Source organism: Trachinotus anak, unplaced genomic scaffold (assembly GCF_046630095.1).
Source record: "Trachinotus anak isolate AG129_WGS33_773 ecotype Australia unplaced genomic scaffold, CSIRO_AGI_Tana_v1 ptg000021l, whole genome shotgun sequence".
NCBI lineage: Eukaryota > Metazoa > Chordata > Actinopteri > Carangiformes > Carangidae > Trachinotus > Trachinotus anak.
The window spans coordinates 19,105,500-19,177,588 of record NW_027273872.1 but is presented as its reverse complement, the minus strand read 5'-3'; the positions used below and the strand labels follow the sequence as shown (position 1 = coordinate 19,177,588).

The 72,089-nt window shown below is 40.2% G+C and overlaps 3 protein-coding genes across 3 annotated transcripts; 1 reads left to right on the top strand and 2 right to left on the bottom strand.

The window, feature by feature from the left end:
* Positions 1-7,275: 7,275 nt before the first annotated feature.
* mchr2b (melanin concentrating hormone receptor 2b) lies at positions 7,276-11,341 on the top strand. The gene is made up of 2 exons (XM_071458275.1): positions 7,276-7,937; positions 9,613-11,341. Exons 1-2 carry the CDS (start codon positions 7,534-7,536, stop codon positions 10,250-10,252), a joined length of 1,044 nt encoding a protein of 347 aa, XP_071314376.1. The 5' UTR covers positions 7,276-7,533; the 3' UTR covers positions 10,253-11,341.
* Positions 11,342-32,757: 21,416 nt separating this feature from the next.
* tspan17 (tetraspanin 17) lies at positions 32,758-52,810 on the bottom strand. The gene is made up of 8 exons (XM_071458273.1): positions 52,264-52,810; positions 43,483-43,533; positions 41,504-41,650; positions 40,510-40,680; positions 39,889-40,014; positions 39,572-39,619; positions 37,734-37,850; positions 32,758-37,491 (listed from the first exon to the last, which is right to left on the bottom strand). Exons 1-8 carry the CDS (start codon positions 52,348-52,350, stop codon positions 37,426-37,428), a joined length of 813 nt encoding a protein of 270 aa, XP_071314374.1. The 5' UTR covers positions 52,351-52,810; the 3' UTR covers positions 32,758-37,425.
* A 1,805-nt stretch (positions 52,811-54,615) lies between these two features.
* On the bottom strand, positions 54,616-71,820 carry LOC139606222 (synaptopodin). Its single transcript, XM_071458271.1, has 4 exons — positions 71,662-71,820; positions 66,534-67,931; positions 60,039-62,122; positions 54,616-57,932 (listed from the first exon to the last, which is right to left on the bottom strand). The coding sequence occupies exons 2-4, from the start codon at positions 66,700-66,702 to the stop codon at positions 56,748-56,750; spliced, it is 3,438 nt and encodes a 1,145-aa protein (XP_071314372.1). The 5' UTR covers positions 66,703-67,931; positions 71,662-71,820; the 3' UTR covers positions 54,616-56,747.
* Positions 71,821-72,089: the final 269 nt, after the last annotated feature.

Genomic DNA, 72,089 nt, shown 5'->3' with positions numbered 1-72,089 from the left:
ATTACACATTAAAGAAGATCAGCACCAGTCTGCTGTCTCATCTGGCCATGTTGAAGGCAAGCAGAGACACACTGAATGTCTGCATTCCTGACCATGTTCAGCAAGGATGAAGCTTCATCTCCAGAAAGCACACAGTCTGAGTAATTTAGCTGTAATCCTGTGGTTGCTACTTTTTTACTGATGTAATGAAACAGAAAGGCTGTGCAGTAGCTGAAAAGAATATTCTTCTTGACTGTATGAACATGTTTATAATTTTTTGTTGTAAAACCAGAGGCTATTTACATAAACTTAAATGCCAACAAAATGCCAGCAAATCTGAACTTTGTGTAACGCCTGTAGGAGAATATAAATTTGTTATGACCGTTAATGGTTAGAGAATGAGTCCCTGGCAAAGTGAGACATTTGTATGTGAGTCCCTCCATCAGACTAGATGTGTGGTTACTTTATAACGGAATGGGTTCACCGTATTATGTAAATTCGCCTTGCTTGATTCCCTGGAGGAGCTGCAGAAGGAGATCATATGATTGTCCAAAGATCCTCCACAAGATCTGTGTCATCCAGCAGCCAGTGGAAAAGAAAACAAGCATATCAGTATGAATGCTGCGGTCAGATCCATTTGAGAGAATCGCCTGTCAAAGCTCATTTGGTTTTCGATTGAAAGAAGCATCAAGTAATCTAAGTTGAACTGAGCGCAAGTTGTGTAACTCTACAAACTGATGATATGCATCACTGGATGAAGAGTTTTTTCTGACATGTGTTGACCTATTGCTCATTCGTATTGACAGAACTGCCCCACTGGGAGTGAGTCATAATGTGATCGACCATTTAATCAGAATACATTGGGAATCATAAGTACAACTTGTGTAGGAAGGCACTTACATGTCTATGTGTTATGACAGAAGTAAACAACATCAAAGCAATGGTGTTGTTCAAGACCAACACTTTGCCATAGTTTCAAGATTGTGTTTTATTTTGATTCACATCTATCATTTATGTATGAAATTTTCACGAGGTGTAATCTAAGTGGAAATAGCTTCCTCTGAACTGCTCATGCAGTGCATGTTCTTTACATGTGAAGAGCTGAACACAGATTTGTAAACGAGACTTCACACCAATGGGAAAACATAACAACGCTGCAGGCGTGTATCACAACACTGACCTCTAGCTCAGCTCACTTGACCTTTCCCATTGTGTTCATCACATCTTAACACAAGTGTTAAATATAAACTAAACACTGACCAGAGCATGCAATTAATATTAGCAAAGGCCTGGAGCATTTATTGAGATGTTTGTCTTATCAAAAAATCATATGACATCTGAGCCATGTGATACTATTAACTTTGAACCAGACAGGGAAGGCTACTGTTTCATTTATGAAGCTCCGTGTTTTTTCTCTTGATTTGTGCTCGGCTGTAACAACAACAGACACTTGAAGACTGACTCAGATGAATGTGTAGCAAAGGCAAATGTTTATCCGTGACCCACAAATGACAATATCTGCACAATAAATGACAACATGTCTGGTCTGACATCTGCGAGAAATCAGACAAATATTCATTATATACTTGTACATATGCTCACTTTATGTAAATGGATCTGTACTGCACATAGACACTGAGGCAACTATGGCATTTCAGTTCACATTCTCATTATGTAATTATAAGCCTCAGGCACACCAGCATCTTTTCAATTAAAGATGTTTTAGAAAAGTTTAACTACTCATCCAAGGCAGTGCTCATCACTCACTGTTTTCAGTCACATGTCTATAGAGGCTATTTAAGGGTGAGGAGAGGGCTGGTCTCAGGTCAGTGTTTCTTGATGTGATTGAAAAGGATTTGCCATGGCAAGTCACTGATCAGTGTTCATGTATGTCCATAATTGCAGCCGCCACTTTACATAAATCACATACACAGTGAGGTAGATAATAACAAACAATGCAATTAAAGGCTGAATACATAAATCTATACAAGTAAATAACTTACAGTATAAAAATAAAAAAATAAATATAAATAATAGGAAAAAGGGACACCTAAGATAGACCCAAACCTTTACTGTGTGCTGCACAGTATATACACTGAACAACAGTGGTAAAGAATTAAAAACAAAAGTACAAAATTGTGCTTACATACCCAGAGAGAAAGAGCATTACCACTGATATACTTTTAAATACATGCTACCTCCCACAGACAGAACAGTGCACACATAAAGCATGAAACGGCTCTGACTCTCCTTTCTCCCTCTCTACCTGAGGTGATGATCCCACTTGAAATTGTTGCAAACTCCTTAACACTCCCGTTTATACTCTTCACTTTAATGAATCCTCATCACGACTAAGAGGAGGATGTTCAGTCGCCATAGTGGGATCAGAGTACGCCAAAGCCTTTTGACCTGTAGTAGAGAGAGTCAGTGTGGTCTTGACGCGATCATCTTTTTCTACATTTTTTGACATTTATGCATCATTGAATCAATTCTGGATCATTTACTGGGCAAATCACTGCGTGCCTTCAGTGTTTCCTGGGAGAAATTAGATTAAGAAATGGTCGGGCACATAACCTTCCTATAAAGCTGCAAATTGTTGTGGAGCTAAGCTAGCTGTTTCCCCATCTTTTCAGTCTTTGTGCTAAGCTAAGCTAAGCTAACCAGCTGCTAACTGTGGCTACACGTTTACTGTACTAGCATGAGAGTGATATCAGTCCTCTCATCTATTACTGGGGAAAAAGGTGAATGAACAGGTTTCACAAAATGTCAAAGTATTCATTTAAGTAAATGAATATGCACCATTTAAACTCAATAGAAATTAGAGACCCCAAGTCAAGTAACAGTTTCTCTTGTCTTCATTACATGTAGTTTCCCATCTCTCAATCTCTGTCTCTCTCTCTCTCTCTCCACTGTCGGAGTCAAACAAAGGCATAACTATCATAACCATCTTGAAGAAACCACTTCAGAATAATGCTGTTTATCACATGGATGGCACGTGCAGGACTTGGTCTATTTCAGCAGAGAAGTTTTGTATTGACAGAAATGACCCACACAATTATTATTTTTCTGAAATTATTTTCCTGGACATCAATTCTCCGCTTGAGCCTGGGCGTGCATCATTATCACAAAGAATAAAAGCAATATTCCCTCTCCATGAGCTGATCACTTCAAAGCTTTTGTGTTTGTCACTGTATACTTTTCTGCTTCTGTTGTTATATCTGTTTTTACTCCTCTGATGCCCCCATATTGTGATCTGTTCCAGCTTTTATGAGTTGCCTTAGGCCAGTGCAGTCTCATCAATGAACACTAACATATTGAGGGTGGTTACAACTACGCAGTCCTGGCCTCTGTTGTCCAAAAGTAAATAATTCATATATAAGATGTCTTTTAAAACTATATTTTTTAAACTAGGATGAACTAGTCACTATTTAGACTTACTTTGGTTTTAATTTATACCCTGAGACGGGCCATAAATGTCCATACACTTTAACTCATTTATTCATGTTTATTCCTCACTTGATGCAGGTTAGAGTTGTATTGAATGCTCATGCTCTTTTTCCTGCTTTACATTCACACAGGTGCACACCTTCTTACTCAGGAGCTGACCAGGGCAAGCACCGTCCTCCACTGTCGGCCACAGAGCAGATGGGAGGTACGACCCCACTAACCCTGTCTCGCCTCAAGCTGGCAGCTGTTGAGGGAAGGAAACAAGTACTGCTCAGGTTTGAAGATTTGTAGCAGACATGAGCCAAAATTTTTGAATAACTATGGCCCACTACTATTTACATTAATACCAACAGTATTGTCTGATGAAGACAGTTCAACTTTGTCTTTGCAGTAGCAGGCTACACAAATGGCATGTATGACTAACACGCTTTCATAAGCTTGTTTTGTCTACTCACTGTAGCTTTAAATAACTGATGTTATATGAGTTCCCTTTAGGAAACAGGCAATCACATGAAGCATGGAGAAGTTGAGAGGACCGTATTTCTCCGAAGAAGAATAAAGTATAAAACAAACAATGCAACGGTAATAAACATGGGAGCGAAAGGGAACCTTTTGAAGGAATTATTACAAGCACAAAGACATTTTCACTCTGCGGAGAACGTTTCAGCTTCAACTTGATTTTAGCATCCGACTGCAATTACGCTGCATTTTCCAGACAACTGGCTGTTGAAGATGAAAGGTTTTAATATGTGTGAATCTGACAAACCAAACATAATGTGCATCAGAGAAGGACTTATCTGCTGTCAGTCGATTTTAACACTTTATGACTTTGGCAGCCCTTTGAGTCCCTTCGTGGTAGAGATTTGTATCATTATTCCTTCACCACCACAGCTCTCCTTCACTGAGAAATCAGCATGAACTAGTCCCAGGCATGATTGGATGAACACACCACTCACTAAGCTGTCATTGGTCCTGACTTTCAAACTGACAAAACATGTAGTTGCTCAGGAAAAGTATTCAAATTCCTCCTTAATTTATTCTTCAAAATCAGTTTCTCTTTTCACAGCAGCATCATCCATATCAGGTTCACAAAGGTGACCACTGCCAGGGAGACCGTTTTCATTGCCCGATTATTTGTCAGCAGAATTACATAAAATGTACTGTACCAATTTGTACCAAACCTGGTGGACGGTTGGGGCATGGGTCAGGAAGGAACCTGTTCATTTTTGGGGCAGATCCGGCTCATTTACTGTGAATTTGAATTTTGTTCTCTGAAGTTTGTTTGACATTGGCATGGCAGAGTTCTGCGCTTTCTGAGTGCCCTTCTAGTTTGATGATGGTACCACCTTCAAGTAGCAGCTAGCCATGCTAGCAGCTCTGATGCTTTACTTACACACAGTCATGCTTGAAGCTAAATGCTCAGCATGCTAACATGCTGATGTTAAGCAGTTGTAGTGTGTATTATGTTCATCATTTTGGTTGAGGATGTTAGCATGCTAGCATGACCAAATTAGCACTAAACAAAAACTACGGCAGAGGCTGATGGTAATGTCACTAGTTTTGCAGGTATTGGTCATTAACCAAGTGTAGACAAATTGAATTTTGTCCAGATAAGAGCACTAGATGAAAAGTCAGGAACCATCAAGGTTATTACAATTCATCCTGAGAGGACTTGAATGTTTGTACCAAATTCAATTCAATTCAATTCTATTTTATTTGTATAGCGCTAAATCATAATATACATTATCTCAAGACACTTTACAGGGTAAGGCCGAGACCTTATGGCAATTTGTCCAACTGCTGAGGGCATCATGCAAATATAGATACAAACAAAAATTGGATTGGCCCTTGGTTTCACTTTAGCAAAGCCTTAACTCATGTCAAAAATTCAAACAAACAAAAAATATATGAAGATGTGATTGAGATGTATCTAGGATGTTATTGGAGTCAACCTGTGGCAGAGGCACACACCTATTTATATAAGGTCTCAGAGCCCATCAATCACTCTAAAAGAGCTTCAGAAGTCCTCTGTAGAGATCGTATAACTAGGCATAAGGACGACCATCTCAACAACACTAAGCCTTGAACAAGTTTGCCAAACGGCATTTAAGGGATTCTGAGTGCATGCGGAAAAAGATTGTCTGGTCTGATAAGAAAACAGAAATTGAACTCTGTGGCCAGAAATCAAAGACCCATGCACTATACACTGCTCATCACCTGGCGAGTACCATCCCTGCCGTGAAGCACTATGGTGGGAGCATAACGCCACTGAGACCTCAGACTGGGGCAACGGTTCACCTTTCAGCACGTCGGTGACCTGAAGTAAACAGCCAAGACAACCAGGCAACTGGGCTGGAGTGGCTTTGGGACATGTCTCTTCCTGTTCTTGAGTGGGCCAGCCAAAGCCCAGACTTTGGGCACTTGTGGTCATCTTCAGGTCTCTCCTCACAGAACATCTGTGGAAAGACCTGAAGTTGGCAGTTCACAGCCCAAAGTCATGAGACAGGACAGGCCCTGAATTTATAAGAGATCTGATAATACGACTGTGTCTCTGTAGTCATTTTTTTGTGTTTCTATCGCAGACATACTCCAGACATTTTCCAGGCCTGTGTGTGGTAGGCTGTTCAGTAATGGTCAAAACCCACTGGACTTGCTGTTTTAGTCTTGCAGATGTTTTGCTACTCAACATGTTTTAACTTAGATACAATCCTCACAGACACTCTTGATGACACCAATTACACTCTTGTTTCTATCTCTGGGAAAGAGGGGTTTGTGTTCACAGATCTAAATTGAAGAGATCAAAATGATAAAATATAAATAAAAAATGTGAATTTAATTCAGGGTGGAATTTTCTTTTTTGTCAATAGCTGACAGAGCTGAGTTTAAAGACCCCATTAAGCAGGTCTGCTGTGTGCTCTGGAACAGCGACAAAAGTCACAAAAGTCACAAAGTGTATCCTATTCTCTATGAAGACTGGTGTGAAAATAATTATATTATTGTGCACTTTGAAAAGTAGTTGAAACAGGGAGGAACCATCACAGGGAATGAACAAACAGTACCTGAAGCCAGCATGAGGAAAGCTTAAATATATTCCCGCTGACCCGTGGTCAGATCCCAGCAGAGCCCTCTCTGCTGAGCTGCTGCAAACCCTGGATCAAAGCCACCCATGGTGATGTCAGAACAAAGCTCCAATAAGAGAAAATCACATCTTTGGTGTAAGGTTTATGGATCCCCCCCCCGAGGCCTTGTTCAGTATTAAAACATAATTGGTAGTGATAAGTTCAATGTCTTAAAGCTGAATCTAATCATCATTTGGAGAAAGAAAAAGGGAGATGTTTAAAAGCCCGCTGGAAATGTGTGTTTTAATTGAAATGAAAAAAGGACACAAATCTCTTTTTGTGTAAAAGTAATTGAACCATGTGTCTCAATTGTACAGATGTTTCTGTCCCTTGGAGTTGTTTCTATTTCGTCTTTGCAGAGCCTAAAACCTTTTAAAGTAACCTTAAGGAGGTAATTGTTATATTTAGTCTTACTGATGATATTGTATTGACTTTGTCATCTTCAAGTTTGTACATGAAAGTCTTTGTCATCTGTGTATTTATCACACTACAGTATGAGCATTATACTTTTCAAAGTACTACATGTACATACATTGGACTACCTCAAAATTCATCGCTAAAGTAGTTTGTTTGTCCTCCTTCTTAATTTCAAGTTATCAGGATGTGGAGCAGACTTTCAGGCTCAGCTAGGAGTGCCTTTTTGATTTGCTTTTCTTATTATGACACAGCAAATGATCTTTGAAGGGAGGGAACTGCTGTCCGCTGAGGCGCACACTGTTTGGTAAAGCGCACAGCAGAGGCGCGCGTTAAATAGTCAAATCATAGTTTGCTTCCAGAGATAAACGTGTTTCAGAGACTCTCTTTGCTCTGTGGTGATTAGAATTCAAGTTTTGTTGTTTTATATCGCTTAATGTTTGTAAGGGGAAAACACGCCCTGACGAACTCCAGGCAAGGGGACGCGCTCTTGGAGAGCAGACGCCGGCAGGAGAGCGCCCGCTGCGCGCTGTCATCACAACCACAACCCGGCGACTGTTGACAGGACGTGAAGATGAACGCCACGGACATACTGTGCAAAAACAACCAAACAGTCAACTTGACTGATCCGTCATGTCTGAGCTCAACTCCGCCATCGTACAGCCACATCGACATCACCACGTTCATGCACATATTCCCCTCCATTTACGGCATCCTGTGCGCGGTGGGAGTTATAGCCAATGGACTGGTCATCTACGCGGTGGCAGCCTGCAAGAAGAAAATGGTCTCAGACATCTACGTGCTGAACTTGGCAATAGCAGACATGCTCTTCCTGCTGGTGATGCCCTTCAACATCCACCAGCTGGTCAGAGACAGGCAGTGGGTCTTCGGGAACTTTATGTGTAAAGCAGTTGTGGTGGTGGATGTGAGCAACCAGTTTACCACAGTGGGGATTGTTACTGTGTTGTGCATTGATAGGTAAGTGTCACATCCATTAATATTACAGATTTGATGCTGCCCAGTCAGTCAGTGTTTTGTTATTATTCTTTTAGAAGGTCGTGAAAACTTACAATATTTATCTTGAATTTAAAACTACCACTTCTACAAATCAAATCAACAATAATAAAAACAACAATAATACCCTAATAGCAAAAATAAGGACAAAGGTAAGGGTTAGGTAGCCTATTTAATGTAACAGGCGACATGACACTTAAAGAGGTAACCACCAGTCCATCTAAAAAGATACCATTAGAGTGGGGTAATCATCTGCAACAACCCATAAATACATCATGTTCCCGGCATAAATGATCTATGTGTCATGTTTACCATCTGAGCACACTCAGGACATGTAAGTGAGTCTTTAAGCCAAGTATCTGACTGATAAACATCTCCTTTTGCAGGTAATCACGGCAGCAGGAGGCGTTTTCAGAGCTTTAATGTCTTCAGAATAATATACATAATGTATTTCTGTAGGGCTACCAACCCAGATATTTGCATTCTGATGAGCAGCATCTGTACTGAAAAATATCCTTTATGGCATTTAGAAAGGGATTTATAACTTATATTTTTATCATTACAGTTGTATCAATATGGATTTAGACTATACAGGCTTGTCATCACAATATACAACTATATTCTTTCAAATTAATTTCACATTTCAAATATAGCCTTGTGGAAAAAAGATTAAACTTCTCAACGCCTTCAAAGCAAGTCATTTCAGCTGTAATCTCTGTAATCTTTGAAAATAGAAAAAGCTACAAATAATATTAACATAATTTTAGTGTTGAGCACTTTTTTATGGGGCTGATTAAACGTTTTAGTTGCCTTCCAACTTACTAATCACAGTGAAGACGTTTTAACTTCTAATATTTCCAAGTACCATCTTTTAAAAACAGCAGCAACAACAATAAAACTTCTTTTTTCCCCCTGGTAGTGCCAACAAAGACAGCGTTTGTTTTACTGGATACAGGAAAGAGTTGTGTCTCCTTTATCTCAGTGCGCTGTATAATTTTCATTTTGTGGCAGTTTTGTGGTTGTCAACATCTTGTTTCCAAATTTTACTGTAAAATCAGAGTGTAAAACATTAATTGAATGTTAGTTGTGTTAATATAAACGGTATATAGGGTTTTCATTTTAATCTAGGCAAATAAAAGTGTCAACAAGAAATATTTAAAGCCTATGAGATATCCTGGAGAAAATTGCAATATCAGCATTTTAATGGTTTACTCGCTAGTTAAATCTCCCCAGACAGGTCAGGGGAGTCAGAGTAACTTGAAACATGTAGTGTGGGACCCGAATATACATCATTTGCCCCACTTCAGAAACACTTGCTGTAAGTAATTTTAAGTAAAATTTATTACCTCTCCTAAAGCCTGAGATCAATTGCAACTAAACTGAAATGAAACCAAATGCAAAATCCAAATAGAAATGTGTTTATTTTCTTCTGCTAAATAACCCTGTCTAAATTACTATATACTCATTTATCCCTGCACTCATCACTTTACTGAGCACGTAATACATTGAGAGTGAATCTTTTTCATGGTACTTGGTTTCATCATTGTTCGCCAAGGATGATAATGACCTCTTAAGTTACTTTTATCGTCTGTGTTTGAGAATGCGGTCCAGCTCTAAAGAAGTATCTCTTTCCTCCTAGGTACATAGCTATTGTCCACCCCACCTCGGAGAAGAGGACCATCCACTGGACCATCATGATTAACATGCTTGTGTGGCTGGGCAGCTTCCTCCTCACCGTCCCGGTCATGATGTATGCCAAGGTTGAGCGGCGGCAGCATTTGGAGGTCTGCATGATGTACCTGGACGGGCCTGAGGACATGTACTGGTACACTTTCTACCAGTCCATCCTGGGCTACATCATCCCTCTTATCATCATCAGCACCTTCTACTCGCTCACCCTCTACCACGTTTTCAGCTCCATCCGCCGGGTGAAACGTAAGCAGTCTGTTTGGGCTAAAAGAGCCACCAAGATGGTCCTGATGGTTATCGCACTGTTCCTGATCTGCTGGTCGCCCTACCACGTCATCCAGGTGATCAACCTGAGCAACAAAACACCAACTATTGCCTTTATCTATGCCTACCACATCAGCATCTGTCTCAGCTACTCCCACAGCTGCATCAACCCGCTCATGCTGCTCATCTTCGCCCAGAACTACCGTGAGCGTCTTTGCCGCAGAAACGTGCTGCACAGCTCCCAGCACTCGTCCAAGCTCACGGTGGTCAAAACAGACGGTTCCAGTACAATCAATGAGCCCAACTTCCGCTCTACTGTCGTCTAGTCAGACAAATGTGTCCTTTTGTAGATACACATGTAAATATTTTGCCACTCACCTCGAAAGGTAGTAGCTTGATAAATGGTGTTGCCCGTGAAGTAATATTTCTGAACTTTTTCATAGTCAGAAATTGATACCAAACAAAAAAGCGGGCATAAAGCATGAGCAGCCGTTTCAGCCATGACTGAAAAAAGTAAAACACAGGTCGTTCAAAAGAAATGCAAAGAAAAAGAAACAAATCGTTGGCTCAGAGGAGAGCATGCACGCTAAAAAAGGAAAGTGTCTGTCTCCGAGCCAAAACTAGAGGGAATTTCAGCACTGACTTCAAGGATGCAAAGGATACAAACCTTCATCAACAACAGGCTACATACAGCGTAATGCTGGTCAGTCACAACAGGTTTTGAGATCTGTCACTGGCAAACATTAACATGTTCAAGTCTGAAATATTGCGATATTTGCTAGTCTTTCACCAGGAGTATTAGCCAGCTTCCCAAGGGCTCATGATGAAATAATTCCAGTTAATAGCTGTAAAGGTTGTTTGACGGAAAATTTCAGTTGCACACATTGTGATGCCTTCACTGTGAACAGACTTAAAATAATTACCGGAGCCACTTTCTAATAAGGAATCCTGTGAAGTTGTAACACATGGCTTTATTATAGTTAATAAACAATGTAGTAATCCTTTATAGATCAGCTATAAGCAATTCATAATAATAAATTAGGGCATTTTAAATGGTTTACAATATAATTGGCAGGTGTTTATCCTCTCTGCTTTGTAATAATGTCGTTATAAATGTTAGTAATCTATTATAACCAGTTTGCAGTCAAAAAGGGTCATTAGGTTTACTTTTAAAGGTTTAGTCTACTGTTGTAAGTGGTAATAAGTTGTCAATAAACTGATTTTGGTCCAGCTCGAGTACCAAACAACTGAGGTATAGTTTTCACAACTCAGCAACCCAAAATGTGTTTTTCTTATTATTAAATTATTAGAATGTGATCAAGTTAACTATCAATAAAGCCATTAATTCCAACTCACTTATTAGAAAGTGTTACACAATACCAAACATAAAATTATTGAATAGTTGGAAAAAAAAATAGAAAGCATTTATGAAACATGACAATTTCTTGCTGATCATTAGAGAAACATTTCACAGCATATCCAAACAACAGCAAATGTGTTAGTTTTACTTGATGACAAAAGTCTGTTATTAATTTTACTACAAATTGCTGACTGTTGCCAGTGTAGGCACTGTATCTCATGAGTATTTGCTAATGACTGACACGTTCTTCACCTTGACCGAGCTGAACGGATGAACGGAAATACTGGTTGTTCTTCATGAACACAGGTTCAAAGTCCAGGCTGAGCAGAATTCCCTGAATCTGTTTTCATTTTAGGCTCTAATTGCTGGAAAATGCAGCGTAAAACACCAGTGACTGCCTTACAGTCAGTGTCTCACCAAAATAAAGACAAGCAAGAATCTTTCAGATTGTCAACACAGGCCTACAGCGGTGCAGTTGATCCCAGTGGATGTTTTACAGCCTTTGTGGTCACAAAATAATATATATCATCCCATCAATAGTGGGGTCAACGAAAGAAAGGCGACAAAAAGCCATGAATACACACAGCAATGGACAACTACATGCTGGGAGTTTGTTACTTAGGAGGAAAGTTGGTGAAACTAATAATAAAACTGATACTCTATATATATATATATATATATATATATATATATATATATATATATATATATATATATATATATATATATATTTTGAGTTAGATGGTGTTGATTTTTGCAGAATACCGTGGTGATCTTCTCCTCCTGTTCTGTTTAATGTACAATCTTCAGACTGTCACTGTTTCGCTTGTCTGTTATTTTCAATCTGTATTCACTGAAATTGCTCAGGAGCTGCTTTTAAATGCATTTTTTGTGACCAGGAGCTTTTTTCTTAGTGGATTCAGAAGACAAATACAGTGAAGGACAAGCAATGCTCTTGCATTGATATCATGTCATTTGTCTGATTGTGCATTTGCATAATGAAAAGTGAGAGGCAATGTACAGGAAAATTATATTTTCATTATCTTTTGTCATCATGGTTATTAAGTATGTTTACGATGACACTGGATTACTAAGTGTGATGTACCATGTGTCCTGTAGACAAATCACATGTCCATATACTTAAGCAGCTGTGCATCACACTTATATTGGTTCTTCTCTGTGCTGTGCGCAAAGATTGTAGGCATTGTTTTACTTTGGTTAAGGCTGGAAAACCAGCAGGGTAAAGTGGACAGCTGGGCCCTGTTGCTATAAGGTCACTTGATGGAAATTGGCAAGTGCTAATTTGATAATAAGCAAATTTGCTTGGTAATATTTGCCACTAATCCACAATATAAACTGAACTGCTAAGGGCCTTAAAGTGACAGAGTACATTTTTACCTGATCACAAGGCCCCTGTACTCTAAAAGGGACCCCTGTCATAATCTAATTTTAACACATTCAAAGGGGGACTCCAGTGATTCAGAAGTAAACTTCCACTGGGACTCACATGAGACAAAACAATGGTCAAAGTCAAAGCCAAGCTTGAGATATCCAGGCCTTTATAGGTCAAGCTCAAAAACCACAATATCTACATTTCCCATAATGCAAACCAAAAACATTCCTTTATTAGGTGCTCCATACCTAGTAGATTCCTACATATTTCAAACTCCACACCTTCAATTTGCAATGCAGGGTTTCTGTTGTAAATTGCCAACTCAAGCCGAGTTAACTCCTGACGACATCACGACGACATAATCAGGGTTATTTTCTCAATCTTGAATAAACTTTGACTGTTGGTAGGTTACAGGAAAGGAACAGCTTCTCGTAGTAAATTTTGTTGACCCACCGCTCCACTCTGACCTCCTCCCTCGGCTGAATTTGCGATCTTTAACAAAGTCGCGCTACTTCATATTTTGCTGCCACTGAAAAAGAGCCATAATTCCTATAGTTGCTAGAGGGCTTTGTCACAACATAAACACACGTTGTTGTCGGGACTTTTCTGAAATGACTGATGCTATTATTTTCTTGGATTTTCTTCTTTTCACAGATTGAGTGGAAATCACAGTAAACTGACTTTTATATGTAAAATTGGTGGAATTCACCTTTGATATTCCAGCTGATATTATGCTTACACAATAAATGTTCTGAACTAAAGTTGAGTGTAATCAAAGTATCACAAACTAACCTGAGAACGGCTCATTTTCACTCTTGGGCTGCACAGATGGTTAATCCAGCCTGGACTCTCTGGTCCTTCTCAGTGTTTGGTATTGTTGAGTAGTTGTCATCCTTTTTTGTGTGTTTATATGTTTTGAATGTTACTGTGTCAGCTGACCAACCCTTTAAAGCTTGTGTGGTTGCTGTACTCTGTGGTATAACTTACTTCCCATAATTAACCAATATATGAGTTATATGTGAACACTGTAAAGATTCAGAGTGATATTATAAAGTATAATTGTATACTTTCAATTGTTTTCTAGTCGTTGCCAATGGAGAGACTGCAGCCTGTACTTTGATAGTCACACAAATTGTCTCATTTTTGTTTAATTCATCACTGCCTTTTTTTTTTTTTTGGTTTATTTTAATAACTGTAAATACCCAAATGAGATTTTAAATCAGTGATTAGTGAAGTGGTAATGAGATTTATATTTGCTTTCCATCCTACCCATGTCAAACAAAAACACTTGATTTTGGTATTTATGATGATTCTCATAAGATCTTAGGTTATTTGTGACTGCAGCAGGCTGCTTGGGGATATCAAGTGAAGCAATAGGCCTGTATAAAAATAACAAGTACTGTCATTTAAGGAGTCGGAGTCTGTTTGCCTCGTGTTTGTCTGATGTTGTTGACAGCAGAAAGAGTTTCAGAGTTGATGCCTGTAAAGATTCTCAGTCATCCAGCTCATGGTTATTCGTATTTAAGTTCAACCGAGGGCAATCGTTTGACCGCTCATCCAACAGGCTGAACTGAACTGAACTGAACCCGAAAAGCCTCTTGGATGAGCAGTAAAACATCTTAAAGTATCTACACACAAGTCCAGTTGCCTTCAGTTCAAATTTTCCTGGTGTTTCAGAGTCACCTTGGTTGAAACGTCAACCTTAACCTTGGTTTTTGTTTGGTTCTCATGTTAACGACTGCAGGTTCAGGCTGTAGGGGATTTTAAAAACTGAATTAAATACCCTCTTGTCACAGCAGTTTTATGAATGATCAATTTTTTTTCTCCTTGTCATGAAGCCAACATTCTTTATGATCCTTGGTGTAATTTTATTTCAAAGTTGTGGATGCAGCTGAACAAAATGATCGTGGCGGCATAAAATATAGGTTTGGATTTGTTTTTTTTCCTGTTTCAGGAAATCTTGTGAGTAAACCTTTGACAGGAATTCCTAGACTACAGAGGGAGTGTACTGCAGTGTAATGACATATATAACACATACATACACATATATACAGGAGGTGTGACTTAAAAGAATACTCATGGAGGTGGTTGGTTAGCTTAGCTTAGCATAAAGACTGGAAATGGGAATGGGAAACAGTTGTCCATAGTCTGACAAGATTAGGCTAGATATAACAGAATAATAGAATTAAATATTTGCATCTCCTTTGTTCAACGTGTGGTCAACCAGCAGAGAAGTAAGAGATGACAGGTAGTAGAAAGTCATTCACTATAAATGTGTACATTCCTTTTTGAATGGAAACTACTTTTATTCCAAAATAAAAGTGAGAAACGAGCCCTGTTCTTGTTCAGTCTTCTCCTGTGCGTGGGAATTTTCCTCTTTCAACCTTTTCAAATGTGATTTTCTGTTCGAAGTGAGATCTCCCAGCTTGTGTGTTGACAGTTCATTTTTAAAGGTAAAAGACTTATACATGTCATTTATCCTCCTCTTCATATCCGCTGATACAAGCAGCACCTGCTCTGCATCAAAAATACATTCCAGTCCTGATTCAATAAATGCTTGGACAGTAGTCCTTTTATGATCTGGGCAAACACATAAATCACATGATTTTCTCTTCACGTCTCCTTTGCACTGACTTCTCTTTCCCATCTCAGTGAAGCAGATCCCTCCGAGTCCCAAGGGAGACAACATAAATCAAATTATGGATTCTTTACACTCATGTCTCAGGCCTGGAGAAAAGAAGCTAAACTTTTTTTTTCCTGTGTTACAGGAATAGCTATCATCATGACATCATAAAAGATGTACACCTAACAAATTGTGTCCTCCACTGCTGAAACATAAAAAAAAAAATTATCACAGCATGTAGAGCAAGCAGGCAGGTTTTACAGGTGCTTGAGAGGAGAGTTATTGCTGGTGAACCAACGCTGAGTGTAAAAACTCAGTGGAAGCAGGGTGGTCCCCTCTGAAGTTTGGAGAGTTAAACTACAAATGAACAGCATATACATTTCAGTTCATCCAACATCCAAACTTCATACAAATATCATCCGTCGCAGCACTGCTATTTCTATGTCGTCTGACTGTCTGAAAGATAACTCACAGGCTGTGATAACTATTGGGTTTTATTAGTCCCACATGAAACAACAAAAGTGGATTAATCCACAGCTGAAATTAGGCCTTCAAAAATGCACAGTTTACTCCTGTGTGAGCAATATTTGCTAAAAACCACAGTGTGCTGCTGTTTCTCGAAACTATAGTGAAATTATATATCTGTAACCCATTTTTAAAGATTTACTGCTTCAGTAGGAACTAATGGGCTCTGGGCTGATTCCCACAGACAGGGCAGAGAAATCAGGAAGTACTGAGAGAAAACACTAACACAGGCGGTTTTAGTCTTTTCATTGGATTTGTCGAGAATCTGAAAAATATGTATAAGACAGCGGCCTCATCCTTTAAGCAAACCCACACTGTTAATGGGATTAGTTACCACCTACCTTCACCGAAACAATGCTCTTTCCCTACTCCTCCCACCCTGGTCGTGTACAGAGAAAGTCACAAAGCATAAAAGTGAAATCCGCAGGGGACAACTCAATTCAGCAGAAGAATGAAGAACAAAAACTTTTGCATTTCAGTCAGACAAGTCAAGTATGAATAGATTGCCATGTGAATGTAGAATATGTACAGTGTGGATGTGACAATGCTAACTTGACCCCCATGGACAAGACAGACTCAGAGTATGCAGGTGGATGCTGGGGTGGGGTTTTTGAAGTGCTCTATGAACAACAGCAGCAGCAAGTGTCAGCATAGCTTTCAGCGTGGCAGCAGTTTGGCAGCAGAAGAGTGAGGAGGGAGATTAAAGGCAGGTGTTATATATGTTGCAGAGAGACAAGTGTGCCCTGAAAGTGTGTCAGCAGACTTCAGCTTGATGTCTGAACTGCCTCACAGACCTGTGATTTCTGCGGCTGCAGGTGCAAAGTGAAAGTTTTCCAGAGATTGCAAGGTGCAACACTGATACTGATCTTCCGCAACTCATGTACGAAAACCATAACGCCTGAAGTACATTAACTTGAAACACTCAGGCTTCCTCTAAGATGCTGCTAAAGATTGAACCACTGCAAAAAAAAAAAAAAGATTACTCGTGTTGGTGACTGTTTATTTATGTGTACACAAAAAAAAAAAAGATGACTGTATGAAATTAGCTTAAAAACTTGGATAAAGCATTGGCGCGTATCCCAAAAGTCTCATTATTCTGCATCATGAAATTATTTGAAAATGTTCCTTAAATCCTAGTGTTTTCACATTGTTAATAAAAAGCAAGCTTTCCATATTTACACAACAGGGGTATGATTAAGTGTCTCCTGCTTCCTTCTTCTTCAGTTGGAAAACAAAGAAATTGCAGCCATCATCTGTCGATGAGTGTGGTAAAATCAATGGACAATTTTGACAAACATGTCCACACTGAATGTGCATTCAGTCACCTCCTGTTTTGTGCAATCACTTATTTCAAGTGTTTCTCTTTATCTACTGCTTTATGATTTTGTCGTTACACAACTGCAGGACTGAGGAACAGTGAGTTTCTCAGGATTTATATTGCTCCCTTAGCACAGCTAACAGTAACACATGGGGTTCTGAGTCTGCTTTATACTCATGTGATATACTATTGCAAAAACATAAAATGTGAACACCTCTATTGTGTGATCATCTATAGGGGAGTAAAAACTGAATGGTCGCAGACAAAGCTGTTTGTTTCTTCATTTTGCTGCTATACAAAAGTACCCAACATGTCTGTGAAGGTCATCTATGTTTTCCTTGCCTTGAGCATAATGAGAGAAAGTGTGTTGTCTGAGTCATCTGCTGTTGTGAGTGTTTTAAGAGTTTTCAAGTGCGTAAAGCAGGTTGGGTGTGGACAGAAGGAAAAAAAAAAGAGAGAAAAAAAATGTGTTTACAGGTTTATCTCCATCAGTGTGGACACAGCCTATAACCCCCCCCCAGATTACATACAGTTGGTCACTAAACAGATCTCTCCTCTAAACCTCGTCACCACATCTGGGTCTTTAAAAACATCTCAGAAATCTTAGGTTTGCCTTTATCAGAGCTTCATACACAGACATTTTTTTTCCTCGTAACTCTTCAGCATCTGAAAATCCACATTCCAGCTATCTTTCAGAGCATCCCAGAGACTGTCTTGTGATGCTGCTTGATTTTTTCCTTCACAAATGCTCCCAAAGATGTTCAGTGGGGGTGAGGTCTTGTGACTTGCTGAGAGAAAGCAACGCGGAGGACCACTTGTTGCTATTCCTTGGACTTTAAATAGGGCCGGAGGAGCGCTGATGCATATTTGCGGTTATTATTTTGCCCAAAAACAAGTCCTCTGCAGCTGTTTTTGTAAGTCAGGAGGGATTTTATTGCATGCCTCTGCAGGAGAAAGAGGCACTTCTCTTTGATTGGTGAGGAGATGATCCTTTGCAAGTCATTGATGGAATACCAACAGTGTTTTTTCTGTAGCTCATAAACACTGTTACACAACATGATATGTGGCTATGCAATGATGACACAATGGTTCAAAATTTGTTTCATCTATAAACAAAGACATTCTTTCCAGGAGTTCAATTATGGTCCATTTGGTCTCATTAGTTTTGCTTTCATTGCTTCATCACTGATTTGGAAAATGCTGCTCTTCAACCGGCACTAAAAGGACAAGGGTGTTTTTATTGTCGGCCGGCTTCACTTCTGTTTATATCTTGGATGTAGATGTCGTTCCAGCTCATAAAGACGTAACAGTGACATTATTCTATAGCTATTAGCTCTTCTTGTCTGTCTTTGGGTAAAACAGGCTTGATTAGTTAAAAATACCAGGCCATAAAAAAATTCCAGTGCTTTTTTTTTAATACTCTAGAGACCAACTTCAACTCCAAATTATCAAGTTCTCATGACAATGTTACAAACGGTATAGTTGCAATGGAAATCCCTGATCAAGTATCATGGGTAGGAACAATAAAGTGGATTAGATTAAATAACTATTCATTCTCTGAGGCAAAACTAGTTTTGTCACACAGGTCCCAGCAGACAATATGAAAGACACAGTGCCACTACAGTCAAACTACCACATATTCCATGAAGACAGTAGAGTAGCTCAGGAGCCTGCCAGCTGCTAAATTCAATTAAAATTGATCAATCAATAAAAGGTCAATCACAATGGATGCCCCTAAAAACAAGACACATAAAACTAAATCTTTAAAATCAACAACACTCTTTTTGACAAATGGCAAATGGTGCCTTCAACTTGAAGACTGGTTTGAACTCTTGTCTTTTACGCTAAAAACATTCTTAAGGAATCCGGGGGGTCAAATAGATCCTTCCTTAAATAAATTACTGAATGAATCAATAATAATCAATCACTCAGCAAGTCCACAGTGATTGGCAAAACAGACCAGATCTTGGTCTTGAGGAAATGATGTTTCATTGTCAAGTTGGAATAACAGATCAAGCATCGAGACACAGCAGCAACAGAGGAACAACATGAAAGTAGAGAGGTAAAGGAAGCATATAGACTTGTTGCACAAAGCAGTTAATTTCTTATTTTTGGCACAAAAGACATCAGATAAACATTCTTAATGTACAATTAAAGGCTCACAGTCAAAGTGTGACCATTAAAGAAATAAAAAACTCTTTTGTGGTGTCCTGAAGTAAAAATGTTCTCTGAGAAAATGTATGATCTCGTCTTTGTAGTTACTGGAAAACATCATTCAGGGATTGCCAGAAAGCTGCCGGTATGTGGTTAATTGTGTGCATCAATAATCCACAGTGGCAGCCATTTGTACTCACAAACTTGAAAGTGTAAATCGTGCCCTCTGTTCATTCAGGCATAATGACTGGTCTTGTACTGATGAACACCTTCCTGCAGGCCTTGCCCAACATGAATCTACTGTTACAAAGACATGCCTGTATTTCCAGGCTTCATGAGCTCTGACATAAAAAAATAGAAGTCTTTGTTGAAAGAATGTTTTGTGTAATTCCTGCATGACTTAAGGATCAATAAAGTGTACTGTGGTCTCATGAAGGCTCTTAGGAGAAGCATGCTCGCTTGTGTAAGTCCTCACTCTCTGTGTCTTTCACAGCACACAGCGAGCGAGCCAAAGTCAACAGTGAGCCGCTCAGCAGTGTTTTCAGCCAAGGTCAAGTAAACAGTGATATTAGATATATCATGACCCAACAATATAAACAAAGAGTAAATATAACATGTCGGTATCATGTTTATCTCTCTAGGAAGCTGAATGTTAACGGCATCAATCACTTTATAAAGCTCTTGGAATTTACTCTGTGACCCTGAGTGCAGTGTTGTTTCCTGTGCTTTTTGCTTCAGTGCAACATTTCTAAAGATAGCTTTGAGTTTTTTGATTATATACTTTGTACACAGTACACTGTAAATCATTTTAAGTTCACTGAACTTAGAAAATTAAGTTACCCTGCTGCCATAAAAAGTAAGTTAACTGAACTTAGGTTACATAGTTGTCTGGATGCCAAGCAGCAAGTCTGTGTATACATCACTGACATTATCTTCATCTTCTTTTTATTGTTCTACCATGTGAGTCTCTGGAAGCCCCTAGAACCATTAAGTTAACAGTTTTGAAACAGCCCCGTGATGCTTTCCATCAAGTTGAATTTCTGTGCCTCAAGCACTCTAGCGCCACCAACAAGTCAAATTTGGAGATGCTTTCATGCATCTAACTTTTGAACCCTATGCCCAAATTCAAAATAACATTTTTTTTTAAAAAAGGTAGCATTGGGCTCTTTGGATCGAGCCGCGTTCAATGCACCCTATGATGTCAATTTCGTCATATTGGTTCTTATGTAAAGGAATTTTTTCGTTACTCTGTGCTGTGGACAAACCTTGTCCAATCTTCATTAAAATTGGCACAAATAATCTTCAGGCCAAGCCTAACAAAAGTTCTCACATGGACTTTTGATTTTCAAAAGCATTTGTCCGTCATAGCCAATTGAAAATGGTGGCAAAGCTGCCAAACAGGAAGTGAGGTCATATCTCAACAATGCTTTTATGTATGAAAAGTAAACAGGGTACATTAACTTAGGCCCCTATCAAAGGGAGGCTCAACAAATCTGGTACCGTTTGACTGCCAGGGGCTGGTGCAACAGAAAAATTGCAGGAAGTGAGCTCACATCTCAGCCAGTTATCACATGGACTTTTGATTTTTGATTTGCAAAAGCGTTCAACCATAACAACCAATTGTAATTGGTGGTGAAGGTGGCAAACAAGAAATCAAGTCATATCTCAGCCAATCTCAACTGACATAAACCTTGCTGTGGGTGCTTACAACCATGCCCTTGACATCATGTTTCCATGGCAACTCTGACCTGCTGGTCTACTTGCAGCTATATGTCAACATTGTTTTATGACTTTTGAATCAAGTTGAACGGAGTCAAGTTAACTGAGAACACAAGTTATTAAATTAAATAACAGCTTAGTCACATGAGCTGTTATTACAGGGAGATTTGCTTTCCTTTTACATTTTCTCAGTCTATTGGCTGCAGCTGCTTAAACATTTTCTGCCAGAAGCAGTACAAGGGACTAAGTTTGATAACCTTTTAACAAACATGTTTTCTTCCAACAGATAAAGAGGGGAGTCTCTGGAAAGTTTTAATTCTAAAACTATGCATGCTGTGGAGTCTTTTTGTCTCTTTTAAAAACTTCATTTAATGAGTTGAGTGACCTTTAAGCAGTTAATTCATTGAACTCATCGTGATTAGAATTAACTTACAAATCAACAAAACTTTTACAAAAATATTTACATTAACATTAAATTAAAATTAATTGATTCCACTAAATTCCTGTATGATGTTTTGCAGTGATCAGGCTCCTAGATCACTGCTGCTTGATTGAGTTTAACGCTGTGAATCAGATGATAATAATCTGGTGTTTTTGCTTACAAAATAACTATTTAAATGGAAAAATTTGAGATTCCAATCGGTATTCAGACTAATGTTTGTGCCACAGGCGGGATGGTCAGGTGAGCCAATCAGAGGGCTGATCAGTGGAACTGCAAGCGCGCACAAGGCAACAATTGTGTCTAGCAAAGATGACTGGGACATGCTAGGAAAATGCTGGGATTGATAGCAGAGAGGTGGATTATGTTGGAGGGGTGGTGTGACAGGTTTCTGAGGGTGTTTTAAAATCAATTTTTCCTTATTGAAATCTATTGTAACTGAAGTGACTCAGAGCTGCCGTTTTCCCTCCATCTGTTATACTACTTTTAAGGGTGTTTCATAGCTATCTAACATAACTTGGACATTTCAGTCACTGATCATAAAATTAGTTTCACTTAAACATGTGTCAGACACATTTATCATTAGATTTAAGAAGACAGCATTGGTCTCCTTCCTCGCTTACCAGCTCAAGTACTGTGCTCAGTGCTGCCTTTGGTTAGAAGATTTCCTACGATCCAGAAAATTGTGTTTTCAATATAGTTCCAGTAATAAGTTTTATTAAGAGATCAGTGACTGAAATGTCCAATATCTTCGAGATAGTTATGCAGGAGCTCAATATTAAAGTTATTGTTCTCCATAAAGGAGCAGAGTAGAAACTGTCCCCAGACTCCCTCTGTATGTACATTCAGTCAAAAAAAAAAATCAATGTCAAATTAAATTTTTTTTTTTGGTTTGTTTTGTTTTTTGCTTGTGCTTGTCTGGTATCCATTTATTACATAAAGTTAGCCACAACACAAACTGACTTCTAACTCATATATCTCATATCTACGCCAGTAAACACTCACTGGCAAAACTACTGAAAATTATTTGTCTCGTATCCTGAGGGTGTTGGAAGAATCCTCCTCAATTTGTCATACTGCATCAAAGGCTCGCCAGAATATCTCCACCTGTTTTAAACACATTAACTAACATGCGTTTATTGATGCCTCTGAATCTAGTTACTTTGTCGGATTAAGTCATCCTCAGTCTCAACGAGCAGTGACGGGCCTTCCAGTCATCGAGCGGCCTTGTGTGGGATGGTAATGTGGGATGAAATAACTGAGATTGACTATTGATCAGGTGTCTGTGTACAGCCCCGAGGCACCTCAATATAATCACTTCCGCACTCTGTGATGACAGAGGATGCGACCACACTGTGCGAGGTGTGATTTATCATAATTCAATGCGCACCAACACACGTGCATACTCACAGAAACCAGTTATGACAGTGAGAACAGGTTACAGGAGCTGATCCAAATGCATTATAACATAATTGTTTTGATCATCTATATTAAGGAAGGTGTGAGTTGCAGATTAAAGATGGGGAAATGCTTGAGTGTACTGAAATTGAAACGAAACTCAGTTCCATTCACTGAATGCAGCCTTTTTTCTGCAGCACAAGTTTAATTGAACTGTGTCAGCAGTGTTAAAAAAAGTGTTGCTCTGGCTGAAAAAGAGAGTGTCTGAGAGGCATATTGATTAGCTGCTCCTGGAGGAAAGGATCCTCCTCATCACACTTCCCGGCAACACCTCCCACAGGGCATTCATCTTAATGTGATATGACAACCCTCAGCCATATCAAAACTAACTCTGGACATTGATTTCAGCATTCAATGTCAGCGCTGAAAAAACACTTTTCCACTCTCATACGCACAGCTAGATGCAGGGGTGTTTGTCTTGCTGAGAGGGCCTCCTGCTGAGGCCTTACACAGCGTGGCCAGGAAGCCGTAGCCTGCTGCCAATACACACACATTTCTCAAAGTTTCTTGCCCTTGTTTGTATCGTACTTTCTATTAAACTGCCTGACCACCACACAGAGCAGATTCAAAGAGAGAGGCTTTTCAGAGTACAACAATGAAAAGGTCAACTTCTGTTTGTCCTCAATAGCAACCGAGGACTCTGTGATTAGCATTTTTCATTTCTAATTTTAGAAAGGTCCTCTTCAGACAGCAAATGAATCTGCTTAAAGAATCCCAGGGTAGTCCTAGTGTTGCAGTGTACTTGTTGGAGTACGGACAGATTTGTGATTGTGAAAGAAGAGGGAATGGTTTCAGCTACTGGCTCTGATCTGAGGAGGCACCAAAAGGCCAGAAGATGAGACTTTGGCAGCAAAAACCAGTAAACCAGTTTAATAGACGCTGGCACAAATCTACTCTGAACAAATAAAACAGCCAACTGTACTGACACAACCAAGGCTGATGCACAGTACAGTACATCATTTGGTAAGTGCACCTCATTCAAACGCTCTTGGGAAGCTGATTGTATATATGTGTTGGTTCAGTTGTGTTGAATGTATACTGTAGTTCATGTAGGTGTCTGTAGTTCTGTTATTCTTATGGTGTTTCTGTGGCTGAAAGGCACATTTGAACCTTATATCTCTGAAATGTCAAGGTTTTAGAGAAGTATTGTAAAAGTGCAGATAAAAAAGTGTGCATCTTTGTTATTATTGATTAGATTACAATAGAGTTTAACAAGGTCATCCATTCAGAGAGTTTTGTCAGTCTTCAGAATAGCGTGTAACGCTTCTCAACTGAAAATGCAAAAGTTTGTCAAAGCGTGTGATTTGTCATAAGGTTTACACATGACAGCAGAGATATGTAAAGGGTTTAGGGCTTACAAAGAACATGGTGTTGTTTTTTCTTCTTTTCTTTTTTCTTTCTTCTTTTTTCTTTTCTTTTCTTTTTTCTATTTTATGTCTTGCATGTGCCTCGTGTAACACATTTTGTGGCGTCTGCTTTTGAAAGGTTTTACAGCATATAAATAAACTGTGAAGGATGCACAGATGTAAAGGCTTTAGTTGTCACATACACAAACAATATGTGCTGGTATAATCATGAGGCTGTGCTTAAAAAAATCAAGTGTGCAATAAATAATAATTATTAGAATAAAAAGTGAGGATCAGAAAGAAATATAGTGGATTCAGAAGGAGAAATTTATGTATTAAAATGCATTAACTTGTTCCTGGTGTGTGGGTGGGCTTTGCAATTTTTCAGTGTAGGAAAATGTAAAATATACATACGTCACTGTCATATGGCAAACTATGTAATTAAATAAGATGTTATTTTACTTAATGCATACATTCAAACAAACAATGCAGGCTCATCCTTGACCTTGGTTGACAATTGGTTGAAAGCTCCAGAGAACCCACTAATTGGACCTTGAGGTGACATCATTTTCTCAAATGACGAATGAGACTTTAACTAGAATTCTGGTTAATTTTCCTCAATAACGTGCAGTGTCAGGTCTGTTGTTGTCTGGTTGAGTGGCTGTGTGTTCACGTTCACGCGAGCGTCTCTCTGCAGTGCTACATGTGCTTCTTCATCCTCCTCTACCGTTCCTGACAACTACAAAGGTCCCTTTCAGCAAAGCTGCCACAGTGTTTGGGCGTCCATCCCACACACAAAAAGAGTGACTCAGTTTCCTCCTAGCTACAGTAGCTTTCAGTCTATGACTTCACTAAACCAACTCAAAAGGAGTGCGGGTAAATTGCCTTGTGGTAACACATATTAAGGCAGGGGATAAACAAATGTGCAGCACTAAAGAGGGTGAGGAAGAAGTCAGTGGTATTGAAGAACCTGTTTCTCACTAATATGATTAACCAAGACTTGTTGGCAGTTGCATATATTATGTAAGCTTGCCTTGATGACATATAGAGGAATGATGTGATTATGAGCATACGGTTATGTAGATAGGATTCCATATTTCATGCCAAATAAAGCTTAAACTCTTTGGTATATGAAATATGTAAGGAACTCTTATTGCACTTCACTTTTAGCTGTTTTTAGGGTGCCATTAGCTGATCCCTTCATGCTGGAGTTGGACATGATTAATACTCTAGAAACATGGCCATTAACTTGTTAATTACAGCAATTCAAGGCCCTTTAAAAAGCTTTACTTTTACAGTTAAATTCTTCAGTATTTCTGGATTGTAATAAGACTTTTTTGGGGCACTCACATCTTAATATGTGTGTGTTTAGGGGAATAACAGCACTGACAGAAACCTACAGTAAAAGCTCTGAATGAAAGAGGAGGAGGTCTGTGGTTGTACACACCAGGCAGTGTGTTACAACTTCCTTGAGCTCTGAGATCACGCGCAGGACATCTACACAAACACATGGTGGATTATAATACTTTTAGGGATGCACCCAATGACTTTTTCCCTCCCAATGTCATCATGACACCTTGCATGTAGTGATAAGCAAGGCAATATTATGTAACAAGGATTGTTGTGGCACTAAAACTGTGGAGCTTTGCTGATTGAAAAAATAGCAGAAACATAGTTTTCTAATGACATTGATGAAAAGACTTTAATTCGATTGGATCCGACTCATTGAAAGGGCTCGTTGTCTCCCGCCAGGCTAGCAGCTCTGTGAGGTTGTACTCATTCACAGTGGTGCTTTGAGCTAAAGAACGTCAGCATGCTAACGTGCTCATGCTAACATGCTCACAATGAGAATGCCAACCTGCTAGCTGTTCAGCAGGTCTAATGTTTACCATCTTAGTTTAGTGCGTTAGCATGCTATCATTTGCTAATTAGCAATTAACACGAACTGAGACTGATGGGGATGTTAATATTGCAGGTATTTCTTTACATATTGCACAGTTGACCAGACGGTGGACTTCAATACAAGGTTAAGAGATCAGCAAAGGTATTTCAATTCATCCTGAGGGAACCATCTGTACAAATATTCATTGCAATCCATCCAGCTGCTGACTGACCAACCAACAGACCACTAAAATGGCCAAAAATCCACCAAGCAGCACCTCTAATCCTTCCTAGTAAGTATATTTCCCAAAATATCACTCTCCTCATTTAATGACTATTCATTCGCTTACCCAGCTTCTCTGGAGGCTAACCTTAACCATAAGTAATACATGTCCAATTACGACCATTCCCCTAGCCTTAACCTTCGTCTAATGAAAACATAAACCAGTTTACATTGTAATAAATGTATCTGGAGTGAAGCCAATTTGCTAACACCACCTTATCCCCAGTTAGGCACAATATCCCCTATTAACCTGGTTTAAATGTAGAAATGTGTCCCCGTAAGTATCCAAATTCTCTCTCTCTCTCTCTCTCTATCCCTCTCACTCACACACACACACACACACACACACACAGCCTGCTCCTCTTGTCACACACCTTGAAAGCACTATAAATATATATAGCACAGATAAATATTCCAGCTAAAAATGGGTGACATGCAATTAGCTCTTGTGTGATTCTGTCTTTAAAGCAGAGCCACTTGGGTGAAATATGGTTGGCCTGAGAAGCTCTCTCCGTTAACTTAACCCTGTGGCATGCTGCTGTGACTGAGGTGCCAGCAGATTAAGAGCAGTGCCGTGAGATTTGTGCTTTGGCTGTAATCCTTCTTGCCATTAATTAAATTGGGCTCTGATTCAATAACTGTTTTTCAGGTAATTGCAGAAACTCATTCAATTACACCATCAACCAATTGGGTCTGTTAGACTACAGCAAACTCCACAATGCTTAGACATCATGACATAATTTAATCTTTGTGTCTGTCTTGTCTATTGCCTGCTAACACAGACTTGTGGATCATGTGGGGACAAAACTTGAGGATTAAAGATAAAAATCATACAGTTTCATTCGCCCAAACTAGATAAGGAAACAAATAAGATGCTGTCCTTTTCATTAAATGAAAAAAAGGAAGGAGCACATCACTTAAAAGATCAACTGTATCAAGTGTTCATGTTTTCCCTAAATACTTCAAAGATTTATATTTCTAGCAATTGCAGTACTTGTCAATAACTCCCTGATGCCCTCACTGCTCTGGAAGATTTCCTTTAATACACCACATGAAGAGGCGAGGAGCTGAGTACTGTCATGTGATGTCTGTTCCTCCAAGTTAGTTGACGCAGATGTGACGTCACTTGCTAATGAATGGGTGCCTTTGACAGTTCACTCCGCAGAACACATCAATAAAACCAATTGCTGGCCATGCAAGTGGGACTAACAGCCCTATCTAGAGGCTGACATGGTTCTTCCCCTCGTGGAGAACCACAGGGTCTTTTTCCCACTGCCTCTTAATGTGTTTGTGTTTCTTGATGATTGATGCCTGTTCAGATCACTCAGTGTGTCTGTCTAGTTTACTACAGAATTGTGGGTTTCATTCCTGTGTGAAAGAATTCCTATGCTTACTGAGTTGCCGTAACCATATTTGTGTAATGATTTGTCTGATTAATTTGTGTTGTGTTGATAAATAGAGTAGGAGGGCTTTACTTGTTGCACATGCGATTAGCTATGTCCAGCATGGGTTGGGTTTATATAGCACAAACTTCAATTTAGCATGACTAGACTGAATGTGCTGAACACAATTTGAAATAAATGTTTTGAAAGTGAAAACAATAGTTGGTTAATTTACTTTGGTTTTTCCCACTTAAAATCTGTAAATTCAGTTTGAGCTCAGGGTAAATTCACCTTCAGGAAGAAGAGGCCTTTCTGCCCTGAGTGTCAAAAAGCGATCGGTCGGCTTCTTTAAGATTGCCAACGGTGGCCCCACCATGCTCTTTAGTTGGCTAATTACAAACTGTGTGGATCGAACTCAGCTGCTCAGCCAAGGATTACAACAACTTGGTGAAATCCTGACCACAAATGTGTGGGGTGTTTGGGCTATTGGCTGAGCGTCAGACACTGCTGGGCTGCAAGGATGTAACTGGGGCCTATATCCCCTGCTGTCATTGGCTCGATAATATCTATAGTGAAGTGAAGTGTGGGAATTCTCACAAATAAAACCTGCAGAGTAGAGAACTCAGCAGAGTTTATGAATGTTGAAAGGGGACAAGCCTTAAGCTCTCCTTGGCAGAGCAACACAAAGTCTGCAGGCCAGCAAAACCCCAGAATCATAAATTGAACAAAACAGCCAAAGAAAGTGTTGTAATTCCACTGGACAGCAAAATAAAGTTACTCTCTATTTTGACAACACTGTTTGTAACCACAGGCTGGAAGAACATTAAATGAACTAGAATTACTGCCTCACAGTTGGATGCCTCCGCCACTCAGACTAGTTTCAAATTTGATATGCTTGTTTATCCAGAGTCATATAAAATATTAACCATTTGTGTGTGATTTTGTCCTAATTGCTTTGTGAAGTCTTAAGTTATGGCTAAGAAGTATTTTGTGTGGTAACACTGACCTTTACCTTTGACCTTTGACCACCAAAATCTGTTTATCCTTGCCTCCCAGTGGGCAGTTGTGTGAAATGTGAAAGGCTAGCGAGCTATCACCCTTCCCTTGAAGGGTTAGCGAGCTATCACGTTCACAAGGCCAAAACTGCGTTTTATGTGGTCACCTTGACCTTGACCTTTAACCACTGATTACCAAAATCTAATCAGTCATCGCCGACACGGACGCATGAAAATCACCCTAAATGTAAAGCACCTCATGAAAATGAGTTGTAAGACACTCTCTTATTCACCTTCAACAGACCAGCTCTACATGTTAACCTGTCACATCAAGAGAAGCAAAGGCATCATTTTAAGATGTCAGTCAAAGCTACTGCAAATTTAATACTCATGCCACCTGCAGGCAATGAGTGCTGCAGGTTGATTCTTTTATCTCATAGCCGCTTTTTCTGATGTATCACCAAATATCAGTTTAAAATTTTTAGAAAAAACTGTATAATTTATTTCCATCTGAACCAGGCTTAAAAATGACATTTTTTATTAACAATCTATCTATTTTGGTAACGAACAATAAAAAAATGGGTCTATAATTCATTATTGACACCAGCAAGAGTTTGTACTTGCAAATATGAGGCGAAAAAGAGAGAGGATACATAAAAGCACTCCAAACATAATAAACTCTGTATTCTTCTATTGTTAATACCAATTAACAAATCTTATTTCTGATGGTTTAAAATGTAAAACATGACACAGACACACACACACACACTCACTTTTTTTTAAATGCAAAATTACTGCTGTTGTTATTCCCCTTGCCTATAAGTGGCCCCGGATGGAGGTTAAAGTCCTGCTGCTACAGCTGTGTAATCTGATTTTACAGGCTGGGACTGTTTTTAGGTGCTTTGAACTGTTTCAATGACAGTGTGTGTGTGTGTGTGTCCTTGTTTCAAATGTAAAAGTTGAGAAACATTCGCCACAACCTGCAGTTAGCAGCTATGAGGATCAGTCCTTGATATATATAATTTTAGCTTTATTTATAGAATGAATGACGCCCATTCACACACAACAAAAGACTGATTTACAATTGTTCCTGGGGAGAAGTCTTCCTGAGTGCCTGAGGAGGTCATCCAGACATGGTTTCACGTGGTTCAGAGACTGTAAGGCAATAATGTCTGACCTATATCTCTGCTGAGTCTCGCACTCAGTTCATTCATATTTTAAATTCTGCCAACAGACAGAAATGTGTAACAGTATCTCATGTGAACAAGGTGGAGATCAGACAGAGGGAAATATTTTAGTACTTTGTTCTGAAGAAGCAGCCTTGCAGGAGGTGAGTGCCTCCTGGTTTACTTTCATGGAATAAAAGTCAAGGAACTAAACCTGGAATAAGAAACCCTGAATTTGTTCAGAGAGAGCACACAGAGTATGTTTTATAGGTCCTGCCATGTATGAATAATGTGTAGTATTTGCATTTCTCATACAGTATATAGCAATTTTCTACATGTATAAAGGGCACTGAATTCAACAAAAATAACTGAAGCCTTAGCAACACTGACCACTGAATGTCTTTTTACCTTCTCCATCGCACCTCACTGGATCATACCACCTGCTCAGGTAAGTATGGGGGTGCGCTACACAAATAGGCTTTTCAAGCATCAGAACACCACACAAATTTAAACACTGGATTTGTTACTTTTACTGCCTGCAAATCTCAACAAGTACACCAATTATACATAGGTACACAAAGTTCAACCAAATGTCATTTCCTATCTATCAGTTTCACCTATCTTCCCACAGCCTAACAATGCCCAGTCCCTCACCACTGAGAGGACCCAGTGATGCAAACCTGTTTCTACTCTTCCAGATGGAGCAGCTGATCTAACCCCAATCCGGACAGACCACATTAGTATCATACATGTTTGTAACTGTGGATATAATGTAGCCTACATATTTATGTTTCTTACACACAATTACATAGATTTGACCGCTTGACCACTTTTCAGCCTATATGCATCTCATTTTTGGCTCTATTTTCACATTATTTATTTAATTCGTTTCTTGAGAAAAAAATATGAAAAGAAAATTTGATAGTTTAATTAAATTGCACGCATCACTTTCTATGCTAGTACATAATAGATCATTATCTGTAAAGCCAAATGCTGTTGACACTTTGTTCATGTTTCTATGTGCGGCATCAACCCTAAACCAGAACATATTATGGAGTGATACAATTATGTTAAAACTATCATTGCATGCTCAAGAGAGAAGACACTGCACACAAATCTGTTTCTGACTTCCGCCGGATCTTACCCATCTAAAAAAACATCACTACATGGATTCAAGCTTCTGGAACGCCAACCATCTTTAAAATGAACTACAAACAAAGGAGAAGATACAAGCGTAACGTGTGGAACAATACCTACTGTGTGCACATGAAGTTCAGGAGGTCAGATGCATTAGCGTGTTCGGTGCAGATGTGGGGCAGAGTACAATAGGAAAGCTACAGTGGAAGCACCAGCTAAAGTAAAAAGGCAGCAGGGCCTGATGAGGCCTTGCAGATATATGATACAATCTGGTGATTGAATTTTTAAACTTTGCTCATGAAGGAAATTGAGCATGTATCTAGCAGTGATATCACAAAACTGAATGCTTTAAATAATATTAAATGGTCTGGTTTTGTATGACAAACTACTGGGCAGATGTAAGGAAGCTCTGATGCTTCCTGTGCAGATAAAAACACATGGCCACTCATATATACTGGACAGATAGCACTCATGGTAGGAGCCACTTTCAATCACATCAGAAAGGATGAATCTCAGTTGGAGCAGTTGTCCTTGCGGCTGTGAAGCTGTGTGCTTTATGTTAACAGGTATGACACTAAATTACGGAATTTTCAAGGTTTACAAATGATCGTTTGTTGCTGTTCCCTGTGGCCACAAACTGAGGATTGTGTGTGTCCACTAGGTCATTTGTTCAATGTTAAGGAAACAGCTCCACTTTGTGCATCCTGTTGGAATGGATTGTTTTATCTTTGAGATCCACGATGAAAGAAAATACCAATAACCTCTGAAGTTGGATTAATTTTGTTGAGGAGTTATTCACTTTGATCTCAACATGTAAAGACAGAGCTGTAATAACAGATACCTGAATGAATTAGATGATTTAGCTTCTAGCTGCTCTCCAAAAGCCACTAATGGCACAAATATAATACACTCACTCTTCTAATTAATTATAGTATACTTTACATATATGTATATAAACATATATTTATAATATTTTATGCATTGCATTTTTGATGACTTTAAGATGAAGCCACAGCAGAGGTGGGTCACTGTCTGAGCTCACAGTCACTGTTTGTCTCCCTCTAATGGCTGACTCACCCATCATATGATAAATTAAAACGTTTCCTAATCACAAAAAACCTAAAAAAAACAACATTCCACTTTAAGTAGGACAATTACTGTGGCATTCATGCTCATATTTTAGTCACCGTCAGACATAGTCAGTGCATAGCTACTCGTTCCTTTTTCTCAAGTTCAGCAGAGGAAGAAGTAAAAGGTTTGAATGCCACAGTGTAAAAATACAAGTAAAAGGCCTGCAGACAAAAACATGAAAATTTGAAGCACTCATTTTGATATATTCCACACATATCATAATTGTATTATTACTACTGATGCATTCACATGCAAGCAACATTTTAATAGCGGATCAAGACAGAGCTAACTTTACTCCATAACAAAAAATTATATTTTATGTATGACACATATTGTGTATATAATCCTTATTTGCAAAATAAGCTGTAACAGCACATCTCAAATTGAGAACAATTTACATGATTTCCTTTTGAAATGTAGTGGACATTCAACTTAAGTACAATTACCTCAAAATTGTAGTACAGTACTTACTGTATGTGCTGTCCACTGCTTGAGTTAAAAAAAAAACCAAAACACTGCTCTGTTATCTTAAATCCTTTAATATATGAAAGAGGCATATTTTAACACAATATACAGTGTAACAGACCATGTCCCACAGTTTTCATTTACATTTCTTTACAAGGCTGCCCATCAGAGAAGACGGGTCCAAACTGAAAGAATGGATCAACAGTACGGTTTTGCTTGTTGTATTCTGCTGCAAACGAAACGCAACTGAAAACAGACTGTAAGTAAAACAGAGAGAAAAATGTTTTAGTTGCCCTACTGAATAAAGATAGTTATGGCTGCTTCTGTGTGACTAAAAGATTATTCATCACTGTATCCATATTCCTCAACTGTGAACAAATGTGTAAAAACTAAGGATGCCCAAGAGGCAATAGAGATCAAATTTCTAAGTCTGAGCTAAATTTTTTTCTTTCCTGTGTTTATGACTCAAGAATGGGTGAATAACAAAGAGGTTTTGCCAGGAAAATCTTCCCTCATTTTTTTCATCTGTGAAACACATGGAAAAAATGCACATCATGTTTTTTTTGTCAGGAGTTTTTGAGTGTTTGCTGTTGTAATACTCATTTTAGCCATAAGAGGCTGAAGTGGATCACTACACAGGTAAGTTTTCTTCCAAGTGACTTTTAATTTCTTAATGCAGTCAAAAATGTATTTTTATTGGCAGTAATCTGCCATTAGCATTAGCTATACTGATGTTAGCGGTTAGCTCACTAGTGAACGAGTGAAAAACATTGTTTATGGTTACCCAATAGCTACAACCTAGTTTAATTGACTGCATAGCTAACATTAGTTTACTGTAATATAGTTATGATAACGGCGACACCCTTAATGAGTGAGAAGATTTACCAATAAAGATGAAAAAAAGTTTAGATCAGACTTAGAAAACTGATCACCAGAATCTTTTTTTCCTCACTTGCCTCTTGGGGCTTTTGTCAAGAAACCGTCAACAACTTGTATTGATCAAATATCACCTGGAATTTAAATGTCAGTATCAACAACTGTGATATTATATTGCTGTTAATATGCTCACCAATAAATCAATTATGCTTCTTCTTTGTGCTCTGATATGACCAGCGTCTGCACATGATGAGGTATGATTTGTGAATGTCTGATGTGCTGCTCACCTTTGTAAGAAATATCAACAGAAATGCCTCGAGACATTAGCAGACTTCAAAGCTCGAAAAGGATCACCTAAGAGATTTTCAGAGTCACAATGACATTTTATATTATATAGATAATGGAAAAAAATATTCATAAAAGCATATGTAGCTGAAGAAGCTTTACATTGATAGAGGATTATCAAAATGATGACATGATATGATGATTTTTAATGATATATAGAAATCATCCAGATTTACAGCTACTGAAGACACATTTAAAACCAAACCGTTGTTTAACTGGTTGCTTCTGATGATTAAAATGCTTTTAGTTGCATATAAAATGTCCATGCGGGTGTGCACACACACCTGGAGACAGAAACAATGGAATGCTTATTTGCTTTCATGCTCACTAAAAAATTTAAAAATGTAAAAACCAGAATAACATCTAAGACATGAGTAAGGACCACTCTTTATTCACATTCCTAAACTCAATTTGTGTTGTGCATTGTGCTGCATAAGGGTAAAGATAATTTCTTACTGAGTGTGGAGCGGTAGGTCCATGCTGATACAAACTTATACATTCATGGTATGCATAAGGCTCCTCCTCAGGAATGATTTAACTGCCCAGAGGGATAACAGAGAAATTAAGAGGGTGTTTCATGATGCAAGGCCGTTACGATAAAGGACAAAGCATAATTAGCATTATTCTCTCCCTCCCCCTTTCCCCTGCATTAAAGGAATACAAAACCAGAACTATCCAAAGCTGTTAAAACAAACGTACTCCAGTGAGTCACCTTTGTTGAGTCTGCATATTAAAGTCCTGCCATGCTGCTTCTACAGATTATTATGGCACTATAGTCCTCATTATAAAGGTGACTGTCTGATTATTGGCTGATCCATCCAGACACAACGGTGTCTGCAGAGAGAGAGCAGGAGTGCTTTTTGTGTAAGAGCTGCAGCTCCGTACTGCCGCAGAACTGACACCGGTGGCCTCCATCTGCCTTCAGCCAGATCCTCGGCATCACTCAAAAAGGCAGCAGCAGCCCATCTATTTTATCATGTACAACATAGAATCTCCTTGCATGCATAAGCAGAGGTTTCTTTTTATGAGGGGAAGGGATGTTTAAGACCCTGAGCAAACACTTCCAATTACGGGTGATTTACATAAAAAAAGATGAGCACCCTTCAAAGATTTGTTAAACTCATTTGCCACACATTAACTGTTACATCCCACTTTTCAAAATTTAGATGTAGAGGAGGAAAAAAAATAGTTTTTCTGATGCTCTAGACTGGAGTGGGACAGACTGACTTAGAGGAATTAGTGAAATCAAAGAAGCCCACACTCATTAAGAATAACCGGATGAGGGGAAAAAGATGGACATGTCATGGACACACAGTAAGTGATCATAAGGTGCTGTTTCTGAATGAACTCTGATATACATATTCTCCATACAAGACTCAGTGAAGCAGGAAAGTTTTGGTGTAGTGTTCACAGAATATTAACGCTATTCATCTTTCAACTTGTGCATTGCAATTCAAAATGTGTTTTTTTTGTGACTGTGCATAGGGATCTGTATGTGTTTGAGTAAATCCTGTCTGTGCTATGTATGTGAATGACACTGCTACAACAGGACACGACTAGTGATTAAATGTGAGAACAATGAGTGAAATTATGAAGTGAACCCAGTTATGTCTACGTTCTGTGATGATCATGGACAAGATGAAAAGCTATGAGGGCAACTTGAAGAGTTCAGATTTTTTTTATGATCAACAACAAAGGGCAACATAAGATGAAAAGAAACTGTAAACTGGATAAAGAACAAATAGTCAGAATATTTCCTCAGCCTGGAAACAATAATAACATGGCAGATTATTCAACTGCCATGATGTGAGACTTGTTATTAGCTTGGTTACTGCACTACATATCAATAATCTAGTTAAAGTTAAAGCAGCATTCATGTTATATCGAGACTGTTGCTAATATCAAAAGTAACGGCATGTATTTACTACTCTATTTAATAAACAGTCCAAACAAAAAGACAACATTGAATTAAAGATAAAAGCGATGCTATAACATTTTTAGTTTTTGTTTGATTTCTCCTTTCAACTGGCACTTCCCACATAAAGGGACAATAAATTCACATTTTGGCTATCTAGAAATGCTATTTGTTATTGTTGGCATTCCTAATAAAATCTGAATCATAGCCAGATAAAACTGTGGCAGGTAATTTGTGGCCAGCTGATAGTATTTGGTCTCCATTAGGACTGCCAACAACATCAACCATAAGAAGATATTTCGCAGTTCAATGATGGATCAGAGGTAAAACAGGTGCCTGCTGAAATCAAACAATGAATCCAGGATACAAATCTGTGTCTATGAGAAGACAGGAAGTAAAGGACATATTTAAAAACACACAAAGACTCATAATGCAGAGGTCAAAATATTAGTGTAAGACAAATGTGGTAACATAAGTCAAGTAAAAAGGCCCCAGACCAGCAATCCCATGTGCTTGAGGGATGCTCAGAGATAAAAGTCAAACTCTATCATTAAACCCTTTTCCCGCTTTAGCATAGACCTACAATCCTAACCACACCAGGCCATTATATATAGTACAATCCAATATCCTTCGATAAATCAACAGATAATACAATTACTGCAGGGAAAACAGGGCAACTTTCGAGGAACTGTCAGTGTTTTTCTGCATTAGTTAAACAGACATGGATATTTATCCAAGTTCAACAGGCATGGATGGAGAAAAAATAGATATGCTTTTAACCAGTGACAGAAAACATATATTTTCAGCCAGGCCCTGAGGTATTGCGGGGCGGGGTGCAGAGAATTCCATGTGAAGAACAGGAAGGAGACAAAAATATCACTGGAAATTAATGGCACTTTTTTACATTATAGTTAGAATTTAAATCTCCTGAAATGGTTTGAAGTTGTAGACACCACCAGCCAGTGTTCAGTCTTTTCAGTGGTCATAAAAGGTCACAATGGAGGAAAATGACACGCAGAGGAATCCATGTGTTTGTTAGCATGTTAAAAATAGGCAGTTTTAGAGGAGTCATCCAACCCCCCGCTGAGTGGGACAGAGGCTCTGCGACAAACACGTGACCTAAAAGATGAGACTTCTTGTCCCTTATCCTTTGTGTGTTTTTTTTGTCTCTTACTTTCATCCATGGCCTCCATTCTCCCAGCTGACAGGTGTCCTTGTGCAACTGCGCCCCATAAATACACTTGTCCAAAGAACAAAATCAGAGGAAACAGAAAAACAGAACCTAACGGGGAAGTAGGCAGGGCAGGCAGGTCCTCCGTATATTTGGGTTAAAATCCCAGCTGAGTGGTAAACAAAGTGTTGACTGTTTGGTTTATTTGGGGATATTTTTCTTCTCCCCCCTTCAAGTGTCACTGATAAACAGGAATTAAACGCTTTGTGTCTGCTCATCTGCAACCGTGAGAGTGTGTATGTGCTGCTTAGCTCAGTGGCAAAGTGGACTGTGTTGAATGCTCATGGCTCTCCATCCTCAGCTGGATGGGACCATTTGTGTGCTGTGTTGACCTGGTGTGGGTCTCCACCTGTCCTGTCACCAGTTGGCTTTGACAGCTTTGACATCACTGACCAGGTTTTGAGCAAGGCAGATACCAAAGATCTGAAGAAGAAGCCAAGCAGGACATTAGACCAACTGATGTTTACTTAAAGTGAGATCAAATTACAACACATAATGGGTAAATAAACAAGAGCAGACTGCTATATTGCAGGGGTTTAACTGATGTTGCCTGTTCTCACAGCTAGATGGCAGTGATGACACAAAATCAGAACCTGTCCACATTGTTTGTTGTAAGTAAACATGAAGTTTCCACATGTAAATAATCTACAAACAAGGCTCCTTACCTGTAAAAGTGCAATACCAACAAAGATTCCAGCTACAATGATCAGGTTGTCCTGAAGCCACTTCTCAAACTGTCCCACACAGCCCTTGGTATAGATATATTTCTGCCGATCCAGCTCCTTGTCAAAAACAAAGAACAGATCAGAAGTACATTAAAATGTGAGTGAATACTTTTTTTTAAAATCAGTTTAGATTGAGCAGCTCCCAGAGAGGACCGTGGACTTTTGTATAATGTAAACAGACATCTGAACCCTGACCGATGACTAATGCTAGACAAAACAAACAACTCAGATAACATTTTGCCCACTGACCCCTTCACTGCTGATGAGGGCATGAGTAATGAGTGAAAGCCGAGTCACTCTTAGATTACAATGTGTCAGTGTCTGGAAATAATGGAGAATATCATGGCGGTGTATTCAATTTCTCTGTGGATCCTGCCTGGCCTGAACAAACAGGCAGAAGCTGTTTCCTGTTACCGGACAGATGGCTGTTTGCGTTGTCAGATTCAGCCGATGATGTATGCAGTCCATTCAGAGATGGAAATAAAAAGGTGTAATTTAGAGCTGCAAAGACACTAAAAAGGGGGATAAGAATGGGTGTGAACAAGGCTATATACAATGCTCTCTTTGTTACTCTTCAAGACATGTCAACCAGGCAAACCCTTTGTTCTCTTGCAAAACCTGAAAGCTATCTTTTAACCAATGGGAGGTGAAGAGAGCCCCATGGCAGCCAATAAAAAAGCAGGAAACACTATGTTATTCTGGCTGTGAACTTCCTCAGAAGCTATTTCAGCCCTCTGCCTTTGTTGTGCTGCTGTCTTCCTCATGTCTCCTGCTCTTCCTCTTTCTCAGCCTTCACTCCATAAAAAAGCTGCACAGGAAGTTCCTGCACATCACTGATGGTTTCAGCAAAATGTCAATGACCAGGGCATTAGCACAAGAGCACGCAGAGAAAATTCATACCAATGCAGTGGCAGGTGGTTCACTGTATTGCAGTGTGCCTAGCAACAGCAATCTTTCTGACTGCAGTGCAGTGAGTTGTAACCACCACACCCACACACACAGGAAAAGGGAACGGACTGGCATAACCCACTGAGCTGCCAATTACAGAGTGTAGTAAGGCTGCTCTCTAGGCTATAACTGGAGCCTAATTATCCCCGTTAGAAGAACAATCTGTTATTAAGGCAAGAAGCATGCAGAGGAGCCTGTGTGCTACTTAACCCTTTACATTCTCTTTCTCTGCTGTGTTATGTTATTTTGTATTTTCACCAAAAGAATATTTTCCACATCTCTCTTATCAAGAAGGTTAAATAAAGATGTTATAAAAATCTAAATTTTGATTTGTTCCATTCAAAGTTATTTATTTTCAAATATTAATCCATTGGGATTAATGTTTAAAATAAAACCTGGGTAAATTAAACTGGGTGATAGAGACAAGCAATCAAGCCCAATACAAATGCATCCGACTGCCACTTTGCCCTGAACAACTCCTTAGATCCCTTCAGCCAAACAGGCTCGCAGCATGTCAATCAACTTGCCCTCAGGAGTAATTCCTCTCAACCGCCTTGCGTCAGTTTAACCAGAAAGGCTGGCAGCGGCTGCCAATCATGCTGCATGACTGCCAATGAATGTCACCGACTGTCACTGACTGTGCTGTGAACGAGAACTGCTTCTGTTTAACTGCTATAATTTTATTAGACTTAACAATATTTTTCAAATAAACCTATATTTAAAAGCACAACATTAATTTTCAGAGAGTTACATCCTGAAAACAGAAGTGTGAGTGAAGCAAAACAAATACTCAGAAGTGGGAGAGACATGATTATTGACTTGATACCAACCCCTTGAAGCCGTACATCATAACCACACTGCGTGTTGATGACATCCTCCTGTAAAAAACAAAGAATACAAAAATGTGAGGTCATCTGTCAGATCTCAACAAGAATTATTAAAAAGTTGAATTATTCTAGAGCATAGAGATGAATTATTTTTAATGAACATCTTGACCAGTTTCAACTACAATCTGAAGACAATCTACAAGAATAAACTCAAATACTAAAAGAAACATTGCAGTTACAACACTCTTTTATTATTAATTAAAATCATGATATTTGATTATGCACAATTAATAATATATTATCATTGTTGGGCGCCTCACCGCAGGGTCTTTGACACAACAGGAAAAGGGCACCCCACAGCGCTCCCTGCTGGGGTTCAACTCAGTGCAGTTGAAGTAGATGTTAAGGTTCCAGTCGTCGGGCCCATGAGCTCCACAGCATGACCACTGAGATGGCGGCAACGACAGGAGATTAAGTAGCCAACTCTGGCTAACGGACAAATTTATTTTGTCTGATCTGGTCTTGAAAAAGCTCTTTAGAGTCTGGCTCCAGTCAGCTTGGGCGGATAGCAACGGATAGTGAGCCTCAAATGGCGAGACTACAGCGGATCTAATCACCTTTACAATACAACATGACAGAGCCCAGCATTTTCACATGGGAGCCAATTATCTAAACTGTTTAATTCATATAATTGGATAATCATTTGAAGGAAATACAATCACATTAATCATGAGATTTACTACACAGCTACAGCAGCTCATTCTCATGCTCACTCATTCTCCCCTCTGCCCCAAACTAAGCAGATTCAACATCAGTTTATAAACACATATAAACAACTAAATCTCTTAAGAAGACAATGACCAAGAAACATGAGAGGTTGAAAGAATTTTTTTTTTCACTGTTAGTGACACAAATGTTTCAGTCAGTAGTTGTGAACTCACATATTCCTGGGCAAAGTCAATGAGATTCTGCAAGTCGATGTCATCGCGGTATGCCTTGACATTATTGTTGATGAAAAAGTTGAGCTGGTCTTTGATCCAGTCTTTAAAGACAAAGGCAAGGATCCCCGCAGTCAGCTCCAAGAAGAAGATCAATCCCAGGAACACAGAAAACTGGAAAGTACAAGACACACACACAAACACACACACACACACACACACAAAGAAAACACAAAACAATCTGTTAGTTCAGGGAATGTGGGTGCGCTTAAGAAAATCCTGTTTTGTGAAGGATCAGAACATTATTTTTCGGGCATTTTGTGTAAAAGAATTAAAAGGACAATAGCTCTGATGTAATGTCCTTGTGCAGGTCTGGCTGTAAGGCATGCCCTGATTTGCTGAATGAGAGCGTGGCAACAAAGACCGCAGTCCCAGAGGTACCATTATATCATCCCTTTACAGTAAATGTAGGAGGAGACGGGGCTAATGATAAATGCACAAAAGCCACATTAGCTGCTCACTCTGACGCCTGACTTACTGCTGCTAATGGACATCGGCTGGAGTTAATAGCGACTCAGAATTGCAGCCAGCAACAAGGCAAGTTTGTCTCTGTCAGTCACATGTTATCAATACAGCTGAACTCAAATAAACCTCCTACAATGGTGGTGTCACAGCTTTGGGCTTTGAAATGATTCTCAGCTTTTTACAGATCAAAGACAAAGAGGGGCCGATGAAGAAAACATTGCTTGACACAGAGGAAACGTTTTGATGGCCTATGAGGAATGGATCTATGTTTCTGATCATGACTTTTGGATGGAACAGGAGTTGATTTAGTGATGAGATAACACATCTTTGTGCTATGCAACCGCCCATAGCATTTGGCTCGGGTGAGACAAAGTGACACCTGCTACAGTGACAGCCTCAGCTCTGGTGTGAACTGCAGATCTAAGGCGTGTGAAGTGGTTGAAATGGTGTCTGTGCTTGGGAGCTGGCTTACAAATTTAAGTAGGAAGGTGTTCTCTCTGAGCGCTCCAATACAGCCAGCAAAGCCCAGGATGAACATGACCCCTCCAACAACGATGAAGAGCCACACGGGGTCGAAGCCTCCCAGATCCGTAATGGATGACAGATTGGACAGCACGCCCTGAGGGAAAGGAAGAAAGACAAAAGAGAATGGTTAAAACTCTGACTGTAATACTTCCAGAATCAATCCTCGCTGTCTCTTTTACACAATCTCATCAAAATCTCTCACTCTACAAAAACACAGTTAACCTTGAAAAGCTTGTGTGATGTCAAAGAGAAAAAGTGAGAGTTTAACCGATGACAGCCAAGAGGCCACAGAAATGCAGCAGAAACTTCTATTAAAAGGAAATAATGTTATTTGATTAGTATGGCATTTATCAAATGTGTTGCTTTCTAAGTAAAATGATGATTTTTTCCATTAATTTATCCACAACACAATTTCACTCTCTGGTAGAGCTCTGTCCAACCTACAAAACGAGTAACTTTTATCAGGAGATGCAGAGTTCAGGGCCTGCGGTAAACGTGCACAAACAGACATCTGTCCTTCCTCTCTGCATATCCTGTCCCCCGAGCCCCACAGCCAGAGTGTGTCCAACACGTTTTCCTGTCCGCCTCTGGCCAGCATCATGTCTTTCACTGACAAACACGTTTTATCTGAACTAATGGCTCATTTCTCATACATGTGTTACACCTTGAGGCCGAAGAGTGGGCTCACTAGAAGACGAGTTAACGTCACTGGGTAGCACAACACGAGGTGCAATGTTTGTGGGTACAAGGTTGTTCAAATATGAGTGTTCCTATTCATGCATGGTTTCTCACCATCACGACATATATTTCTCCCCCAAATGGAACCCACTAGAGCTTTTGCCTGTAAATGTGGGCACCTGCTCTCAGTTTTGACATCCTGTTTACTTGCCACATATTTCACATGTCAAACACTTGTAGTGAAGCTGGAGGCTGAAATCTCATACTGCTTAAGTTAAGCTCCCTCTGTACTGAGCTAGGGGACGACTATAGGACAATACTGCATTCTTGTGTTTTTATGGCACTGGTGCAGAATAAACTGCCTTCATTTGAATTTAAGCACGAGGCCCTGAAACAATAATGTAGTCTGGCTGCATGCAGCGGGCTTGAAACTAATCAGCTTAGTCAGTGAGACCCAAACTCACCATTATGCCTTTCCCGTACCCGCTATTCATCATTCGGCAAAATCCCTTTAAATTATTCACTCTGTTCCACAAAGGTACTCCAGTGCAAGGCCTATTTGCTCAGAGTTCATGACCAGACGTTACTAATCGGTACATGCTTCCACACTGGTGCAGCATTTACTGAACCGACTGGTACAATTTCTAGCTAATTAATGAGCAAATTAACTGTAAACTCGATTTGAAGAAGTTTTGAATGTTGCCATGATACTCTGCACATGAGAGGTTGACAGGAGCAACTGACATTTGTAGCCTGTACACTGTGGAAAATAAACAGTAACCAGTTTCCAAACAAGTTTGAAAGCCCAGCTCATTTTGTGACTGTCGTACAAAGCAAGACATTAAATCCCTAATGGCTGCGAGTCAAATGAGTTTGTAATTTTGGCTGTAGCCATTTCTAGTTCCTGTTCAACTATTGGAAAAACATTAGCGACGCACAGGGTGAACAAATCTTAAAAAGTTGGACGTCAAACTGGAGGTGCAGCAACATAGTTCATTTCCTAAGGTGGCTAAGATGTTTTTACCAGGACCATTATCAGGTAATAAGAATTTAAGTACTATAAGGTGTTACAGGAATGGTGCTTCTATTTTTCCACACCACTCCTCTCAAAAGCCCTGTTTCCAACTCAACAGTCTCCTGCGCTTACAGCTTATTCTGACGAGAATATGGGGAAGAATTTGAGCTATGCTGTTGAGACAGTCATGCCATACTTCACCAGTGTGTTTGTGCGTGTGTGTTTATACTTACCTTCTCCGCCCATGCCCACAAGCCTATGCCCAAGAATGCTGCTCCTAGTAACTGTAAAACAAAGCACACAACAAAAGTTTTGTTGTCAGATAGAAAGCAACAGTGCTCATCAGTTAGACCCTGTTTCAAGCATCTAAAAATGTGGTTTTAAATCTTGAATATTTCTCAGTTGAATGAAATATTTGAAACTTAATGAGAATCGCTCCAAAAGTTCTCAGTGACAAATACATTTTCCACTGTTTAGTGAGTTTATCAATCAGAAGTTCAACTCAACTCAAGTCTGCCATTCAAAAACTTCTTCTACCAAGACTGTGTAGGTGTGGTTTGATCACATGTGACTTACAGAGACGTCTGGTTGCTTACATGTGTTGCCACAGAGACGTCTCTGTGGCAACACATGTAAGCAACCAAACAACTGTCTTTTTTTTGTGTGTTAAACTCCGATTGATTCTTAGTAATCCATGACATCACATTTCCCAACACAGCCTTGCTTGCAGCAAAAACATGAGAAGAACCATGTCAAAACACAATGAATACAGAAATCTCTCATTTCAAAAAACCAGTACTCTTCTAAAACTGGCAGATAATAGTGTGTTCATGTAGAATTATTTTATAGAAAGAATCTAACGGAGAAAATTGGCTTTTAGTGCCTTCAAACAAAGGTGAATTCTCAGAGGATGTCTTTTAACTTGCTGTGGACAGGGTGAATCATTACAGGCTATCATGCAGGTTATTGCAGGTTAGAGTCATTGCACTGGGCTGCTTAAAGCTAGAGGCTGTGATATCCTGAGAGTTAAGGAAAATCCCTCCAGTATTAGCCTCCTGTCAAAGGGCTGGATGAATGTGAGGCTCACAGTTTACAACATGCCAAAAAAAAGAAAGGAAAAAAAAAAGAAGAACCTCAGAAAGTACAGGGCGACTGCCTAAGATGGCCACAGCACTGGGTCATCCTAAAAAAACAGCAATAAGGCTACAAGATTATACTAGACAGCCTTCACGTCAGTAGAAAACACCCATTTCTTCACTGCCACAAAATGTCATTCCTAAGACATTTGGGATGGTAATGAACTTAACTGAGACACACTATAATGGCAGAGCCTGAAATATAATAGCTCCATTGTAATTGGGTTTAATCATGTTGTTGAGAAGCTGATTAAATCAAGGGACGTAAGTAAAACGATGGCAACCGTCAATGCACACATAACCAACAAGACCAAGACCAACAGTGTGACAGTATGCCAAGCAACAACAACAGCAGTAACTGTGGGGGGGTGCTGCTGAGTTGGCCTGGTGGTTACATAACCGGTCGTAGTGAAGGGTGTGGTGGCTTCAGTTGTAAAGGGATGGTAAGCAGGTGGGGATCAGTTAGAGGAGATTAGACTGACAGAGTGGAATTAAACCATTTAGCCTCTCATTCTAGATAATCCACACAGATTACAGAGAGCACATAAAAACGTGACAGAAAGAAAGTCTCATTTTACAACATGGAAACTTCAATTACACAACTCAACCTAAAATATAATTACTTCTAGATACTGATTTGTGGAAAATTTCTATTAGCCTCCTATGACAAATCTATTAATAGTCACTCTGAAAGAAAGTAAAAGAAAATCATATAATGTTGCCAATGATTTTTGATAATTTATAGTGATTATTTAATTTGTGATACAAAACTATTAAGCTGCTCTATCAAGTTTGGAAATCTAAATCAAAATCTAAATTTAGTTAAACTATTCACTCCTCTATTCTTGAACACTGAAAAACTCACTGCACCACATCTGGGTCTGAACAATTAATCAAAATAAAATCAAAATTGCAAAATGGCCAAGTTCAAAACTCAAATAGCAGGAAATGCAGTAAAATGTGTCAAAATATGCAATAATAAATGAAGCATGCCCCAGTCTACAAATGATATTCTCCAGACCTAAGGGAACATGTTTGTTTGGTATATACCTCAGCAAAAATTACATCACCATCATTTTTATTTTTATTTTTTTCAGTGAAAATGGAATAGAAAAATTACCATACATACAATCATGACCCACTGCAATCACAAAATCTTTCAAAAATAGTTGCAATATGATTTGGCTTATCATTCAACTGCAACGAGAACAATGGTGATATAGTATTCAATATGTGACAGTCTGCATAGAGTTTGTAACAAACTACAGTTGTATTTAGTAAAAGATCAGTTGTCTTTGTTAAGAAGTCCAACTTTAAGATGAAAAATAAATAATGTCTGGATGTCACTGAATTAAACTTTTCCAATCCCTGTGGGACAACACAGCACCTGCATGTGTTACATAAAAGGGTGTGACATTTTGACTGCAATTTGTGACATGCTGCTTTACAATTCAGAGCCTGCAACTTTTTATGACAGCTCACGAAGGAGTGTCCTTGGAATAACCTGAAGGCAAAACTGAATCTGCGCCTTCTTTCCAAATGAGATGATCCAGCCTCACATAACCCAAACTGAATGTTGGACTGAGGAGGAGTTGCATATTCCACCAGGAAGCTGCCCTCACACAGTTTGAATTTTGAACTCTTGTTGTCAAGAAGTCACTCAACATCACTATTTAAATTACCTGCATTATTATGACCACTCCCCAAATCAGAAATTAAATACTGAAATGAGAACAATCTGCTGTTGTAACCTTTATCTTGCTTAGTGCAGCCTGACAAGGAAAATAAATAACAAAGTTCTGTTTTACTGTTACATTATTTCGTATTTTCTGAAGGGAGACACTGGCTGACCACGTGGCTGATGTTCTCCTTGTCTTACTCCCACTGCTCTGCACTCTAGAGGAAATCACAAACGGTTGAGGGAGCTTCAGCTGACCCACACAAAAGCTTTTATTTTCTAAACTACAGTTAATATCTACCAACAGCAGACTTCAGAATAAATTACCATTGCCATAATTGACGAGAGATGATTTAGAACAGCTTGAATTTAAGTAAGAACATTAACAGAATCTAGTGCTGCCATCAAGTACGGACGTCACAAGAACCGATATTTCTGTACCAAGTGAATATCAAAATACTGAAAATTCTGACTGTACTTGTTTTTCTTCAGTACTGTAGGTATCAAAGCTACCATAGACGTCCACCTGGAGATGTCATTCTTTCCAGACTGACAAGGTCAGTATAATAACCCTACCAGTGTTCTGGTCTGACATCAAACTTGAAAGGTAGAAGGAGGCAGGCACAGTAAACAACAACAACAACAACATATGGAATGACAGCATCAAGGGCAGGTGCAGCAATTTTGCATTTGACGCAAATTGACAGGCAAACAAAAAGACAACCAAAAAGCCAGTAAGCAAGCAGTGTCACGCTGCATGGAGGAAACACCTCAAACTTATCCCAGCACCTCAAAGGCAGGAAACCAGGTGTGTACACAGAGTTCTGAGGTAAACAGATGATTTCAGAACTGTACAAACGCAACATTTTGGGGACAAAGAGCATTTAATCCATAGTGACTGATGTCATGTAACCTTTTCACTTCTCTTCTCTTCCCATCTCTCCTGCTCCTTACTGTGAACTATCCAATGAAACATAAATTAAAAAATGGCTTCTTCATTTTGGTGGTTCTAAATAAATCACCAGCAGGACAATGCTTTTGTTAGACGACCAGTTCTGTTATTATTTCCATACTTCAATGCACAAGTTGCATTTCTCCCTGCCACAGCTAAGGGTGACCCTGAAGGCAGCTTTAGCAACGTGTCATTTTGGCATAAGAGAGGACATAATGCTGCACACAACTAAAAAACCTTATTTTAGAGTTGTTCTGATAGTAGTAAATAGTATGTGTGTTTTTAAAGCCCTATCTGCAAACACAGCTTCCTTCGTGGGACAATAAGGTGAATTTGACTGAATGAGTACATTGAAACTGAAGTGAACTGAACATGCCTTTGTGTGGTGCTTGTGTTACTTTTATCTCACTTTTCCCACAGTGTAGTTTGCAGCCAGAGTCAAATTCAGGTCAGTTGGTGGCAATGAAACACACAACCTGTACTAAACTCTAAGAGTGCCACCACAAAATGCTATTTTTACACACTTTCGACATCCATCTCTATGCGTTCAGACAGAACAAATCATCTCAACAATTCAGCAATAAAGCCAAGAACAGTACAGCACTGTGTTCTGGTTTGTTCTTGCTTAGTTTACACTTGATTGCTTCTGTTTGTGTGGGGACAAGGTGTTTTGAAAGCCTCTCAGGATTTGATTCTTTAAATCTTACCTGCTCCGGTAAATTATTTGTTTCCCTTTCCACTGTGTATTTACTGTCTAATCCCTGCCCCTGTATTACTGTACTTTTATGTTTAATCACTATGCAAATAAACACTACGAGGAACTAGATGTCCTTGTATCTGCCTCCTTATTCAAAGAAGGCCGTTCAGGTTATTTCTCTGTCAAGTACTGCTCTAGAATGTGTGTGTCCCAGAGCAAGGGGTTCCTCAACATGTGGACAGAAAGATTATCAACAGAGATGCTTCCCTAAGCTAGTTGATCCCATTAACCTCAACTAACTAGCAGACAAACCAAACTTCACGCTGCCTGGACACACAGACACACACAGACACACACACACACACACACACACACACACACACACACACACACACACACACACACACAGGGCACAGACTAAGTCAAGTGTGATTGCCGTTTCAGTGGCTCCCTAAAAAGCTGAATATTTAATGTGTCTGACTGGATGAATGCAATCATTCTTGATGATACGATAACAGTGGCACTGCTAACAGGGTGAACAAAATGTGAAGCTCGTCTGACGCCACAACAAGATAACACTTCCACGTACTTTGCATTCACACTTCATTGCACTTGATACTGCAAAATCAATGTTTCTATTTGGCTGATTAATTACAGCAGCAATACAAGAGTATGAAGTCAGATTGAGGTCAGACATGTATCTGACTGGAATGGACTTAATACTTGAGTCTAAGGCTGTAATGGAGGGAACGTTAGATCCCATTCAATACTATTACCTTGTATCCAGTTATATCAGCATAGAGTAGACCCAACTGAGGCCGACTGCAGTTGGCACATAGTATCAGAACAGAAATCAGAACAAATCAGAAAAGAAAAATCCCCTTGTGAGTGGACTTTGCCTCTATGTTCTCATTTGATTTTATCTGTGGGAGACGGCAAATACTACTACTGAACATAAAGTGTTTACGTTTATCCTCAGACGCAGGACTAGAAAATAGAAAATACCTGTTATTTTGATGTCCTGCGATGGATACATACACTCACTGGGCACTTAGGAACACCTGTACACCTGCTTATTCATGTAATTATCAAATCAGCTAGTCATGTGGTAGCAATCTAAGGCATGAACTCATGCAGATAAAGGTCAGGAGCTTCAGTTAATGTTCACATCAAACATCTGAATGCCAGAAGAATCTCAGTGACTGTGTCATGTTGGTGCCACGGAGGCTGGTTTGAGTGTCTCTGGAACTGCTGATAACCTGGGATTTACACACTAAACAGTTTATAGAGTTTGTTCAGAATGGGTTGAAAAACAAAAAACATCCAGTGACTGTCAGTTCGGTGGACGGAAACGCCTTGTTGATAAAACTGGTTGTGGCCGACAGAAAAGAAACTCACCTACAACTGTGGTGAGCAGAGAAGCATCTCAGAATGCACATATGTCGAACCTTGACATTGATGGGCTACAACAGCAGCAGACCACGTCAACCTGTCAGCCATGAGCAGAAATGTGAGGCTGCAGTGGGCACAGGCTCGACCAGAACTGGACAGTTGAAGACTGGAAAAACTAAGCCTGGCCTGATGAATCTGGACTTCTGCTGAGGCACGAATGGACCCAGCCTGTCTTGTGTCAACAGTCCAAGCTGGTAGTGGAGCAATGATGTGGGGAATGTTTTCTTGGCACATCATTCATTGTTTGAATATCACAGCCTATCTGAGTGCTGTTGCTGACCATGTGCATCCCCGTATGGCCACAGTTTACTATATTCTTATGGCTTCTTACAGCACGACAATGCACCATGTCACAGAGCAAAAGTCTCAAACTAGTTTCATGAACATGACAATCCAACAGAACACCTTTGGGATGTGGTAGAGCAGGAGATTGGCAGCATGAACGTACAGCTGACAAATAGACAGAAATGATGTGATGTAATCTTGTCAACATGGACCTGAATCTCAAAGTAATGTGGAATCCATGACATGAAAAACACAGGCTGTTGTGAGAGCAATGTGAGGCCCCACCCAGTATTAGCATGGTATTCCTAATAAAATCCTCAGTGAGAGTATATCAACTGTGTTCTGGTGATGCTACCCAAAAAAACTGACAATGCCCATTGGGATTTCCTAGAGCCCAAGACATTTAGAGGATATATAGATTTATCTGATCAATTATCCAGAAACTGGAACCAGTAATTTCATTTGCCTGAAAAACATAGGAAATGATCAATAATTGGTTGACTGACTTATCGTTTAATCAGCTAATTATTTCATCTCTAGTACACACACAAGCAAAAGTATACTACGCTTTCCTTCAATGAAAAGAAAGATGTATACTGCATACAAACAGTACATGAACACATGAAACTCTGACTACTGCTAAATGAGGCACTAGTGAAAGGACCTCAATGTGTCCTTAAATGGCTGCATTCACACTTGCTTCTCTACGGCTGTCCACCTGTGATGTGATCACCCAGCGCACGTTTCAGTGCCAAATGTGAGCAGACACTTAAAGCTGTAGCTGGCTAATAACACACAAGCTGCATCCAACCAATTCAGCAACTTGGTTACAGCTTAACAAGCTCTTAATTACAGCATGCAGCGCTTCCAAACATTTCACCAGCTCAGGCAGAAAATGTGATTAATTAAATGGATATGAGGAATGTGTCTATTCTAAGGACCAGAGAAGGTGTGTTGTTGTTGGGTGAGGGTGTCTGGCTGTCAACAGCAAGCTGGGGCACTGGAAGAATTCACACAGAAGAAAAGCACTGGGTTTTATTGCTCTGTTTTGTTCACAATATTTAAGGTCTTACAAGCATTCTGTCTCAATTTAGGGAGAATTTTCAAGCCTGACAAGATCACAATGGGAAAGACAAATGGGTTGATTTGTGGAGAATAAACCCCATCTCTCTGTTTCAGCAATGCACTGGCTTGTCTGTCAAATCCAGTTTCGCAGAACACAGACAAGAAGAGAACATCTTCTAGTGATTATTAACGGAAACAGCCAGCGAGCTGGAACTTGTTCCACAGTTTCACAGCGAGCTCAGACACAAGGCTGTTAGCTTGGCCTGAGTGTCAAACAGTCTGAAAGAACACAATATGAGTCAGGGACAACACTACAGCCCTATGACTCAATATTTCCTGGTTGATTGCTCAGTCCAATTGAATTACAGAGAGGTTTTCATTTCTGAGTAAAATTGTAAAATGTATCCGTGAATTTTTCTGTAAAAAAAAAAACTTGCTTGTGGCATATTTGGCATTTCATATTACCTCACCAGTCACAGGTATAGTGTAATGCTCCTATGTTACGAAGGGGGGGAATGAGGAGGAGGTGATGAAAGGGGGATGAATAGGAAGAGAGCCAGTTGCGTGTGGACCCCATGTGCCTGATGAGTGTGAGGGAACAAGCATATGAGGAGAGAAAACACAGAGTCACACCCGGTGCTCCCCCCAGTCTTTGTTCTCACCATCCCTTTATACGTTTGTGGGTGTGTGAGCGTAGGGAAACAATGCTGTCCCACAGAGCCCCGGCACTATAGTCGTGGAGGGAGTGAAAAGGGTGCTTGAAAAGAGGAGGGCTGGGTGGTATTCAGGCTCGTGTAGCTCAAACAGTGTGTGAGAAGACCTTCTGGAGGCACACAGACACGCCATTCCTTCACCCACTGACATTGTACTACGCCAGCCGCACAGAGGCAATGCAGACGGGTGAGGAGGGAGGGGTGAGGGTGTCTGAACAGAGGAACTTTTCAGACTGAGGGGGATAAAGATGGAGGAGGGTGTTGTAAGGAGACGTGGTCTCACTTGCCACTGGCATAACAATACAGATGAGTCTCCTGTTATTTCTCAAACACAAGCACAATGATATCACGACTTACTGCCAGGTCAAATCAGGGAGAGGAACCAACATCTGCCCAGCCTTGGTTTATGATTGCTCATAATTTGTCCCCTCCACCTACCACCCTGACAGACTATCAGACAATAACTCTTCTTGAAATTCGTTAATCAGCTAGAAAACTATCTAAAGAGGCCAGTTATATTTGTGATTTACTCTTCACTAATATCTAGCTCTTCATTTCATAGGTTTAATGAAAGCAAAAGTTTCAGCTACCCCCAGAAAAACACTTAAAAAGAAGGTGGTGGTCAGATTTTGGAAATTGAATATAGTGTTTGCAAGTGGTGTCAACGACTTCTGTGCTGAAGACTTGCAGCACATCTAAATACTGTCCCGCATCAATAATCAATTAGTGACTCCTTCCCCCGCCAATCAAGCTACTCTGTTACCACACATGAACAATAACCCAAACCAACAACACATGACAGAAAGAAAACCAATTCAATACGTTTCTACTTAAATCAACTCAAATAATAATAATAATAATAATGATAATGATAGTGGGACCTCAAGGATCATTTAAGTTAAATTTCCCCCCACAAACAGTGCTAACCTTAAACTAACTGTAGCAGAACATTTCATTTTACTTTATTTAAGCCACATTTGCATTATTTCTCTTATGATATCGACAGACAAACCGTACAAAAACTGCATTTACTTACCCAGAATATAATGTTGAATCCAAACAAGAAGTATTTCACACAGCAGCTGACCTCGGCTCCTTTTAAATGATGGTGTTTTCTACTCATTCTTCCAAGGGTAGCGGTGGCTAACGAGTAAGCTAGGTCACTAACTACTACGACTGGTACTTTAAAAGCTGAGCCAAAGCTGCACTTCTTGAACTACCGAAACCAATGTTAGCTGGCTCCATTAGCTAAACAACGCCGAGTTTAATCGCCGGACAACATTAACCAAACCAAACATATGCGACTAATTATCTTTTCCTGGCTTTAACCATCAGCTTGCTAGGCCAGCTAGCTCGCAACTTATCTGGTTAGCATTAGCAGCTAACAACAACAAATCCAGGGACACTTAAGGCACAGGCATTCATCCGCAGTTCAGTCGATATTCAAGCTGCCTGGCGTTAATTTCGTAGCTGGAGATGAAGAAATACAGCTGAGTTGCTTTCAGCTAAATGTCTCCTCCATTATCTCTGTTGCTGCATCGTCGCTTGAAGTCTTCATCCTTGTTGTTTTTTTGTTTTTTTTGTTTTTTTTTGCTGTAAAACAAGCCCCTGCTGTCAAACGAGGAAACCACTGCGCTGCCTTTCGCCCTTTTCACCTCAAGAGCGGCATCTTGTGTCTCAAGTGAGGGCCCTCACCTAACTGGGTCGACAACAGGGCTAGGACTAAATTATCCTAATGTTATTCTCCTGAAGTGAGCATCGAGAGGGTGAGTGCTATATTTAGGTGAATAGGTGCACAGGTGCAGCAGGAAGCTCCAAGATTCACAATTAAATTCATGCAAAACCGAGGAGAGATTGTCAACAGTATTTTAATTACACGGTTCACAGACTACAATTTTTTTTTTTTTTGTTAATCTCCCCATCCACAGTAAATCTGTTACATTTGACAAAAAAATAAAAAATAAAACCTATTCTTTATTTTATGATGAAATTCATATTTTCCAACGCAAATGTGCAAATATAAAATGAGAGGAGGTGTGGAAGAGAAACTGCTGGGTTTGTGTTTATGTGTCTCTCCCCAGCCTATGGGGTGCTCACTGTATGACACCTCATTTGCAGTTCTCTTGCAAGCTTTTCACTTTTTGAGTTGAATGATAGGTGTGACATCTAACACATGGATATTTGCTCTTTTCGACACAGCAGCTGTGCTATAATCTGACAAGTTGTTGTCATAGGATGTAATGAGTGTGTATCCAGGTTAGCAGTGATGCTCACCATCTTGTGACCGAAAAAGAAGATCACTGCAACTATAACTGATATAGGCACTGACACAGGGAGAGTATAAGCTTTTATTACAACACGCATTTTGGCTTGTCATGGCAGCAAAAACATAGGTGTAAGTAATATTAATATGGCCCTGTTATCCATGCAAGCATGCATAATATAACATATAACATTACTGTTATTGATTGCACCTGTGCTTTTCCTCCTACGGTTAAGATGTCTGCAGTGACTTGAGTCTATTAGGAACGTATTCTTAATATGATAGATGTTGATAATTGTCTCGCGGGAGAGATTACCTCATTTTCATGATATGATAAATGACTGAAAAGAAAGTAGAGACCATAAGGAATATATGTAAAATGTTTATTTTGAGAAACTGTTGCATGCACAGAATCAGTTCAAACCAGCGTTTCTTCATTTGAACTTCTATCTGGAGTCCTACAGAGGGCAGTCTATGAACCTGTGATGAATGTGACTGGTTTCCTTCTTTTACCTTGAGGAGTTTCTGTTCAGGACATTTCAGCCTAAAAACTATCGCCACAAATATGTGGTATGTTTCACTGACAATAAAGCTCAACACTAGACAAAACCAAAGAAACATGTCTTCAGATGCTGTGGTTTTATGCCTGTACATAATTATGTCATTACTTTGGGCAATAAACAACTTGTAAGCATTTGTTAGTTTTTTGTTTGCATGACGGTAAATTGGCATTTCATAAAACCTCACTCCAACTATTAAACTGCATCAAAATCTACTAACTATATTGTCAGACAGTTTTAATGGAGGGAGCTGTTCAGGTGCCTTAAGAGGTTATGTAAGGATCATATGAAACATGAATCCATGCGTAGGTGGCACTGTACAGGGTTACTGTTGTCCCAGATTTGATAGTTTTACCTTAAAGACTCCGAGTGTACAACAAAAAGTAAATTACTAAAATGATAAAAGACGGGTTCTTCTTGTATACGAATTGTTGTGCATCCTGTGACTTAGTGCCCTACGTTAAATTTAAGTAATTACCACTGAAACTTACATTAATTTCAGTTCTATTGCTATTTTTAGTTCAGGGTGTTATAAAGTAAGAATAATAAAACAATAGACAAACTATGAATTATTAAAATTGGTGTGTCATCACTTTTTATTTTGCAGAAATCATTCAGTTATGAAATACAACATGGGTTGTAATCAAAACATGCAGGAATGCAATCACAGAACAAACAAAACAAAACAAAACAAAACAAAACAAAACAAAAAACAGCTCAAAACTGTGATGATTTCTCTCTGTGTTTGGATGCTGGCAGTGTTTGGTCTGTCCAGAGGTGAACCAGGTTGAAACCAATCCATGACAGTGATAGGCTTAATCCTGCTGAAGGAGCCAGGTCACCATGTAGCAGGTGTTCCTGTCACTCCAGAGACGTACTGAATATTCAGAAATGTGCTGATGCTTTTGGCCTGCATGCCAGGGAATGAAGGGATGATCTGTTGTGTGTGCTGGTGGAGCACTGGGCAAGATGGGAATGGTGTAAAATGGCTTTCAGTTTTCCAACAGTTGAAACAGAAAGCTAGCTGTGATTTGAAGGCAGCAGTCAGGTTCACAGCTAACTGCCACCATCATATCAACCGGTTGCATTGTGCAGGAATGTTCTGATTTTTACAGCAGGATATTTATTTGCTGGTTTTATTGTGAATGACACCTGTTTGAGCAAATCAAGTTTTAAACGATGTGAACTTAGCTGCTGAAATGGAATGAATAGAAGTGCAAATCAAGTATAAAAAGAAACTTCAGAAGTTAAAGATAATGTACATTAGAGTTTCATACGTATTTAAAATACATATCTTTCCGCAGAGCCTTTTCTCAGAAAACACTTAGATAATATTTCACAACATACAACATTCTTCTAACCTTTTTTTCCCAAGAAAGTTTAACAATGACATCTTGTTGTACCTTCTCCACTTGTGTAACATGCAACTTTGCTTCTAAACCTCACCGAAACAGGCACTTTGTACACTAAGTACAATTCACTTTATAGTTAAATCTGTTCCTCAAGACATTACCGATATGGAAAAGAATGACTTGTGATATGCAAAACCAACAAAATTAGGTATACATACATCAATCTTCAAAATGATTATTACAATCAATATGCCATTCATGTTTCACACGTCTTCAGCTAACATTTGTTAATTAAATTGTTCATTATCAATGTTTAGAAATTAGCTAAAAAACCTTTGAAACCTTTCTTTTCATGAAACATGGAATTGTTGAACAGGTGTGTGTATGCCCCATCTGACCCTTACATACTGTAACTCTTCACACTCAACGCTGCCTTTGTTCTGTCATTCTTTGTCGATCTGTCTGTAAACCTTATATGTATTTTAGCAAATGCAGTACATAAAGCAACATAGTGTATATACATTGTGTTAAACTGATTATTGCACTGTGATAATTGAATTATGCATATTTATTTTCCATTGATTAAAATGGATAGTAAACTGTGGTGACCGTGTATGATAATGTGAATACCATGTGTCCTACCTACCATTGTGTTTGTTGTATTATATTGTCATGGAAGACTAGTGGAAACCCATTTGACCTAGTATCGTCTAAATCAATATTCATTATGAATTCACTTTATAGTAAAATTTGATCCATTATAAATACAAAACAAGGAAAATGCCTCAACTAAAGTACTGTATAGTCCAACAAGATATGTATTCACACAATTTTCAGTTTGTGTGTCCCTTCTATGCCATAAAACTTTAAGTCTCTACCCACTTGTGTTAAGACCAGTAAATATAAAGACAATTCATTAATGACATTCAAAACCACTACCACCACCACCACTTTAACATGATTAAACTGTAATAGTGACTGTGAAGGTATGTTTGTTGTGAAGATGTAAAAAGTATAACATTCATTTAGAATGAATTCAAATATCTTTGGTTATTTTGAGTCTTTGCACTTTTTGGTATGTAAGAAGCGCACAAGCCATAGCAACTGCGTTATGTCAAAAGCTTGTTTTTGTCAGTCCGCACTATGAATGTGAGTCATAAAATATTAAGACTACCTTGATACAATATTTACCATTGTCCAGGATCAGCAATCAAAGTTGCAGAAAGGTAACTTGTCCAACATTAGTCTGATGAAACTTCATCAGAAAATCTTTTACTGGTTGATCCAATGGCACAAAAGTTTATGAAAACTGAAATTATGGCTTAATTGACATCCAGTGACACCCTCACAGGTCAGTGGAGACAGTGCCTCTCTTCACCCGCAGGCTGCCGCCCCAGCCACGGGGACAGGTGTTGTAGGTGTGCAGGCCAGGCGATCGGAGGCCCGAGTCTTCAGACTCAACAGAGGCATCAGAGTCGGTGAGGGAGCGAGTGTTGTAAAGCCTCACAGGGGAGCAGATCCTCTGTGTTGGGGTGGGAGGGGGGCTGGTGAAGGTAGGGGACTGGGCCCCCAAAGCCCGCAACTGGAAGGGGCTCATGGGTGGTTTGTGACAGTCGTGACCGGAATTTCCCAGAGGTGAGATGGGGAGGCCGTGACCGCTCAGAGCACCAGGGGAGGGGCTGTTTTTACGTTTGGCTGCATTGATGATGTTCTTCGCCAGGAGGCGATGGTTGGCCTTGGAGTCTAAGTTATTAACAGTGGGGGACATGCAGCGACTGTCTTTGGTTGGGGAAATAGGAGAGGTGGCAGAGGATGTGTTCAGAGGTTTGGTGGTGGGGAATGATAAACTGGTCTGAGAGAGGGCAGGAGACTGGGAACGTGACCCCCATGAAGGAGAGACTGCATATGTGGCTGTAGGTGTTTGGGAGGGTCTGCATGTGGAAGTGGAGACAACAGTGGAAATATTCTGGCTTACCAAAGGGGATTTGCATCTTGACCCCCAAGGAGGAGAACTAGTTGTAGAAGTTTGAGAGGGTCTGGGTGCAGGAACTGAAGAAATGGTGGAAGAAGGGGTATTTTGGCTCACCATCGGGGACTGGCATCTTGAGCCCCAAGGAGGAGAGTGTGGGGATGTGGCTGTGGTGCTTTGGGAGGGTCTGGATGTGGAAGTAGAGATGACAGTGGTAGTATTCTGGCTTACCATTGGGGACTGACATCTTGAACCCCAAGGAGGCGAGCGTGGAGAGGTGACTGTAGATGTTTGAAAGGGTCTGGATGTTGTAGTGGAGGTAACATTGGAAAACTGGATACTCTGATTGGCCATAGGGGATTGGCATCTTGTGCCCCTGGGAGAGGAGACAGGGGAAGTGACTGAGCGGTAAGAGCTGGAGGGCCAATTAGTCTGGAGGCTGGGAGTCCAGGTTCCCGTGGCGGGACCTTCTGGGCTGCTGAAGCGTCTGGTCAGATTGGGTGTCCTGGTTGGCGTAAGAGTCTCACTAGGGGTTTCAGCAGTGGGGGAGTCCTTCGCTGTCTGTTGGCAATGAAAAACAATGCTTTTTAGACTCTTGAAAACTTACATACACAATTATAAAACACTAACAATGCACAATAAGAGGCTGTAATGACTGTTAACCTAATAATTATATGTCCTTATTATTTAAATACTAAGGTTTCTATTTGACCATGACAAGGTACTTATGTTTATTCTCTGAATTAACTTACAAAAGACCAACATTTCTGTGAAACTTCACAAACCTATTCCATAAGACCAATTTTAATTATAAGTGAATTTGTTTTGATAAAATAGTCTCAACAGTCTGAGCCCCAGTGGCAGGTTGTCTGAGTGTATTCCCTTCGCCTGTATGTGTTTCTTCAATGAGCCAGGCCACTAGTATGCATAGGCCTGGTCTTTAGTGTCTCTCTCAGGTTACTGTTATATGGCCTTTCTAAGTTGGTTAACCTTTACAGGGATATGAAGTTACTCAACTGAAGCAAGGGTGGCATTCCATGTTATGCACATATTAATTAAGGACTAACTATCTCTGCTTGGGATAATAATATGAAGGCAGTCTGTAGAGTTATAGACTGAACTGCTGAGATCAGTATTCTTAGAAGTTATGGTCCTTTAAGATGAATGTTAGTGGTCATGTTTCAAAAGTTCAGGACATCTGTGGAAGAAAGAATGCCCAGGTCAAGGGTCATATTGTTTGTCTTAATGTCTGAGCCCCTGAACACGAGACAAGACCAAGGGTTAGGTCTTCACACAAACACAAATAACCAAGATTCTTATGAAAATGTAAAAAAAAAAAATCTTCCAATGTCAAGCAGAAATAATTATTTTTGAACTTTAAATGTCACATGTGTTTCTAAAGAGACGTGCCTCCTTTAGCAAAATATCTGTGTACTTAACGGGTGCATTACATTTATTAGTGTTGGCAGTGATTGCAAGAAAGGCAGGAAAATGAAATAACAAACACTTAACAGTGAAATCAAATTGCTTGAAAGAAGTCAGTGAAGTCGGGAAATTAGAAAAAGGAGAAAGAGGTCAGAGTGGAGTGTTAGCATAAAGCTTTAATCAGAGAAGGAAAGATTCACTTTAACACAGAAAAAAATCAATCATAACAGACAGGATAACAACAGAAGGGAGCAGTAAATAAAGGCTTATGAAATGAAGCATGCATAAAATGTGTCGTCTAAAAGAACAGTGACTAATGACGTCCTCTGAAAAAATACTTCTGAAATTACTGCTTTAAGTCACAAAAACAATACATATGTAGGTCCATGATGCAAATTAGCATGCAGCCTGCCAATCCGAAATATCACAGAATCCAAGTACACACCTACATAAGTCACAGTATTTAGGTAGTAAATGCTGGAAAACAGAGTATATCATCCAGAAGACATAAAGACATAAATGGAGCTCTCTTGCTGTAACTCTCATGTCAGTGAGCAGCATTAAATTTCAAATCATAGATCATAAAGCAGATGCCAGACCATCTGTTAAAGTGCTTTGTGGAGCAGCATCACCCTGGTGCCCACAGAACTGGGAGACAAAGTGGAAAATGTGTGAGGTCGTTTCTCATCATATTTTAAAATGCAGTGAAAATTAAAGTTTTTGAGTGTAGAAGTGCATAACTGCTTTGGCTATGGCAACTTATCTTATTACGTCAAGGCACATTTTTATTTTAACTAAGTATTTTTTTTACTTTTTGGGTGTTTCTTCATGTGGAAAATAAACAAGTAGAGATTCAGGGCACAATTATAATCAGTTAATTTACATAATTTTGGAAGATATAGATTATACTGTGTGATTACTTGCCAATTAACAATGTCTTAGTTACAATGATTGTAGCATATTTATTTTGTAGTATAGGGCAATTGTTTTTTGATATATTTGAGGAATTAAACATTTCACTTCACTCATTTAAAAATATACCGCTCTATTATGTATCTACAATGCAGGAGATAGTAGAGAGAAAGAGGAAGCACAAGAAAAAGGCAAAAGTTTCAGTAAAAAGTGCAGTAAAGTGTAAATTTTAAGCCTTCTAAGAGAAGCATGTGTGTAGTTTCTACAAAAGATCCAATCCCTCTGATGTAAACAAATCTTCTAAAAATGATACAGTGAGGGTCTCCACACCTGTGGTGCAATCCCTGCCTTCTTAGCAGAAAATGTGGGTCTTGGTGCCTGGACTCCCGACCGGGGAGAAGACACTCGCTCTGGAGAAAAGGCAGACATGGGAGAACTGATCCTTGGCTGCCCAGAGGTTGGATTTGATGGATATTCTACTCCTCCTGTGGGGCTGAGAGGCACCTGAGGAGACATGCGCTGGCTACTGAAGTGAGATGGAGGGTTGTTGGGTAAGTAAGTCTGTCTGGAGAAGGTTTGGGTGGAGATCAGGTTCTTGGCCTGTGGTGCTCCTCTGGGTAGTGTACTGATGGGGTCCTTGACTGGATTAAAAGTGAAGAGGGATGAGTTAATCTGGTAGGGCCGGTGCCTTGATAGGTCCATCTCTATCTTAGAGCATCCATTCTCTAAAGGAGGCGGCTCAGGAACTGGCTGTGGTGCTGGAGCTTTTTGCCTTGGTTTTTGCTTGACTGCCTGTTGGGCCTTTAGGTTTTGTGAAAGCTGAGAACTCATGTCAGAGTTTTTAGCAATGGCCTTCACCCTGCCGGGCATGTTGGATGGGTAAACCCAAGATGGTGGCAAAGACATTGTGGGAGAAGGGGACCTCATTTGTCCTGCATTCTGATTCTCAACAACATATTTCTCCATCCTGGATTGCCGCCTGGCAAACAGCTCAGCGCCCTTCCCCGAAACATTGGTAAGGGTCTGTTCTGGCCTATGCTCTGCCCTCGGTCGCGTCCTGGAGCTCTTAAGGCAGGAGGACCACTCTGGAGCTTTAGCCTCCTCTGCCCTCTCCTCTTCCTCAGCGAGGAAGTTGGAGGCCTCTGCACCCAGAGCCAGTAACTCTTCCTCAGATGTTGGCTCAGGGACAGATCTGTTTCCGTGTTTCTTCCTTTCATCCACCCCTTGCACCAGAGAGAGCAGCTCGGGGTTCGGAGCTACCACTGGCTTCTCTTTGAATGTGAACATTGACTTCTTACTTGCCCTCCTTGCAGCTCCCTCATCAAGTATTCCTGTTTTGATTTGTGTTATTGGCTTCCTCTCTCCAGAGGGCTGAGGAGCAAAGGTGGGGGGCTTTGGAGCTGTGGGAGGGCCATAATGAGGCATAGGTGGAAAGTGAGATACAGAAGAAGCTGGGAACCGGGGCGGTGGAGGGGAGGAGGGTGACATCACAGGAGACACTGGAGGTGGACTGGAGTAGTAGGCCTGCGGAGGTTGGTTTGTGAAGGCCGGTAGAGGAGGTGTGGGATACGATGGAGGTGGAGGGGGAGGTGAGAACACCACAGGTTGGGGAGCATTGAAAGTAGGGAGAGGAGGAGTGGTGTAGGAAGGAGGAGGGGGGATGTCCATGACAGGGCTGACTGCCTCTGGAGACTGCACTGTCGGTGGGGAGAAGAATGGCCTGGCAGTTCTGTTGATGATGGCACTTGTTTGCTTGGATGTGGACACAGACACCCTCTCAGGTCCAGAGGCACTGTGGCAGCCATTGAGACGCATTCCCCGTGCAGCTGGCCCTGTGTGGCCTCCATTTATCTCCACTTCCCCCTCAACATGTCCCATCATGACTGGATCAGTACTTTCACTTCCAAGGGAAATCTCATCCTTGAATTTGTCCTCATGGATTTTATCTGTTGCCTCTTCCTCCTCCTCCTGCTCTTCCTTGACAGGGAGGAAATGTCTCTCTTGGATAACACTGTCCTCCATGTCATCTTCTTTGTGGAAATCTTTACCTGTATCCTCCATGATATCACCTACTGCAGGTACCCTTACAGGTGGTGGTGGTGGTGGTATGAAGAGTGGCTTGGTAGAGCTATTCTTTAGGTTGAGATTACTGTCTTTCTCCTCACTGCTCCTCTCTGCCCATGTTAGTTTGTTAGACGAGGGGTCGGTTTTCGCATTCTCCGCTCTGTCCTCCCCTGACCCCTCTCCACAGCTTTCGAGTGTGAAGGCGTTGACTCTCTGCTTGCGGCGGTTGAATAGCTGCACACCCCTGGAGCTGGAGTTGGAAGGGATGGTGAGCTGAGCAGCGATGATCTGACTTCTGACGCGAGCCTCTTTGAGCTCCTTCTCTGACAAACTTGCGCTCCGGGTCAGATCTAGAGAGAAAGAGGCGGAGAGAGAAAGTGGACAGCCTGATCAATGAGAGAGTCAAGGGATTTTGTTTTTCTTCATACCAGAGATGTTTGATCGATGATCAAAGGGACCCTAAGTTTGGGAGGCTTACATCTACTATTCAAACAAATACCACCCCTCAACATCTAATTAAAGCTCACCACATCGCTTTTATGTACAAATAGAGAGAACCAGCAAGGACAAATTTTTAACAAGTCTTGGATTGAATATTCTCTTTAAAACCCACATAATTGTTTCTGCACCATATGGTTTTTATTGTTCTTTGCAGTACTTTTGATTCTAACCAATCCAGCGAGAAAAATACAGCTTTGAGGACACTTGACTCAGCAGAGCGCAGCTGTAGACAAAGAACTAACAGACGTGGGCAGAGAAACTTTTCAAATAAACAATTTAATAAGAAAGACATAAAAGCCTGGTTGCTGAAGTTAATAAAAAGATCTAGGTCATTGTCTGCCATAGTACAAAAACAAATAATTGTCTTACACTGCAGTTTGCTGACTGGTTTGAAATTAAGAGCTAAAATATGTCTATGTTAAAACTGACGGGTTTGTTTTCGGAGCTTAAGAGCTCCATTCCAGGCAGTGGAGCTATTTCCTCTGCCATCTGCAGTAGTCCCTCCCTGAGCATTCCTCCACCACTGAGAAAACTCCCTGCCTGAGCGGCCAACATGCCTTTGGTTTCTCTCTGTAGTTAATTTGTGCAATACTGCAGTTCAAACCCTTAATAGACCATTTTTACAATCTACAGCTTCCAAAAATGACATCTTTCAGCTGCTGTCTATAAACATACTATACAATCAAGTGTTCCCATCTTAAATATAGTGACTCCATCACTGCAGAGGAAAATTAAAGCTGCATCTTTGCTTTTTTTAACAGGATAAAAACCTGAAGTCATAGACTCTCTGGTGGGCCATTTAAAAGCGAAAACTCATTGTGGTGACACATCTGGTGGATTATTCATCTAATTCATGTAACTGACTAGTGGAAGATATTTAACATCCCTCCAGTAGGTTTTTCAGACAGCTGGCACAGACATGACTCTTTCTTCATTTAATAAGGTGATGGATCCAGACAGCAACATTATTTGATGTAATCGTGTGCCAATCACAATAATTATGCTTAAATCAATCACTTGTAAAGCTGTCCTGTATAACTCATTCTGTATGCACTTTTTCCTGGCACAGAGTATAAAGCTAACATGATCAGTTCCCCAGTAAAAATGAATAATATGCATCTGTCATTGATTTTACAGACTTTAAGTCTCCCCTCACAGTAATTGAATTAACTCTTTGTAGGGTTTCTTTTACATAAACTATCTAAAGTTCAAGAGCATATGTTTATTATCTATTTTTACACTATAGTTATAATAAACAAAGAGGGGCTTTAGGGCCTGTTTGGATTTTAAACATTTGCATTGCATTTACGAGCACAAAATTACTCCCTTTGACGATGACTGTTATGTCTGCAAGGAAGTGCATCAGTGTAATTTTCCACTATGCAATCAATCAACCTGACACTGACAGAGGAAAGACAGAACGTGACATCATAAGACAGAGATCTATCAGCCACATTGCATATTTGTGACAGCAATATAACAAGGATAAAAGCATTATCACACAGCCCTTTAAACAAGCACTTCTCTCAGTGCTACTGACATGACCATAAATCACTTTCTTTTATAGAATGCAGCAGAGACCTGAACAACCCTGTCACACAGGTATATTCAGAGCCTTTTAACAAGGTTGCCAGTATGGATGGAAAAACCTCCACAGGTTCCAATAACAGCTTTTATTTGCCGTTTACTGTTTATAATTCATACCACCTGAATGTACCAGGGCAATGAGCCTTGAAATGAACGGTCTTCACTATATACATCTACCTCTAGTGGGAGCCACGCTGGTTATCAAGTAACATGCAGGTGCAAATCCTTTCAGCGATTAATACCATGACCAAAATACAACTGATGCTCTATATAAAATTTTGACTTTTATAGTTTTTTCCCCAAAATGTTTTAGTTAATCTGATATGATAATCAATATGTATGATCTATGATCTATAATCATAATCTGATTAAACAGCAGCAGCCACAGCCACTGCATTAAGATTTTAATAAACAACCAATAAATGGAAATAAAACTGATATAAAGACATGAATTTGTGTTATTTCTAAATTTTAGTGCAGACAGAAATTACAGATCGCAGCAGGGCTTAAAAAAGCAACTAAAGAGAAGTAGGTTACAACTTTTTCAGTTATGGGGGAAATAAAAATAACCTTAAGTTTATGGACGGTAGCTGATGTCTTCTGTTACAAAAACATCATACTTCTACTGACAAGTCATATTTTTCCACAAAACAGGCATGCGCAAGTTTCTCCTCAGTTTTAATTTGAGGCTGTAAAATACCCCAGTGATTCGGAAGTTAGCTGAAAGTTGAATAAGTCTTGCTGGATCCACTTTAGTGCCTAATCTCTTACCTTTTTCATGTCAAAGCTCAGAGCTCCGCTGTTTTGTAGTACTTCCAGAGGAGTTTTCAATTTAACTGCGTCTGATAGCTTCACACCCCCTTTCTGTAGCGAGACACAAGATCGGATTTCTTTTTCTCTGCAGTCCAGCACACAGACAGGCAGGCAGGCAGGCAGGCAGGGAGGGAGGAAGGGAGGAAGGGAGGGGGTCTGTGGCTGGAGGCTGTGCTGTCTGTCATCCAGCCTCCAGCTCGATTTCACTTTTTCAGATCTGCGCTACCACCTCCTCCACAGGGTTTCTACTAATTATTAAAACTGAGACGTGCCTCTGAGAAAAGAGCTCAGTGTTTCTGTTGAGAGAGTTGCACACAGTTGCACGCAGACTGCACTTTGTTTTGACAGTTCTGGAGAGGTGTCCAATCAATGGCAAGTCATGAGCTTCTTATCTCCGTCTAATGTCCTGTGATGGCAGGGAAGTGTCTGACCCTTGTTGCACCCTTTGAAGTGGAAAGTGAACCCAGAGATACTCCAGCTTATGTATGTATGGATTAGACCACTGGGACACCAGAGCTCCAGCAGCTGACCTCTGCTGCCCTCCGTGTCTGTCTGGATATCACCATGTGTCTTTACTGCACACTCTCCCCAACCAAATGTCTGCCTCCTTTGAACCCTCTGGGACCTGAGCTACAACCTGCAAGGGCAGGATAGGAATTTCCTGCCCTCCAACAGAGACAAAACTCAGCCCTAAGCAATGATGCAAGAGCCTCCACATCACGTTGTCCACTCCCCCCCTTTTTCTCTAACTTTCTCCACCTCATCCTTCTGCCCTCAGTCCCCTGCGTGGGTGAGAGCAGACGGGAAAACTCCCCCCACAGCGGGAGGATTTAAGTCAGGGGGGACAACCCTGCATTTGTGTATCAAAGGTCAGATTACCCTGTCGGATGTTATCTTTCTCTGGGCGATGGCTGTGGGGTGAGCGGGATGACAGCAGCAGCCCCCGTGGGTGATGTGTGAAGCGGTATGGAAAGACAAGGATTAACGGAGGTCCTGGGATCTCACCAGACTGAATTTGACCTCAACTCCTGGTGGATCCCATGGGGGAAATACAAGCCCAGCCCAGAGGTTGAAACCAAGCTCTGCTGCTCATATTGTTACCTTTGTGCATTATGAAAGGTCTCTGCAGAGGTGCAGTGCCTTTCTGTTGTTTTTGGTGATTTGTGTTCCATTTGAGGAAACTAATTAGCGAGTAATGAGTGATGGGAACAACGCACAGAGGCTATAGATGTTTATCAGGGCCTTGACTTCATAACAGTTATTTGATGGCCATGACCTTTCTGTTTTCCTTCCCCGCAGCACAATGTCCTTTGACTCTCTTTGAATACTGCATCTGACAAACTTAACAACATAATGTTTTGGTGCTTTTAAGGAGTGTTAACTCCTCTGTGTTTTCCTTCTTCGAGAGCTGACAGCGGAGAGAAAGGTCGAAAGAACTTTCCAAACAGCTTTTCCCACAGGTTAGCTCATTGTTGTCGGTGGCTATGTTGTATATTAAGACTGCCCTTTAGCAGTGATGCATGACTGCATTTCCACTGCTGTTAGGACTGCATGTATTTTTACAGCATGGAAACAGATGATTCATTGAGTATTTCACTGTGTGAGATTGCACTGATGAGGCAGGGTTGCCTGTTTTCTCTATTTTCTGTCTAGTCCACTCAGCTGTAGTTTTTCTGATACGATGATACACTACAGCTCAAGTCATACTGTAGCATTAAGGCTGCACTACAGACGAACCACTGGACATGTATTTACTACTACATTTCTGCTTTAGAAAATAACAGAGTAAGACAATGCTTTCACGCTGCTGCTTGGGCTTCCCAAATAAGGACAAAAAATGCCAGATAAACAAACACTTACTTGTTTTCCGGCTCATCTGTTCTTTGTTGAATCCTGCTTTCCCCCATGATGCATTGCACTCAGTCCCAGGAGTATGTATGTCTTGCGTTGCCTGGAGAGGTTTTCTCAGTCCTCCTGGACTCCAGCTCACCCCTCTCCTGACAGACATATGTCCCTTCTCCATCTCCATCGCTGCCCACGGTTAAATGCTTCTGCTGCAGCGTAAACAAAAGCCCTCAGCAGGGAGAACTGTAACTGTTTCGTTCCAGTCAGTTCAATCTTCTCTCCTGATAAGATAAAACTGCGGGTACAGTTGGAGGATGGAAGTTTTACTCCTTACTGGCAGGCAGTGAATACGTTTGGAAAACACACACAAAAAAAAAGGGACAACCGAAATGAGTATCTCAGCTTTCCAGGTTGTGGCTTCCGGTCACAGCTCCCCTTTCAGCAATAATCCTTCCAAATGTTGTCCTGTAGTCAGCTGAAATTTGACGGAAGAAGTGCTCTCTTACTTTGGTCTTCATTAAGTATTGCTTTCTATCTAACAGGACCTCCCAGGAGGTTCAGCTCCAGTGTGCCTTGGATGAGTTCCCATGGACAACTGCCACAAAAAAATTGCACAAGTTTGTTATGCTCTGTTAAAAATCTGGCAAAGAGAGATGAGAAACAGTCCAGTCTTCTCTATTTGCATCTCTCTAATACTCCTTTTTTTCTCTCCCAGACTTTGCTCTTCCTCCTCTGCTATTTTGGTCACCAAAACATGCTTTTCGTCTGCCTCCCAATCTCCAGCCTGCAGATTATTTTTCTCTCGGAGAAAAGGATCTGCCCTTTATCTCGGAGATCATAACTCTATGGTGACGTGAAGGGGAACTGTGTATATGGCGGCTTCCTGCTGTTAGGTGCATGTGAGGAATAACATTTCACTCTGGAAAGGTCATTCCAGAGACTGTTTTGTATTCAGAGCTCCTAAGAATTTACTTCTAGTTCCTTTATTCAAGGGTCATGTGTTATTTCTCATACATTAAAGCCAGATACAGCCGCAGCAGGAAGCATAATCAATTTCTTTTTTTTTATCCGCAAAACCACAATTGAGAAGGGAAAAAGTCAACTATTTCTTTTGGTAATAGTTGTGATTAATACTGAAAAGCATCAGTATACTAGAACTATGGATTCGTCATGGCTCCAGTAATTCTGTGGTCAGCAGCTCCTCCATTCAGAATTGGTTTTGGTTTGTTTGTTTTGTTCCTTTTAAAAAAGACTTGATGTCTGTGTTCTGATTGAACAGTCTGTTTTTTAAGACAATCTGTTTTACTTTGGTGAACCAAGCTTAAGCTGTTGATAACAGGATTGATTGGGGGAAGAAAAGGTCACTATTCTTCGTCTAATCCTTCTCCATGTCCATTTTCTGTCCAGGATCACCTACAAAAAAGAGAAGTAAGCAAGTTTAATTCAGTTATGCAAATGTCAAAACCATCAATATTCTTCAGTTATGTTATTTAAATGTGACATTTACACAGACAAAAGCTGGGTGTTACATCTACCCACAGCTTTGGTAATCAGCTGGTACACGAATCGTACCCAATGGTCCATCATCACCCTTTGTGTAAATGCGAGTTTCAAGCTGCTGCTTTGTACAGGACTTAAAGTATTATCATTATTCAAAAAAGCAGTGCAATAGACCTGAACTTTGTGCTGACAGAGAGTATGCAGTTTTACAAATTGCAATGGGTGGTTGTTATTTTAAAAAAAGTGGTCTGAAGAGCATTTTAATTCTCTCAGCTTGGCCCATTTTATACTTTTAATGAATACTGGTTTACTTCCAAAGGCCACAAATCTCAATTCAAGTGCATTTTTGAGACAATGAAAGTCCAGCTCTCTGTCTTTAAAGATGAAGACCAGCCTTCTCACTTTGAACTTTAGTCAGGCTAAAAGGGTGGAGAAGGAAATGAGGAGTTGCCTTTATAAAAGTCTGAACGTGATAAAACTCAGTGATGTCTCCACAGAAGGAAAGAGGGTCACAATTCATTAAAGCTCGAATGTGTATCTGTATTAAACCTGCCAAAAACATTTGCTTTATCTCGGCGTGCGGGTCTTTGATGTGACACAGCACACTGAGAATGTGAGTGTGGATTAAATATTTCCATGCAGCATGAAGGGAAGAGACAAACAAAGATTTGGACGTCCTTCAGTGACATCCATCGCATTCCTCCCTCTTATCCGAGAGAGCATTTCATTAGATCAGAAGCATCATGTTTCCCCTTCAAAGCTAATAAGACCCACTGGAAAGGTTTGTAATGATAAACCAGTGTTTGCACATCCTTGTCCTTGATCAGACTTGCCTCTCCTTGAAGCTGATCACGGTTGCATTTGTTTTTGTTCGTGAGTCACCGCTATAACACTCAGGAGTGAGAGGCCCGTGCAGACTGCACACATAATCATTATTTTTTAAATGTCTTTCAGAGATTCCTCAGAGGCAAAGCAACCACACTCGCATTCGTCTTTTCTTAAGGTGTGCAAGCACTGTGAACTTGTTTGCGTCTCTTGAATACTGTGTTTTGTGGAGACGTTCTCTGACATGACAGCTGAGTCATGACAGTCTGTAGGAGGAGTGCTCATTGGCCCCTGAACACAATCAGCCCAAACAAAACACTGCCCCACCTCCCTGCAGAAAAGAAACAAAAATCCTCCACAGTTTAGCTTACTAGCGTGATCATGTCAAGTGAGAGGAGATGAAGGCTGGCATTGTTTAGACACTCAGACAACAGCCCTTTGATTCCCACAGATGTGTCATCCGTGTTGAAATCAATCTGGATCTCATCTGGAAACTGAGATTGTCTTTTAGATTCGTTTTCACCATGAACCCCAGTGTGCTTTTCTGGTGTTTTATTTATTCACAGTTGTCGTTCCAAGATTTCAAGTTTATTGTAATCAATGACAACAGAGGTGAACGCATGTCGAGAGTGTGTTCTGGTGCACTGCTGTACTAGACTGACTGAAATATGGTTTAATTATTTTCTTTGATCCAGGCTGAAAATATTTATAAGCTGTCGGACAGAGAACATATGGAGGAGACTCAAAACTGACATCAGCAGAGATGCATAATCACACTGGCTGAGTAAAAAAAAAAAAAAACAAACACCAAGATGTGGACTCTTGAAATCCTCATCTGCCACAATCTGTTACTTTATCTTTTCCTTCATCCCAGTTTGTTAAATTCCAGCTTGGGTATTGTGTTTCATCCAAACTGACTTGTGATATCTGCTCCAACTGATCCTATCTACTTGCCATGCCTAAGATCTGAAGTCATCTCTCCTCTTTCTGCCCTCTACCCTTCAATTACCTTCAAGTTCAAAAAGTATTTTACAGTGCCCACCTGTCCCACTCAGCTCCCAACCCCCGCACACTTTTCCTGTGCCACTTATTGACCTCCATGATTAGAGCCAAGGATATCATTTACAGTCTGGCCCGTAGGCCACTTCAGTGTGTAATCACAGAGTTCCTGTACATCGTCAGCGTGTGATGGATTCATATGCAGACAGCAGATCTGTACCACAGCTTTCTGCAGCATTTCATGCATAGTGATGATGTACAAAAGAAATGGCTTTGGCTGCCGTGCAAACTGTAATCATTCATTTGTCCCCCATGGCTCCGGTCTTGTACATTTAATACACATCTGCATCAATAGTCAACGTGCAGAAAGCATGTCAGTCACCTAATAACTCATATACTTGCATGCATTTTCACCATGCCATCTGCACATCATCAGTCGCTCTGGGCCCACATGTGTTGAGGTATGTGAGATGTGTGGACGTCAGGTGAGCGTGCATTCCACCCACTGTACGACTTTTAAGTGTATCAGTTACCAAGCTTATAATGAGGCATCTGGTCAGGACACTGAGTAGTAAGCCTTTATGATGGAATCCCCTCAGGGCAGAGCTCCTACGTGCTGGTATATTTTGTCTTTGCCTGGTCCCTTTACAGTTTGACATGAAAAAATCATTCAGCTGTAAATGGCAAAGGCTTCAGCAGGGCCCTTTGCTCTCTCTCTCTCTCTCTCTCTCTCTCATTCACTCTCACTCACTCTCTCTCTCTCTTGCTCAGACAAAGAGCCATTCAAGCGCCCTTGCAGCACTACAAAATAATTTTGAGTAGCGCTCCAAAATTGGCATTCCTGGTTCATAATTCCTCAGGAGGCTGTGATAGTCAACATGCCTCGGCTTGTGCTGGCTGATGACTGACATCTAAAACATGGCGAGGCACAGACGCCGCTGAAAGTCACAAGTGTCTCTTTCTCTCTCTGTTTCTCTTTCAGGAACCCTGCGAGTGCATTCATAAATCATGCAGAGGAAAACCTTGTAATGAAGTGTCTGCTTCATGTGCAGCTCATCCTACATCCTACACTCACAGGTGGAGAACTTCAAGAGGCAAAGATAAATACTTGGAGTAGGTGTGTATGATCTGTTGCCAAGAGGGAGGAACCTTCTAAAACAATCAGAGTCATAATCTGAAAACTGTTAGACATGAAAGGAAGGAAGTACAAGCACATTTTAAAAATGTAAGACGTGTGCAGGTAAAATCAGTGCTGCAGGAATTACTTTACTGCAGGATGATACTGACTTTTTTTGCAGTTATTCTGTTCACATCAAAACATTTGACTAAACAGTTTGCTGCAGTTTCAAAGGATCTTCAGTTACAGCACAACTTTTTTATGGTATTATGGCAACGTATGACTGCACAAAACCCAGCGTTGCCCCCCTGTAAAGCAGTTAATGGGCTTCACCTGTTGTGTTAACAGGAAGCAATTACTTATATATGTAAGTCAATACAGTCTCCAGCCAGGTCTTTAATTGGATACACCCTCTAATGTTACACAGTGCAGTTCAAGTCTATAACCTGGCAACACAGCAGGCTCCACGCAGTCAGGACAATAGGCTTGGATATCAGTGACCACAGCGCTAATGTAGCCAGCCAACCCCCTCTGCAAGCCTGCAGCCTGCACCGAGGGAAAACAACAGCAGCCACAGATGTTTGTCATCTACTCAAACAAAGAATTTCAAAGTTTCCCTCCTCTTCTTCTCCACCTCACTGCACCCTCCCCTTGCTTTTTCGCTCTCTCTCTCTCTTTCTCCAAACAAAGATAATGTCTTACCCCGTAAAGATAAATATAATGGGCTGCAGGTGACAAAGTCTGCAGCGATCACAGTTTCACAGCGACAGATAAGACTCCAGGTTTTAGTACTCCTTCCTGTTTGGTGTGTGCTGGTTTAGTCATGCTGCTCACCTGTACTCTAAGTGGGTCTGGCTGTGTGAGGCAGCAAGAGTGCGTACTGCCCCTTTTCAGTTCCTGCGGCTCTGCGCGCACACCTCCCCCTTTTACCTCTCCTCTCTCTCCCTCTCTCCGTCTCTCTTCCTCCCTCTCTCTCCCTCTCTCTCTCTCTCAGTTAAAGCAGACGGAGGATGGGGGTGGGAGGAGGGGGTCAGTTGGAACACAGAAGGCTCTTTGTCTGGGATCTTTTCATATGGTTTTCTTCAAGCTTGCATACTGAACACATTATGCTATGATATATTTTCATATTC

What these genes read in the sequence shown, in the direction of transcription:
- tspan17 (XM_071458273.1), bottom strand. Translation starts at nt 52,350, where the DNA reads ATGAGTAGAAAACACCATCATTTAAAAGGAGCCGAGGTCAGCTGCTGT. An exon ending in ACACCTTCCTACTTAAATTT is followed by an intron (nt 40,681 to 41,503) that starts GTAAGCCAGCTC and finishes TGTACTTTCCAG; the next exon opens with TTTTCTGTGTTCCTGGGATT. An exon ending in TTGACTTTGCCCAGGAATAT is followed by an intron (nt 40,015 to 40,509) that starts GTGAGTTCACAA and finishes CCGCCATCTCAG; the next exon opens with TGGTCATGCTGTGGAGCTCA.
- mchr2b (XM_071458275.1), top strand. Translation starts at nt 7,534, where the DNA reads ATGAACGCCACGGACATACTGTGCAAAAACAACCAAACAGTCAACTTG. An exon ending in ACTGTGTTGTGCATTGATAG is followed by an intron (nt 7,938 to 9,612) that starts GTAAGTGTCACA and finishes CTTTCCTCCTAG; the next exon opens with GTACATAGCTATTGTCCACC.
- LOC139606222 (XM_071458271.1), bottom strand. Translation starts at nt 66,702, where the DNA reads ATGGAGATGGAGAAGGGACATATGTCTGTCAGGAGAGGGGTGAGCTGG. An exon ending in ACAGATGAGCCGGAAAACAA is followed by an intron (nt 62,123 to 66,533) that starts GTAAGTGTTTGT and finishes CTTTCTCTCTAG; the next exon opens with ATCTGACCCGGAGCGCAAGT. An exon ending in AGGCAGGGATTGCACCACAG is followed by an intron (nt 57,933 to 60,038) that starts GTGTGGAGACCC and finishes CATTGCCAACAG; the next exon opens with ACAGCGAAGGACTCCCCCAC.